Raw genomic sequence first — 61,773 nt, forward strand, 5'->3', positions numbered from 1 at the left:
GTAAAATACAAATAAATTTGAAACATTTTTGTTGTTTCCAAGAATGATGAAAGACCACATTTATCACTTGCTTTTCTTTAACATTTTATTCAGTGTTCAACAAACCCTCACAGCAATTCTCAAAGATCTAAAAAATCCTAATAATCTTGCAAAACCAGTTTTTTTGAGTGCTGCCTAGGCTTGAACTATGCAACACAAAAACAGAATTAATAAAAGAACATATCATTTCATAAATCTCTTTTTAATTTTAAAAGAATTACTCATTTATGAAACAATAATAAACAAACACAAATGAAACTGTATTCATTAATTTTATTGCTCTTCTAGGAAAATAACATTAACATCCATACAAATTTATGTCATCCAACATAAATCCAAAACAAACAAGTCCTCTGCCTCTGGCAAATAATTACCCATAATCACAACACAATACAAAAAATCTCCAGCACAGAATCCGTTTCACAATTTTCCAGCTGATTGATTTGTTCATTATGTAAACGGAGCACTTTTCACGAGCGCTTAAAACCGTTACAAGAAAAAAATCTGCTGGAACCAAAAACGAATCAGAACCAGAAAACTGCACACAAAGTTAATGATCTGCACCGGAGGAACCTACAGTATGAAGAGAAGTTCGATGGAGTTTAGGAAAAGGGGGGGGATCTTCACGTTCCTGGTCCGTTTCGATCGAAAATGTGTGTGACGATCGTGGCCAGCCAGCCGTGAAATGTAATATGGACCTAGAGCAAACAAACGCTTCGAGCCGGTCGTCGGCGGTGGCGGCAAGTGTTCCAGTTCTTGACAGCCGTGGCCACGAACCGGAGAAATGGGAAAGAATGAATGAATGGAGGAATCCCGCCACTCCACTCTGCTTTCTTGCCGGGATCTTCATCATGATGGGCTATGTTGGACGGCATAGTCTAATGGGGCAATTTGTGCTTTTCCGAAGAATTTTCCGTTTTATTATAGATAAACAATACACACAGTTTGATTTGAACTGTGTGGTGAACCAAACCGTTGCCATAACCATAAAATAGTCATATTATGTTTAGCTTTTGGGTTATGTTTCGTTTATGCTTTCCTTATTGGATTTCATAATTATATATTTTTGAATAATCTAGATTGATGCTGTTATTGTACAAGCTATCAGATTTCAGCAAACATGTTAGTAATTATGATAGATTATTTGTTGAAATCTTTGCAATATTTCTGTAGATTTTCTGGAAATCAGATTTTTTGCAGAATAACCTTGTAAATATTTTTTGGGATTGAAGTGTTTTAAAAACATTTGAAGTTGATTTCTGGCCACTCATCTAGCATTCGGATACATGTGTTAGGCGTCATCCATAAAGTACGTCACGCTCTAGGGGGAGGGGGTTGCCGCAAGTGTGACAAAGCGTGACAAGGGGGAAAGGGGGGTACGTGAGACTGTGACGTCACGCTAGACTATTTCTTGAATACTGAAAATTCAGTCTGAAATTAAAGCTATCAAAGTTCAATTTTTGATAAAAATCAGAGTTCCCAAATGAACCGGTTAGGCTAGGTTCACCTATAAACTTGGTTCGGCTTAAGCCTCCCTTTGTGGTTCAATCCTGGTTCAGTGAACCATGAACCATGGCTTAAGCCAGGCTAACCAGGCTAATAAAAACCATAGGAATAATGCACTGTGTAACAATTCTTATAGTGTAGCAATGTTATAATGTAACATTTATTACACCGTAATATTCGTTACACCGCATCATTTGTTACACCGTAACATTGTTACACCGTAACATTGTTACACCGTATTATGATTACACCGTAACATTGTTGCACCACAAAATTCTTTACACCGTAACATTGCTACACCGCAACATTTATTACACCGTACCATTGTTACACCGTAACATTGTTACACCGCAACATTGTTACACCGCAACATTGCTACACCGCAACATTCGTTACACCGTAACATTGTTACACCGTAACATTGTTACACCGCATTATTCGTTACTCTGTAACATTCGTTACACCGTAACATTGTTACACCGCAACATTGTTACACCGCAACATTGTTACACCGCAACATTGTTACACCGCAACATTGTTACACCGCAACATTGTTACACCGCAACATTGTTACACCGCAACATTGTTACACCGCAACATTGTTACACCGCAACATTCGTTACACCATAACATTCATTACACCATAACATTGTTACACCGTAACATTGTTACACCGTAACATTGTTACATCGTAATATTGTTACACCGCATCATTAGTTACTCCATAACATTCGTTACACCGTAACATTGTTGCACCACAAAATTCGTTACACCGTAACATTGTTACACCGCAACATTTATTACACCATAACATTGTTACACCGTAATATGGTTGCACTGCAACATTCGTTACACCGTAACATTGTTACACCGTAACATTGTTACACCGTAACATTGTTACACCGTAACATTGTTACACCGTAACATTGCTACACCGTAACATTCATTACACCGTAACATTGTTACACCGTAACATTGTTACACCGTAACATTGCCGTAACATGGTTACACCGCAACATTCGTTGCATCGTAGCTATCATTACACCGTGACATTCCTTACACCGTAATAATGTTACGGTGTAACAATGTTACGGTGTAACAATGTTACGGTGTAACAATGTTACGGTGTAACAATGTTACGGTGTAACAATGTTACGGTTTGAGCATACTACGGCGTAACAAAGCTTGCCGTTTAGCCTAACATGCTTTGATCAGGTTCAAGCCAGGTTCAAGCCTGGTTCAAGCCAATGGTTCATTTTGGCTAGCCTCGCCTGGTTTGAACCAAATGAACCATGGCTCACGGCACTCAGTGAGCCTGAGCCGACGATGCTTGCCGACGTGTGGTGTGAACCTGAACCAGAAAAATGAACCTAGCCTAGCCGATGGCTTAGGCTCGTGGGAACACTGATAAAAATTACTCATAAATAAACCCAATCCAAAGCTTTAAGAAACAGAGTTTTTGATGATAGATTTAATATACATAAATCATCAGATTTGCGGAAAAAACATTGATTGTGATTTCTATCACCGAAACATTGAACAAAATAAAAAAACAAACACAACCTGTGAAACTTTCTAGATTGAACTCCGAATTTGAAAATAATCCTTTCTATAAATCATGTTAAAATTGTACATAATAAAAATGATATGGTGGGGGTCTGACAAAACGTGACGTACTTTTCGAGGGGGTGGGGGGCAGAGCCAGCGTGACAAAGTGTGACATAGGGGGGAGGGGGGGTTAATTTTGACCGATTTTAGCGTGACATACTTTATGGATGACGCCTTAGCACATTTTTCGTCATTACTTTCGAACGACTTATCGAAGGTCTAATAGTAGTTTATGCAACAAGTTGCAAAAAGAGATTTTTTTCAGCACGAGTCGTACATTTATCCAACGAGGTTCACCGAGACACACTGAGTGAAATTTTATGTCAAATTTTCATGTATTTTGTCAATAAATCGTTAAAACCAAAAAAAAAATGTTGAAAAGTGTTACTTTTCGTAATAAGAGCTGAAAAGTTCAACTTTTCAGCACCCATTTAAGTGCTGAAAAGTAGAACTTTTCAGCATTTATTTTGAAAAGAGTTGCTATTCGATTCTGTTATTTTTGGTACAGAAAAGTAGGCTATTTCATCGTTCAAGAATGACAGGAAAAGTAAGTAGTTTCACGACGGAATTGCAAAAAATAAGTTTTCAACTATTTTTAACTTCAAAAAGCATTAGAAAGAAGAACTCTACGAATTGTAGAAAAATTTAGGGTAGGAAGTTTAGATTGTTTTACTTCGTTAAACTCAGGGTTCAACTTTGGATGTGTTTTTTTTTTCAATAACATTTCTAAGTAAAAATAATTGTGCAGTATTTTTTGAAGCATCGTTTTTTATGCCTCTACGCATTTAAAAAAAATTATGAAAATGGTATCAGAGTATAGCTGAAAATGTAAAAAAAAACCGACTTTACAATTTGAAATAAAAAAATAATGGCAGAACATCATGATAGCAGGTTTAAGAGTAAGCCAAATATAACTAAACTAAACAAGAAAAAATCAAATTAACATACACAAATGGAACAAGAAAAACGTAAAATAAGAGAAGTAAAAAAAATCGATGAACAGAAGTGGCTTAAAATGACCTCCTTAACCCGATTTTTTAAAGCTCATTTTTTGACGAAAACACGTCACCAAATTTGACTTCAAATGAATGATGCCAAAAGAAAAAATAATTCTCTTGTTATCGAAGGCCATCGGGGACTATTTCACACCCAATAATTAAATGAGAACGACTTCCTGTCGATTGTTAACAAATCTTTCAGCTAAACTATGTGCTTAATTCTTCACACATGAACCACAGTTCTGCAGCACGCGTCCGTAACACGAGCATAGCCCAGGGGGGAGTGGCCAAAGCACACTCCCCAAAGAATACCGCGGACACGCGATCCTTACTCGCACCAGTAATGATATCTACACCATTCTTTGGAGTCAACACCCCGAAGGAAGTTTGCGTGATTTTCCCTAGCTGGAAAACCTTCCGGCGGGAAAGCCGCTACACTGCTGGATCGCGAGCCAATTATTTCATAAAAGCGAAAAAACCAAAACTAGGTCATTGCCGACAATAAACCGCCCAACCATCGGCAGCGTGTTTGCGTTTACGATTGATTTGCACTTCGACGTACTTGGGCAAATAAAAAATAAATAAACACGTTAAACAGAAAAAAACGGTAGAGGAAGTACGGAGAAAAAAGTTGAATTATGAAATTGAGTCTCCCTTTTGTTTTGATCGGTGCGTTCGCAGCATAAATCAACAAAACGAAGCTATTACCCAGCTCAAAACGAGCTGAAATCTGCTCGGAAGGTCCAATAAAGCTAGCAAAAGTGGCGGATAGTTGAGCGTTCGGGAGCAATCAGTGTCATGCCTGTCAGCACTTTTCCCTCACGGGCAGAAAACCAGCTCACCTACATTGCATTGGAACTTGTAGACGAAGACGACGACGACGATCAGCGTCTGACGGGACGTGCTGTACGCGTTTGAGATATACTGGATTTAGTTCCCATTTAAGGCTAATTGGGAGTGGAAATTAATTTCTCTGGAATTGGAAATAAGGGTGGGTGAAGAAAGTAAAAATCATCTCTGGCTTTGCATGCGTGGTGAAGGCGAAGAACGCGAGGCCTTTCGAGTGCTGTGAAAACAATCGAGATCTCTTTCTGAATTTGGAAGGGCTAAATGAAAACAAACTGCTTAGAACGGTAAACGCAATGTAATCCAAACTATCTGTGAGAACTAATTTGAGGTGCTGAAGAAATAAACACGTCTTTGAAAGTGTGAGGGAATAATACAAAGTTAAAAAAAATCATGGTAATATTTAATCTGGGAATGGGTGCATCATTTATGTCAGAAAAAAAAAGTTTAATGATGAATACTTTGAATGTGTTTTTAGCATTACTCATCCCGAACATGGGTAAATAACAAGGGAAATGTGTAATAATACCTTTCTCTAGTATCAATACCAAATTTTGGTATTCCTGGACCTTTTAAAATTTGACTTAAGGATTATGCAAGAGCAAAATGTGGTATCATACCAATTTAAGGTATTGTTTTGATAATGCAAAATTGCTGAATTTATCAATGGTAGAACACCACATTTTGGTATTATTTTGGTATTGAAGTGTTTTATCAAATTCCTCTGAAACTATGGGTTTTTTTATAATTTTTGAATTAAATATACTTTATTTAATCTTTCTTATAATAATTACATTTGGTTTACATAATAAGTGGTCAGCTGTGGCTCTTCAGCTTTAGTTTGCTTTTCGTGATTTAAACACTGTTCATTTTCTTAACTTTAAAAGTATATGATTTATCATTTTTGTAACACTAGGTACAATGAGGAGAAAAAAAATTAAGAAAACATAACCTAACCTAAAACTAACTTAATCTTACCATCAACTAAACCAATCCTTGAATCAAGGGTATTCAGATATAGCACATTTTTCCCTGTGGGTGGGTCTCGTGGCGCAGGGGTAGCGGCTTCGGCTGCCGATCCCGATGATGCTATGAGACGCGGGTTCGATTCCCGCCTTATCCACTGAGCTTCTATCGGATGGTGAAGTAAAACGTCGGTCCCGGTTTCTCCTGTCTCGTCAGAACGCTGGAACAGAAATCCACTAAACTAAACCATGCCCAAGGGGTATTCAATATAGCACATTTTTCCCTGAATTTCAAACATTTTTCTTGAATCTTCTGATCCAACATTTTTACTTCTGCTAATTCATGAACCTCACTTGATCTTGTCCAGCCAGGAACATTCAAAACCATTTTGAGTACCTTGTTTTGGACACGCTGGAGCTTCAATTTATGAGTTCTAGCGCAACACTCCCAAACAGGTACTGCATACTCAATAACGGGGTAAATTATTTGTTTGTAAACTGCTAGCTTATTTTTCAAAGATAGCTTTGATTTTCTGTTAATTAAAGGATACAAACACCTGATGAGAATGCTGCACTTGTTCAATATTTTATCTACATGCTGCCGAAACAATAGTTTCGAGTCAAGTATGAGACCTAAATAGACAACTTCCTTTGACCAGGGTATCGAAACATCATTCATTTTAATCAAAACATCATCCTTTGGGACAAATCTGGCCGATTTGGAAAGTGGAAAAATGATGGTTTGAGTTTTGGCTGCATTTATGCGAATTTTCCAGTCGCCAAAGTATTCGGAAAGAACGTCAAGACCCTTCTGAAGACGGCCAACTAAATATCTGGTTATTTTACCCTTATAAATAACGGCAGTGTCATCAGCAAAAAGTGACAACACACCATTACCAGGAAGAGTAGGCAAATCAGATGTAAAAATATTGTACAGAAGTGGGCCAAGAATACTTCCTTGGGGAACCCCAGCATCAATGTTGAATAATCCAGAAGCAATCCCATTCAGAAAAACCCTGAACGATCTCTCCGAAAGATAGTGCTGGATAATTTTGATAAGATACATTGGAAAACCGTATAAATACAGTTTATGTATCAAACCATCATGCCAAACATTGTCAAAAGCCTTCTCAACATCCAACAAAGCCATAGCAGTTGATTTAGACTCAAGCTTGTTCTGCTTGATGATTTTAGTTACTCTCGTAAGCTGATGAGCAGTATTATGTCCCTTTCGGAAGCCAAACTGCTCATTCAAAATTATATTATTATCGTTGGTAAAATCCAAAAGCCTTGAATAGATGACCTTCTCAAAGAGTTTGGACAGACTACTCAAAAGACTAATGGGACGATAACTTGTTGGCGATGTTGGATCTTTTGAGGCTTCAAAATTGGTATGACTTTGCCCAGTTTCCAATTGGTGGGGAAGTAACCAAGTTGCAAACATTTATTGAAAATATTGGCTAGATGTTGAAAGAACTGATCACTCTGTTTTTTCAACACTAGATTAAAATGTTATCAAAGCCTGGAGCTTTCATATTTTTCATTTGTTTAACTGCAACTTTGACTTCCTCACCAGAAACATGGGAATCTGCAGGAAATTCAAAGGTAGAGTCATTGATTGTTGAAATACTATTGGCAACTGATGTTTCTTTACGGCTGGTCATGGAAGCGCCAAGATTATGTGAACTAACAAAATGAAGCCCAAGTGCATTTGCCTTTTCCTCGGATGTAATCAAAGGAGAATCCTCAACAATAAGAGGAGGAATAGGCTTTGGTTTGTTTTTAAGAACTTTTGAAAGTTTCCAAAATGGTTTTGAATAATTCCCAAGCTGGCTTACATGTTTTGAAAATTCTTGATTTCTGATATTGTCAAGTCGGTCTTGTATGATTTTGTTCAAATTGTTCACTGAAATCTTTTGTCATAGTCCCCAGTCCGTTGATATTGTCTCCTATAAACATTCCTAAGTCTAATCAAGTGTTTAGTATCTACGTCAATATCAGTTACCTTAAAATTAACAGGAACCTCCCGAACGTTGGCAGCCTCTGCTTGGTTGATAGCCTGCTGGATCACCTCCAGCGAACGATCAATATCGGCAGAAGTTTCCGGGTGTTGATCATAGTCGATGTTGCTGTCGACCACTTGCTGAAACTGCTGCCAGTCAACGTTGTGGTAATCTTTCCGGGTTGGTTGCCGCTGCGGAGTAACGGAAGCTCCAACCTCCACAACCACCGGATAGTGATCAGAACTCAACTCTTCAAACACCTCAGGATGAGCCACGTTCTCAGCCATATTGGTAATGAAGAAGTCGATGATTGAGTGATTCCCAGACCGAGCCACCCTCGTTGGACGATCCGGACTCACAACGTTGTAGTATCCGTTTTGCAGATCGTTGTGCAGAATCACTCCGTTCCGATTCCTCCTGCTGTTGCCCCAAACTTCATGCTTCGCGTTGAGGTCACCAGCGATGATGTACTTTGCGCTCCGCCGTGTCAGCTTCTGGATATCGCTCTTCAGTTTTGCTGCTGAACCATCTCTGGCATTCACCTGACGTGGGCAGTATGCAGCAATGAAGAGTACTGGGCCAACCGAAGTGGGAATTTCCACCCCAACGGCCTCGATGATGTCCAGCTTGAAGTGTGGCAGCCGGCGTGGCTTGAGATCACGATGAACAGCGACAAGCACACCTCCTCCTCCAGAGGTGGTCCTATCGAGCTGCGTCGCGATCTTGTAGTTTTGCAGATAAACTTTTTCACCGGGCTTCAGATGAGTTTCCGTGATGGCAGCTACGTCGATCTCCTTCTCGCGAAGAAAATCCACCAGCTCTAAATTCTTCCTCCTAATGGAGCAAGCGTTCCAATTCAGCAGCTTGAGGGACCTACGATCCATACTGGATGACGAACGAGGTCAGCACTTCAATCTGCTGGGTCTTGGTTTTGCATCCACGCAGTGCAGCGGACATCTGTTTGAAAATATTGAGGAGTTCGGTTGAGGTGTAAAGATCATTACCATTTTCCTCAACTGCTGGTTCTTGGGTTGGTCTTGGCTCCTGGCTGAAGCCCGGTGGTGGCGGTCTCGGCTCCTGGCTGGAACCCGGCCGTGGATGATTCATCTCAGCTCTCTTCCTGGGATCCAACGGCAACGGTGCCAAGTTCGGGACCTGGCGTCGCGGTTGAAGAGGTGGAAAATTTTGCTCCACCAGGGCTGGAGGAGTTCTACGACGCTGAGGCTGATTCTTCGTCGATGCTTGCTGCCGAATTTTCACGAACTCAGCTCTCTTGGGGCACTTTCGGTCGGTTGACGAGTGCTCACCGTTGCAGTTGAGGCACTTCACCAGCGAATCTTGGATGCACTGGGATGTGATGTGCGCATCGGTACCACATTTGGCGCAACGACGCTTCAGGTGGCAGTTCTTACCTCCGTGCCCGAAACCCAGGCAGTTGAAGCATTGTGTGACGTCACGATGCACTGGTCGGTATCGCTCCCACGACACGATAATGTTGAAAACCGCTCGAATTGCCTTCAGCTCAGGAAGCGTCGTCGATCCCTTAGCCAAATGCAGCAGGTAGAGCTGGTCACGGTACTTGATGTCTTTGTTGCGTCGGCTCATTTTGTGCACGGCCAACACATCCAGTTTCAAAACTTTTAGCTCGGCAGCTAATTCCTCCACTGGCATGTCGTACAGACCTCTGACGACGATTTTGAACGGCTTATCCATGACGACATCATGGGTAAAGTACTCCGCCTCGTTTTCGGTCAAGTAATCCTTGACCAGTTGATAGTGCTGCCTGGATTGCACCAGCACCTTAAATCCGTCCTGACACAGACGAATGTTGCCTAGGACTTTCCCAGACTTGATGAGTTCAACCAGCCCCGCACGAAAGTCGATCGTTGCTGCTGATTGCCTCACATAAAAAGGAGGCAGTTTCTCCTTTCGCTGTTTCACTTCATTCTCCTTTGCTTCCGCTACCTGGTCCTCGTCAGGCAGTCCAGCAAACTTGTTGTTCTTCAATAGCTGCTCCTCGTGCGACGAAGAGTTCTCCTCCTCCTCATCCATCGGTACAGTACCGTCGCTCTTTTTCGTCTTTTTGCTGTTCGATGTCACTTCCAAAAGCACCTTCCTTTTGGAAATTCCCGGTTTTTGGCCATCAGTTGAGGCCTCAACCTTCCTTTTGGAAATTCCCACTTTTTTGCCTGCTTGAGCCGCAGGTAGGGCAATATTGCCGGCGTTTTGCGCCGGGACGCGACGAGTCATGTTGATTCAGACAACCTTCACCAACGAATGCTCGGATAACAATGGGTTTTTTTTTATAAATTTTGACGAGATAATTAATTTTGCACTAAAATTACTCGAAAACCAAAAATGTTTCAGCTGATTTTCAAAATTGTTTGATATACCGTCATCTGGGGTGAATCGGGCAAACAGCAGTGTTAAGAGCACTTAACGGTTTTAAATTTGGAAATGGAGGTACACATTTTGTTGGTCTGAGTCTGTTCTATCTGAAACCTACCAGAAAAATCAAAAACCTACCAGAAAAATCAAAATATTGTGCTCTAACATGGTTAAAACTGCTGTCCCAATGCGCTCCATTAGGGTGTAATATGGTTGTATGGAAAAAAATAAAGTTGTCCAAATTTAGCGAGCACAGCAATTTTTCAGTTCCTTTTGGGGTCCCAAACAACTCCCCAAAGTTTCGAAACGATTGGTTTAGTCCTCACTTTGCGCAAAGCGATTCAATTTTCCATATAAATTTGTATGGGAAAAACCATTTTTTTGGATTTTGATATTTATAAAATCCACGTTTCACGCTGTACTAAAACCGGATTCATATTCGGATGCTCTAGAAGGTGCTCTACAACTTTCCCGAAGAGAGTATGGTGCTAACTTGCTCCTAAAAAAAGATACAGCGTGTTAAAAACTCGTCTAAAATGTGTTTTTTGCTCGAAAATCACGTTTTAGACGAGTTTTGAGGACGCTGTATCTTCTCTTAGGGACATGCTAGCACCATACTCTCTTCGGGAAAGTTGTAGAGCACCTTCCAGAGCATTTGAATATGAATCCGGTTTTAGTACAGCTTGAAACGTGGATTTTATAAATATCAAAATTCAAAAAAAATGGTTTTTCCCATACAAATTTATATGGAAAATTGAATCGCTTTGCGCAAAGTGAGGACTAATCCAATCGTGCCCAAACTTTGAGGAGTTGTTTGGGACCCCAAAAGGAACTGAAAAATTGCTGTGCTGGAAAATCGATTTTGATATTACACCCTAGCGCTCCATGTGTCCAAATTCACCCCAGTTGACGGTACCTAAGATTTTTTTTTAAATCGATGAGATTTCTCTAAGTAAATATTTTGAAAAACAGGTCAATCGACTGGTTATGGAATTTTGGTGAAATTCAATCCAGTTTCATTTTAATAACACTTATTTTTCAATCTTGTTATTTTCAGAAGATGTGGTGAAGAATATCACTAAGAACAACATGGAATCATCAGGTGAGTAGATTTGGCTGTTGCATATGGATCATTTCCGTTTTTTCGCTAACTGCAACTGCTGCACTAAAAATGGTATTAAAATAACAAATTTTGGTATTACTTGTGCAAATACCAGCGACCAAAATGTGCTCTTGGTTGCGCAGTAATAGATGGTAAAATACCATGAAATCACATGCTTCCTTAAAACCAAGGGTGTTTTAGCTGTCAAGTGCCATTAGGCATGCAAAAAGCTTAATTAAAACCACAAGCTCCTGAAAAAGCTTTTAACGCGGCCAAGTAGCAGTGCATAAATATGGCGCTAAACGCGTGTTCTGATTAAATGTGATTGACCGCCATTTTTGTTAAAACAAAGAGAACTGAGAAATTTGTTTTAAATTTGACGGAAACACTCATTTATGCTGAATTTCTGATATAATTAAAATAGCGATAGATGTTTATAAATAATTTGAACATTTTTTCAAAGAATTGCAATGAAATATTTTTTAACATCAAAAACTATGATTACAAATTATGATTTTTATGAAGCGAGTTGATTTTTTGGCTCTAACCGCAGCTAAATTTGAGCCACTTACTGCGAGAAATAAGTTTTCAAATTATTTTGATTACCTCCAATATCTACTAATTATCATCGCCATTTTTGCAAACCATCTCCATTTTATCATTTGGCAAGACGAAGACTTATTTTTGCCAAAATAAAACCTAATTGGCATAAGACGTTTGAAGACGTATGAAATGTCATTTTTCCTTAACTCTTGACTAGGTTTTAACAAAGGTTTTATCAAGGCTTTGAGGATGTTGTTAGGATTCAGTTGTAAAGCCTTGAACTCCTATGTAGGTTTTATAAAAAGGCCGTGACAACCTTTTGCGGAGGTCCTTTTGGGTTTTAACAGAGGTTTATCGGGGTTCTGGGGAGGCTGTTACGACTTATTAGTTTTAATGTTGGTTTTGGCTGATAGGTTTAATAGCGGTTGTGACAGCTTTGATAAAGCCTAAAATGTGACTTGGGTTAACACTCCCCTTCTTTAAAATTAGCCGGAAAAATCAGGGATCATTTTTTTTTATTTTTTATTGTTGGTTAAAATCAGATAGAAATACATTTTTCAGCGTTGATAATCATATTTAGCATGTTTGACTCATTCTTCTACAGCTTCTTCATTTTCAAATGAAATCAAGTAAGTAGAGTAGCCAATTGAAATCCATAATACATTTTGCTAAACCATTTTATTTATCAGAATCGGCGACTTATACGTCGCTACTGGTGATCTTTATCTCATCTTTCGAATTATTTTTGAAAATACAAACACTACACAATCGAACTCCTCTCCTGACCTCGGAAGGCCTTTCCACCTCATGCCACCCCGTGGCACTGACCGGCCCCGAAACTAGTTCATCTACTGACCTGAAAATTTAGAAGTTTAATTTTAACTGTAGCTAATTACCCTACCAGCGCCTCCGCCTACCACACAAACGAGTGTGGAAATAACAACACCTCCGAATCTGCATCCATTAAGAGGTGCTCTTGCTGAAATCAATCCGGGCGGTTGCCAACAGGTGTTTTCGACCCCCCCCCCCCCCTTCCCACACCATCCGCAATCACCCTCAATGTTCAATTCCGTGCCACTTCCAGCGGCGCGTTGCATGCATGATAACGGCCGGAAAGAGATTTCGGAGATATGTAGGCAAGTGGGGGATCCAGATCGATGTATGTTGGGGCGCATCATCTTGCGAACTTGTTTCGGTGCTGCTTCTTTTTTGTGGAACGAAATTCTGCTTGTGCCGGAATGATAGCCGATAATGATGGCTTTATTCAATTGAATGCAATTTGCAAATATACAGTTGTAATTTCCTCCTCATTGAATATGGTCGGCCTATACCGTAAATCCGCGGGAGTTTCGGAGCTGAGCCACATATCCCACCCCACATAACTGATAGAGCTCACTCGTGCCCAATTCAACCGTCGCAGGGCAGAATTGGGGGAGGCTAGATTGATCGACTCCTTATTTTAAGCTAAGCTAAGCTAAGCATGTGGAAAAAAATTGCGCTAAATATTTAATGTTTTTGGATATTAATAAACACTTGGAATTGAAAAATGATGTATTTTCATCAAACAATATTATTTTATAAATAGCAGATTTTTTATGCTGAAATTTAACTAAACTTTATATAAATACTACATATAAAATAAAGTCGAATTATTATTTTAGTGAACAAAACTAAATTTAAAAATATGATTCTTGAATGAGATTTCTTCGAGGGATAAAAATTTAAATTGGAAATATCAGGAGTTTTTTTGAAAAGGTCCTTTAAACAAAATTTTCAGTTTTTGCTTTTTGGGTGTTTTTGAAACCGCCTTGAGTCAGGGGAGTTCAAAAACACCCAAAAGGCAAAAAATGAAAATTTTGTTAACAGGACCTTTAAAAAACTCCAGATATTTAATAGTGTTTGAACATTTCCTGACTTAATTCTAGTACCTACTTTTCCCAACCGATTCCAATCGATTAGAAAAAAAGCCGAATGAAAAATAGATTTTTGATAATAATACAAGCATTATTTGAACAGGTTTTGACAACATTCAAAGTTAAAGCCCCCAATTTGAAAAAAAACATCAAAAACGTTTCTTAATCCACCATTAGGTGGGTGGTGCCTTCCTCACATTTACATACAAAGTAATAATGAAAATAAGTTTATGAAAAAAATATATACCTGATACAGACTTTTCCAAAAAACATGCAGACTCTCATTTGAAGCAATGTGGCAACCGGGCGTTTCGCATCTGGCGCGACTCTCGCACGTAAACAAAAAGACCCGACCTTTTGAGGTTAGGCAAAAAATTACCCTTTTTTGTATCTACAAAAATCTTTTTCTTGGCTAACTTTTTAAATACTTAACTAAATAGAATAAAATTTAATAGGGCCTTAGGGGACCCCAAAACGAACAGAATAAGGCGGATCCGGCCAAAATCGGTTCAGCCAGTTATGAGATAATCGTGTGGAAAAAAATCATGTCTACACACATCCCCATAGACATTTGTTCAGAATTTGTTTCTGAGTCGATAGGTATACGTGAAGGTATATCTAGGAGTCGTATTTAAGAAGTTCATTTTTCGAGTGATTTTATAGCCTTGCCTCAGTGAGGTGAGGAAGGCAAAAAATGTAATCGGCATTTCATTAAATTTCACAAGAAATTTTAAACGGCGGCATCAGTTTCCTTGACGGTAACGCTTAAAAAGATGAAAAAACGTTTGCTTGTTTGTTTGACGCGGAAATTTCTGGTGTTAAATTTGAGAATGTACATAACAGTTAAACTAATGTTGAGTCTTTATTTACTGAATTTTCTTTTTTGAGGAGCGACTTTCCATACTGCCAGGTATTGAAGATTCCATTTTGTCTAAAATAGAAAGCGATGGAGTCCAGGCTAAGCTGTACCATGGATTCCCCGTGCGTGTTAGGGTAGTGTGAATCAAAAAATCGTCTATGGGGAAATGAAAACATGACAATCTAAGAATGGAATTTCTAAGAAATCTTTGTTTAAAAACTAACTTAATCCACCTATGTGGTTGGATCCTTCCTCACTTATTACCAACAATGGCTGATATGAAATTTCATCTCTTTCAGATACAAAAATTTCATCTCTTTTTTAGATCCGGAGTAAAAAAGTACATCAATATCACTTATGTGTACATATCTCAAGACAGGGTTGCCAGATCTCCAATGTTTTGAACTCGTTGGAAAGGTCTTTTCATAACCTAACCAACGATGGGTTGGATGGTGGATCCGGACATAGTTTACATACATTTAAGTGAGATCCGGCTTCCAAAAAGTACATCAATATCACTTAAGTTACCATATCTCGAGACAGGGTTGCCAGATCTTCAATGTTTTAGGCTCGTTGGAAAGGTCTTCTGATAACCTAACCAACGATGGGTCGGATGATTGACCCGGACATAGTTTACATATATTTAAGTGAGATCCGGATATATGTGAAAACACATTTTATACATAACTTTTGAACTACTTATCGAATCTTCAATCTGTATAAGACTCGATCTATGGGACCCTAAACCAAGTCGAATGCAACAGGTTTGGGTCAAATCGGTTCAGCCAGTGCCGAGAAACATGAGCTAGTTTGTTGGTCACATACATACATACACACACACATACACACAGACATTTGTTCAGCTTTCGATTTTAAGTCGATATGTATACATGAAGGTGGGTCTACGACGTTTTGATTCAAAGTTCATTTTTAGAGCAGGATTATAGCCTTACCTCAGTGAGGAAGGCAAAAGAGTCATTAAAACTAAAATTGAAATACGAACGTATAATGAAAATAAAATTTTGTAGTTTATTAAAATTTCTTTATTACCTATTAAACAAATTATTCATCCCAAGTAACATTTTTTTGCCAGGAGTTCTACAAGAGCTCTTCAAGATAGCTACAGCATAGCAGTTTGGACCGCGGTAGGATAAAATTCTCTTCAAAACTTCTTCAGGAGTTTGGAAGAGTACTTGAAGAGAGTTTTATCCTACCGCGGTCCGAACTGCTATGCTGTAGCTATCTTGAAGAGCTCTTGTAGAACTCCTGGCAAAAATGTTACTTTGGATGTTTCAATATGATATATGGGTCATTCCATCTCAACTGTGCACGAAAAAGTGCAAATTTGAAAATTACCCTAACCGATCCTGCTCAAATTTGGCAGAGCTGTTGATACTATCAAAACATGTAAGAATCCCGAATTTCATCCAAATCGGACCACCCCCTCAATTTTTGTACCTCCCCAAAAAATCGACTTTTTGGCGATTTTTGACCAAACCTCCTAGTTTCAAACGGCGATAGCTCAGGAACCACAAATCTTAGAGGGTCGGTCTTAGACTCAATTTTGAAGGAAATTGGACGTAGAATCCATTTCCGTGATCAAAATTTAGATTAATTTATTTTTCTACCTGTATTGCGCAATTGAAAACTTTAAACGGCCGTATCTCAAAACACCCCAACTTATTTTTTTTATTTGACCTCACCATCGTGTTCCCCGGCCAATTTTACATAAGAATCACTTATCGACAGAAATGAATATGTTTTGTTCCAGAGATATCGAATTTTAAAGTTTTGTGTTTTTGAGATTACCTACATTAGCTTCATTCGCCGCATCTGCTAGAAGCACACAGGCGGGCTGATCAATAACTGCTACCTGGTGTTCTGAGAGATAGTTAATTTAATTTATCTTTTTATAATTTTACGCAAATATTTATTCAAATGGCTAATAGGGGAAATTCTCGTATGTTTGGCAGGTTAAGTCAAAAAGTCGTAATTGCCAATGGTAAACAAAGCCTATTTTGCATCGGTATCCGACCTACTTACGAAAAAACAAATTTCAAAAATGCTTAAGATTGTTCATCAACTCGTCTCTCAAGTGCCCAAAACTGAAAAAAAATTAAATCTTGTTACAATTGGGAGAAAAACAAATATTAGTGTCGGAGATCACGGTGGCTCTTACGGCTTTTTGAAAACTCACCCGAGATTTTCACTATTTAAACAACAAATTTTGCAAAACTTTTGATAGAAACTTGCTTGTTCACTTCTTTCTTATTGAGCTATTTATCACTCGATTTCAGTTGAAAACGCTTTTAATCAGCTGTAATTGAATGCCAAAGCGCTGATATGGCAACATTAGAAGAACGCTGGAATTAGATGCTGTTCCCCTACCTTGATCAATCTATTTTTGTGAAAAAATATTTATTGGGTTATTTTGAATGCACCGTTTATTTACGTGTTGCTAACCGTTTTAGAGAACCTCCGAGGCCATGAATAGGGCCTTTATCATGGGCGGTAGCAAAATAGTACCATTCAGCAAAAACCCCAAAACCTGCTTTATTATTATTATAGTTTATTATTGACACTTTACCATAATTTGGCAAATCTCATTTATGGGTTAAAAGATTGATCATATTAAATCAATTTTTATATTGTGAGCCAGCTCCATTTGATTAAAAGATGATTTTGGTCAAGGTACATTTTATTTAAAAAAAAATCCTTGTACGTGAGGACAGCAGCCGTATTGTGTTCCAAGAATCCAAGAATGACAGAAGAAAAAAACACTGTTGTTCGGACAATGTCGAAATCATCGCAACAAAATTTGGGGAATTAGCCGCTTTGCAGCAGATCAAACTTTGTGATTTTCTTACATTTTTCAGTTTTATACTTTACAGAAATCCTTTTCCTACTCCTTGTGATCGTCCTTCACTAGAGTACAACAAATCAACAAATTTTATTCATTTTAATTCATATTTTTAACTCAATAATGTATCGTGCACTTATTGTTCAGTGTTACTAACAAGATTAGGGTAGAGTAGTCATCAATGAGACACGGGGAACAATGATAAAATGGCTCTCATAAGTCGTAGTTTCAACCAATCATGCTCATATTTGGGGGAAAGACGTGTCTACTGGATACACGTCTGCCATATAAGTGACTTTGGTTATGGACGCTCCCTTGAAAAGTAATTCATAAATGTTTGATTCTGGGGTGTAAAAGTAAATCATGGACAAAAAACTACTTTTTCGCTCGTAGGCTGCCATTTACACCAAAACTAATATTTCTTCAAATTTCTTTCGACGTTCTATAGGGATTAAGTTGGGCTACAATGTCCTTTCATTAGATTTGGCCAAAATTTAGAATATACCCAGAATCCAGGGCTGTCTCATTGTTCCCCACTCATTTCAGCCCATGGGTAACAATGAGACACTTTGATTTTTCTTCAATAAACTTTTCAAAATCGATGGAAATCTTTCCAAACATGAATTAAAAGTGATTTTTGGCATATTTATAGAGTTTAAACTTCATTTAACCAAAAATACAAAGTTATTTGGTATTAATATATGGATTTTACAAAATTTAAATACTTTTAGTGTAACTTTTGTTAATAAAAGTTTCATGTTGGCAAAATTGCTCTAAAATGTTCAAGGCAAGTCACCTGCAATGGAACAATACAAAAACATGATGTTTTGCTAGAAAAATGTTGATTTTCGTAGAGTGTCTCATTGTTCCCAAGCTGTCTCATTGTTCCTGCCAAGTGCGTCTACAATGAGACAGTTGAATAACTCGGGCTGTAGATGTCGGATCGATCTCATATTTTGTTCAATGATAGAACACATTAATAGAATGATAATGCAACTAAAAGCTCATTAAGACATGCTGATGAAAAAATTAGAAAAATCGTTGAAAGTTGAAAACCAAAAGTGTCTCATTGATGACTACCCTACCCTAATTGCATTTTGCATCGGAATCCAATTCTGCCCTTTACTGTGTGTCGTTATTGCTCTGTCCTATGGGTTAGCACAGAAATTCACTTCATTCATTGTTTTTAACAGATAAACATTCGCGATTAAACTCCAGTTTCCTACAGTGTTATACAGTTAATTTTTGCCCAATTTGATAAAGATTATTTATGATGAAATATTATTTCAATAAATGACCAGGTAGCAGTTATTGATCAGCCCGCCTGTGTGCTTCTAGCAGATGCGGCGAATGAAGATAATGTAGGTAATCTCAAAAACACAAAACTTTAAAATTCGATATCTCTGGAACAAAACATATTCATTTCTGTCGATAAGTGATTCTTATGTAAAATTGGCCGGGGAACACGATGGTGAGGTCAAATAAAAAAAATAAGTTGGGGTGTTTTGAGATACGGCCGTTTAAAGTTTTCAATTGCGCAATACAGGTAGAAAAAATAAATTAATCTAAATTTTGATCACGGAAATGGATTCTACGTCCAATTTCCTTCAAAATTGAGTCTAAGACCGACCCTCTAAGATTTGTGGTTCCTGAGTTATCGTCGTTTCAAACTAGGAGGTTTGGTCAAAAATCGTCAAAAGTCGATTTTTTGGGGAGGTACAAAAATGGAGGGGGTGGTCCGATTTGGATGAAATTCGGGATTCTTGCATGTTTTGATAGTATCAACAGCCCTGCCAAATTTGAGCAGGATCGGAGAGGGTAATTTTCAAATGCTGTTCCGCTTCAGATGGAATGACCCATATTTCAAATATTTCAATTCGATTTTATTTACGCTCAATACAGCCTCAGAGCAAGTAAATGTTTGCCTTAATTCACATATGTACATTCTTTGGATTCCCCATTTCCCTCGATTTCGATGATTATATGCTTTTTGGAAGCATGATCTCAACGGCGAATACGTGGGGATAAAGCAAAAAAAACTCTACATGAAAAAGCATAGGAAAAATAGCTCGTGGCAATGTGAGGCGCTAACGCAATACGGTGCGTCCAACGCACGGTAATTAATGAACCAAGTAAAGTAAAGGCAATGGGTGCAGTGGGAGAGTTGGTAACCGTCAAAAATTTAATCTAATAAGTTGAAAGGTGTGAAATTCGTTCAATTAGGGCTGAATTGTAACCAAACAGCGTTATTCCCGAAAGTAGAACAGGGGACTTTAGAAATGCTTTCACATGATGTGCTTGGAGGCCATCCATAAACCACGTGGAAACTTTGTTTTAAACTCTAGAAAATTCATTGAACCCTCAAGACCACAATGCTGCTCGGCTCCTATATATATTTTTTTAATATTGAAAAGGAGGTGCGGCCTTAAATTTTCATGCTTGCACATGGCTCGTCCTGAAGCCCATGTTTTCACACGGTTTAACCTGGCCATGGTCTTCGTTTCGTACATACACTTATGGTACTCGGGTCTATATAACCCAAAAATGTTTTTGGCCTGCAAAATTCGGAATCTTAACCGATTTTGGATGTCTTGGCCGCAAATGAAGGGTTAAAATGTCTACTTTGCTATTCCGACCGGCAGAACCGGTTTTGGGCACTGTGACCACCGGGAACCTGCTACCACCGAAAAAAGTCCTTTTTGAGGCCCCGACTTTGAGGACCTGTATCTCCGGAACGATAACACATAGCGGGTTGCTTCCAGTTGCATTTGACGGGTAATAACCTCAACTTTAAGCTCCCGTAGAGATGATTTGTCAAAAGCGGACACCGGTTCCGTTAACCCGGAACATCCGAAAAACATGATTTTTTCAGTTTTTGTTATAAAATCAACACATTAGTAAATTTTTTCAACCGGATTTTTTTTGTAAATTATTACAAACGTACACTACATACTACTCCTGACTGTTTGGGATCATTCCGGCCAACTGTGGCCAATCCGGAACCGGTTCCAGGGTACCACCATAACGGTTCCAATAATGGTATCGCTAGAAACCCTTCATGTTGCATATCAAACTTCATGAAATTGAAAATTATGACCATCTAAGGTCATGCCGATATCTTCTGACTCAACCAGGTCACGCCGGAACCGGTTACCGGTGGCCAGTGGGGGACACTTCCGGAGTATGCAAGGAAGCATATCATGGGACATATCAAACTTCATGAAATTGAAAATTATGACCATCTGAGGTCATGCCAATATCCTATGACCTAACCTGGTCACGCTGGAATTTAAGTCGAGCAATATTGTTCAGAATTGGGGGAGTTTCGCATCTTTTGCAATTATTCGAAAGGCCTTTTCAAAAGGATTCATTGAAATGAGCAAATGATTTTCAAATGATTTTCAAATGATTGACATTGAAAACCGAACTAATTGTTTCCAAGATATCTTAAATCGAACAATCAGGGCTATTTAGAAAACACAGAGAAAAACTAATTTTTCACAAAATTAAAACACTAAGTAGCAGCATCTCAGCAGCCAACAGTCTGATCAACAAAGTCAAAACTAAAAGATTGTAGAAAATTTTCTCAGCTTTCGAAAATATTATTTGCAGGGGTGCTTCATAAAGTATTTTAAAATTTCAAAAAATGGAAACCTTTATCGACAAAAAACCACAGTTTGATGCTTTATAAAGGTAATTGGTTAAATTCATAATTGGTTAATTTAATCAATTAAAAATTCCACGGTGATTACAACCAAATCAATAGCTTTATAAAGGTGCATTTTACCAAAAAAATGTATAAATTTTGTTTGCATTGAGTTTGCTCTGAAAATATTTTTTGGATTTATGTTCAAAAAAATTATGCCAAAACCCATAATTTTTCAAGAATTAATTTCTTTGGTACAGTCAATCTCATATTCTGCACAGTTTACAGATCGGCCAACATAAAAAACATCAACAGTGAACTGTTCGATTATTTTGTGAAATTATCAGTTAAATTTAGTTGTTTCATAACTTTGGGAGGTACAATAACATCCCAAAATTATGGAACAGGCAATTTGGAGGCAGGATTTTGCAGCTCTTGATAAAATAGCCTTGAAATGCAGTATTTTGTTACAAAGAACTACTTTCATTAGAAAAATTACAAGATATTGGCCATCACTACTGCCCATGTTCGCATAAATGCCCTTATGCATTTTGGTCGATTTGCAGTTAAATACTGGAGTACCTTCCACTTTCACTTTACTCTATGCTGCACTTATAATACTCACCACCTTGTTCTAGAAATTTAAATATTCACAGCAAGTTTGTTTGTACCATTTAAAAAATGTTCAAATATGATTCTCTTAGAGAAAATGTTCACAAATGAGTTCTTCTTGGGAAAATTATTTATAATTCAAACTTACTTATTACTTATTTTCACTAATCCGACCAGAAACACCCGGTCCATTCACCAAAAACTCGCACAAATCGTCAAAAGGATCATTTTTTTATTTTTTAAAACTTGAAAAAATCTACCATTTCCATCTCCAGATAAGTTTACTATTAGGGTTACCCTCCCAAGTAACATTTTTAAACCAACTAGTCACCACCTAGTTTTATTGAGTTTTTATGGTAGCATCTTGTTTGCTTTATAGTTTTATTTGGGCATTTACCGCAACCAATAAGCAAGAGCTAATTAGTAGGTTCTAACAAAGTTTTATGCCTCAGACATAAAACCTTGTGACAATAAAAGCTAAATGGCTTTCAATAAGGTTTTATGAAAGTTTTAAGAAGTCTTGAAAACCCAATGGCTATGTCATGCCAATCGGTTTTATCGCATGCTATTTTAAAACCAAGGGTGTTTTAGCTGTCAAGTGCCATTAGGTATGCAAAAAGCTTACTTAAAACCATAAGCACCTGAAAAAGCATTTAACGCGGCCAATTAGCAGTGCACAAATATGGCGCTAAACGCGTGTTCTGATTGAATTTGATTGACCATCACCTTGGTTAAACAAGTAGAGAACTGAAAAATTTGATGAAAAACACACATTCATGCTAAAATTCTGGTATCATTAATGCACGGAAAGGAGTTCCATCTTAAATTTAACAATTCAAATTAGCTGGCTTCAAATTGGTGGAACAGTGATTTTTTTGGTTAAATTAGCTAAAATTACAGGTAAATTTACCAACTTGGGATTGGTGAAACAGCTAACCCTGATTGCTGATTTGCTATCCAAAACTGACAGCCCAAATCAAAATGACAGGAGAGATTTCACCAAAAATAATGGTGTTTCAGCACAATTTTGCCTACTTTTACCGAAAAACTAGCTGGAACCGGCAGCATGGATTTTTGACAGATCATCAGTTCGAGAGCAAAACAAAGCAATGTCTTGTATCGTGTTCGATCCTGTTTGAGCCGATCAGATCGAGAAGTTTTTTGGTGATTATGTGTGTTGTTTGAGTGCAAGTGCAAGTGCAAAAGGTGATAGAATGTGTTGTTTGAGTGAATAAATCAAAAGCCAGGAAGATTTTCTGCGGATCGGCACCTGAAGGTAAGTTTCAGTTAATAAGGTGAGAAGTTTTTTGTGTTGAGGGAATGTGGTTAGAAGTTGAGCCTCTCATTATTGTTTGGACGATGCGTAGGTGAAAACATGGGGGCATCACTAAACCACTTTGGCAACACTTTGGCAGGAAAAGGGGAGGCAGGCGATTGCCCACACTCTACTTTTTGTATGGACATCTGTCCTCCTGGAGCGGCAGCGGGTACAGAATGCCTAGGTATAGATTGGCCAATGTTTGACAAATCCTAACAAAAGGGCACCTAACGCCTTTTAAGCACGTCAAAAATAGTGTTAAATAATGTTAAATTAATTTAAATTAAGTTAATTTCAATAAAATTAGGTTCAATCAAGTTATATTAAAATAAAATTTAAATTTGATAAGTTAATTTTAATTAAATTAAGTTACACTTGGTAAAATTTAGAAAAAAATTAGAATTAAGTTAAATCAGTTAAATTTATTAAATTTAGTTTAATTAAGCAAAATTGAGTTAATTTCAGATAAATTTAGTTGAAATTAAATCGTTTTTTTATTTTAGTTTAATTTGACCAAATTTTGTTAAATTAAGTTGTGTTCAGTTAAATAATAAAATAAAATTAAGTAAAATTAAGTAAAATTAAGTAAAATTAAGTAAAATTAAGTAAAATTAAGTAAAATTAAGTAAAATTAAGTAAAATTAAGTAAAATTAAGTAAAATTAAGTAAAATTAAGTAAAATTAAGTAAAATTAAGTAAAATTAAGTAAAATTAAGTAAAATTAAGTAAAATTAAGTAAAATTAAGTAAAATTAAGTAAAATTAAGTAAAATTAAGTAAAATAAGGTAAAATTAAGTAAAATTAAGCAAAATTAAGTAAAATTAAGTAAAATTAAGTAAAATTAAGTAAAATTAAGTAAAATTAAGTAAAATTAAGTAAAATTAAGTAAAATTAAGTAAAATTAAGTAAAATTAAGTAAAATTAAGTAAAATTAAGTAAAATTAAGTAAAATTAAGAAAATTAAGGTAAAATTAAGTAAAATTAGGCAAAATTAAGTAAAATTAGGCAAAATTAAGCAAAATTTAATAAAATTAAGTAAAATTAAGTAAAATTAAGTAAAATTAAGTAAAATTAAGTAAAATTAAGTAAAATTAAGTAAAATTAAGTAAAATAAAGTAAAATAAAGTAAAATAAAGTAAAATTAAGTAAAATTAGGTAAAATTAGGTAAAATTAAGTAAAATTAAGTAAAATAATCAAAAATTAGCAAAATTAAAAAAAATTAAGTTAAATTTAGTAAAATTAAGTAAAATTAAGCAAAATTAAGTAAAATTAAGTAAAATTAAGTAAAATTAAGTAAAATTAAGTAAAATAATCAAAAATAAGTAAAATTAAAAAAAATAAGTAAAATTAAGTAAAATTAAGTAATATTAAGTAAAATTAAGTAAAATTAAGTAAAATTAAGTAAAATTAAGTAAAATTAAGTAAAATTAAGTAAAATTAAGTAAAATTAAGTAAAATTAAGTAAAATTAAGTAAAATTAAGTAAAATTAAGTAAAATTAAGTAAAATTAAGTAAAATTAAGTAAAATTAAGTAAAATTAAGTAAAATTAAGTAAAATTAAGTAAAATTAAGTAAAATTAAGTAAAATTAAGTAAAATTAATTAAAATTATGTAAAATTAAGTAAAATAATCAAAAATTAGTAAAATAAAAAAAAAATTATGTAAAATTAAGTAAAATTAAGTAAAATTAAGTAAAATTAAGTAAAATTAAGTAAAATAAAGAACAATTAAGTAAAATGAAGTAAAATTAAGTAAAATTATAAAAATTAAGTAAAATTAAGTAAAATTAAGTAAAATTAAGTAAAATTAAGTAAAATTAAGTAAAATTAAGTAAAATTAAGTAAAATGAAGTAAAATTAATAAAAATTAAGTAAAATTCAGTAAAATTAAGTAAAATTAAGTAAAATTAAGTAAAATTAAGTAATATTAAGTAAAATTAAGTAAAATTAAGAAAAATTAAGCAAAATTAAGAAAAATAAATTAAAATTAGGTAAAGATAAGCAGTATTATTTAAATTACGTAAAATTAAGTGAAATTAGGTAAAAATACGTAGCATTGAGTAAACTTAAGTAAAATTAAGCATTAAGTCAAATTGAGTAAAATTTAGTAAATATAGTAAAATTAAGTAAAATAAAGTAAAATAAAGTAAAATAAAGTAAAATAAAGTAAAATAAAGTAAAATAAAGTAAAATAAAGTAAAATAAAGTAAAATAAAGTAAAATAAAGTAAAATAAAGTAAAATTAAGAATTTTCGTATTTGAATATTTTTTTATTTTTGTTTTATTGTATTTTTGTATTTTTGTTTTTTTTGTATTTTTGTATTTTTGTATTTTTGTATTTTTGTATTTTTGTATTTTTGTATTTTTGTATTTTTGTATTTTTGTATTTTTGTATTTTTGTATTTTTGTATTTTTGTATTTTTGTATTTTTGTATTTTTGTATTTTTGTATTTTTGTATTTTGTATTTTTGTATTTTTGTATTTTTGTATTTTTGTATTTTTGTATTTTTGTATTTTTGTATTTTTGTATTTTTGTATTTTTGTATTTTTGTATTTTTGTATTTTTGTATTTTTGTATTTTTGTATTTTTGTATTTTTGTATTTTTGTATTTTTGTATTTTTGTATTTTTGTATTTTGTATTTTTGTATTTTTGTATTTTTGTATTTTTGTATTTTTGTATTTTTGTATTTTTGTATATTTGTATTTTTGTATTTTTGTATTTTTGTATTTTTGTATTTTTGTATTTTTGTATTTTTGTATTTTTGTATTTTTGTATTTTTGTATTTTTGTATTTTTGTATTTTTGATCGACTATAACATAGTTTAAAAAGCCTGGAAACTATAGAAACATCCAAAAAACTTGCTGGACTACCAAAAAACGTACCAAGAATAGCGGAAAGTCATGCTACACCAGCAAAAAATCTTTTTGAAAATAAAAAAAAACAACTTTACAGACAGCAAGGGATTTTAAAAAGGATTTCGAAATTACCAGTTAAAACAGTCGAAAAATTAGCTGGACTTACCGAAAAACGAAGCAAGAACAAAAAAGAAACGAGCTAAATCAGCAAAAAGGCTGGGTGAACAATGCGTGCTTTGCAGGCAGCAACGGAGGCTTTTGAAAGAAAACTTGTAGAAATAGTGGAAAAATTAGCTATTCCAACCAAAACACCTACCAAGAATAGTGGCAAAGTTAGCTAAACTAGCTAAAAAGATGTGTGAAAATACCTGGCTTCGCAGCCATCAATGGAAAATTTTGAGAATGATTCCAAAAAAACTAGTTGAAACAGCATAAAAACTTGCTGGGCTGACTATAAAACTTCCTAGAATACCATAAAATCTAGCTAAAATAGCTAACAGACCTTCTCAAAACATACAGCTTTTGAGACTGACAGCATTTTTCCAGCTTGCAAATTAGTAAAATTTACTAAAAATTTAGCTGGATTTATCATTTTAGGACCTGGATCCAGCTGTCAAATCCAGGATTTATTTTTAGGATTTCCAGCTAAAAAAATTGGTGGTTGAAAAAACAACCAATTTTTTTAGGATTTTTAACCGAAATTTAGTAAGATTCACGATAAACCTTCTTTCCGTGTGTAGCGATGAAAGTTTAAAAATATTTCAAACGATTTAAAAAAAACCCGCAAAAAATATTTTTTAATTAAAAATTGTAATTACAAAATAATGATTTTTGATGAAACGGGTTGATTTTTTTGGCTCTATCTTTCCTACATTTATCAATAAAATTTCAACCGCAGCTGAATTTGAGCCTCCAATTGCGAGCAATAGACTTTCAAATTATTTTGATTACCTCTAATAACATTTTTTTTATGTATCATCGCCATTTTTGACAACCATCTCCATTATTTCATTTGCAAGACGAAGATTTTTTTTGCCAAAACAAAACCTATTTGGCATAAGACGTTTGAAGACGTATGAAATGTCATTTTTCGTTAACTCCTGACAAGGTTTTTACAAAGGTTTTATCAAGGCTTTAAGGATATTGTTAGGATTCAGTTGTAAAGCCTTGAACTCCTATGTAGATTTTAACAATAGGCCGTTACAACCTTTTGCGGAGGTCCTTTTGGATTTTATGTGGGGTTTATCAAGGTTCTGGGGAGTTTGTTGCGACTAAAATGTTACTTGGACTGGAAGCATGCTTTGATCGGGATGGTATACGAAAATTTTGATGAGCTGTTCACATACAACATATACTGCGTACTTTTTCAAATCGAAAGAGAAAAATCAAGATTAATTTTAATATAAACATAACAAAAGTTTAAATAAAAACATGTATGAGATTTCCATTCAACTGATATTAAATAAAATGACGACAACATTGAAATTCATAAGACACAGTTTTTGATGCCTACAAGGTGCTTTCAAGCCCGTTTTCTCAACTTGCTGAAAATGCAAATGGGATATTTATGCGATCATGGGCAGAGTAGGTCCTTAAAATATCGGAATCGAAATACAAGTTTCTATTGATAATAATTTGCAGCACCAAAAATATTTTTTTTTGTCAAATTTCTACTATTTCACTCAGTTCAAAACAGTTTAAATGCCAAGAAATCGTAAAAATTTAACTCAATTTGTAATGACTTTCAAGTTTTCTAGGTAAGGGTATTATCGCCTATGGAAGAGGGCCACAGGTGAATCAGGTCCATTCATGCCAAGATCCCAAACCCGTTGCCCGCGATGCTCGGCCAATTAAAAGGTGCTCCTCTGCAGAATCTGCAGGTGCTTTTGGGGAGGGCGGCCCCAAAATTTTCGAAAAGAAAAACGAGGCCCAAACAAATTAACGCCAAAGAGCGCACACACACACGCACACGGTACACAAACACGTGGTGGTAATCAACATTTCTCATTAGCAAATCACCTCACCCAAATCGATATGCGCGCCAAAGCCGGGGCCCGGCACACGTTCAGCGCAATAGATTTTCGCGGTTCGGTTCGTCTGGAGGAAAATCTCACGCCAGGTTGATGGCCACAGACAAGTGGGCATTCTCTGCAGAAATGAAAGTTTGGAAAGGACCAAACAGCAAAAAAAAAATCATAATCATACTACTTGGAATACATTTAGGCAGTCATATTTGAGCTCAAGGCCCATATAAGACAAAGAAAAACATTTTTTTTCTTGATAATGTCATTATCCAAAGTGATTTCGAGTCTGGGCTGTCAGTGACACAGCCACAGCCTGTCACATCTACCATCAAATTTTAACCTGCCAAAATTAATAATACTGTGTAGTTAAGCAAAATCCCTGGTTCGTTGTCTGTTCCATTTTGGGTTTTGCATACATTTTTTTTTCGCAGCTCTATATGCCTTTCCACCGAAGTTCTTCCTTCCGAGCACGACTCTGGAACAATTCTCTGCATCGAAATGCTTCCGAGCCACCAAGCTAGCAAGTGCAGGCAAAATTTCAATTAAATTTGTTAATACGAAAAAACGGTTATTGCCGCAAACTGTTTAGGTTTACATTATTAAATGAATGCAGTTAGCTTTTCATGCTGGACTGAGTTTGGCCTGAAGATGAGGATGGGGAGGGTTGGGTGAAGTTGGTCAGATTTTACGTTTTACTCTCGTTTCATCCCGATTCCCAATGTTTAAAGCAGCTTACAGCTCAGCAGGGGGAGCAGCATTCCCACACGATATATGTTCAGCAGCAATTGATACCGCGCATCGCGAAGCATTTTGTGGCCCGGATTTGAACGTTAATTTTGCTTTCTATGGTTGGATTTTTATGCTTCACTGATATCAACGGTTGGGCATGCAAATTTCACGGAAAAGCTGAACGCGAATGTTGTCGATTTTCTTTCCGTAGCTGACCGACCTCGTAGACCGTTATGATATTAGCGTATGAGTTTATCAATGAATGGAACACCAACCAAAAAAAAATGTGCTTAGAACTTCAATGGGATGCATGAACTTTTTGGACCTCAATAACACGCTATGTCTAAATCTGGAGTTTTTTTGAAAATGTCCAATAAACCAAATTTGATGTTTTTGCTTGTTGGGTGTTTTTGGAACCGCCTTGAGTCAGGGTTATTAACACTTGTAGCCCCAACGGGGTCAAAAAAGTTGGAAATGCATTTTCACCGGCTCATACAACCGTCTGAAAAAAAGTTGGAAATGCCTTTTTTATTATAACTTAAGGTAGACGCATCTGTTTTGGATCTACCTTGTTGGAGGTGATTCTTGACATTCTTCCGGATCGAATGCAATAAGAATAATCCAAATCGGTTGAGTTTTCGACGAGATACAGCCGAATAAAGTTGCATTTCCAAGTTTTTTGACCCCCTTGGTGCTTCGCGTAAGTTTTGACCCCGTTGGTGCTACAAGTGTTAAAAAACACCCAAAAAGCAAAAACTGAAAATTTGGTTTATTGGACCTTTTCAAAAAAAAAAGTTCAAGATGGTATGTCAGAGACATAACCGAAAGACATAGGACAAAACAATTTGAATGTGTTTTTGGATTGCTAGTGAAATCTGGAATAAGATTATTTTATTTTGTTTCATAGATTTGTCAAAAACCATGAATTTTGATACCCATATTGCCACAACTCGTATGGTTCTTTAAAAGTTCCCCCGGGCCCCGGGGGAACCTGCTATAAGATCACCGGCCACTCCAGGTTGTGGCCACTACTGTCGAAATGGCCATTATTATGTTCAGTATCAAAAACCATGAATTTCGATAACCATATTGCCACAACTCTTATGGTTCTGCAAATGTCCCCCCAGGCCCCGGGGGAACCTGCTTCGAGGGCACCAGCCACTCCAGGTTTTTTCCACCACTGTCGAATTGGCCATTTTTCATGAGAACCGCCGCATCATAGTGACTTCAACGCGGTCCGCTTCGCTCGAATTGCCTCCTTCTGCTGCCGGTGGTTCTTCCTTCTGGTTGCTGGTCCTCTTCTTCTATTGGCCGCTGCTGCTGCTGCTGCTCCGCGCCGGCCCGACGTGCACAGTTCGAGTGCTCGTTCCAAAGTGACTTGCTTTTGCGAAATTTTCTGCTTAAATAGCGGCACAGCCGGAGAACGGCACAAAAGGGGCGCGGTCTCGAATGCATACGCTCGCTCTGATTGGTCTTCTGTCCGATTTGTACTGAAAAATTACTCATTTTGATTGCATGTTTTAAGTGCTTTAACTATGTTTAGTAAAACTATCTATGTAGTTAAACGATAGCTGAAGTCTTCCTCTTTCGATTGGTGGTCCAACCGTCTGGATTGATTCACAGGGAAAAGAGAGTCTGTTACGAAATGTTACGGAAATTGGGGGAGGGGGGGTGTGATGAAAAATTACTTTTATGGCAAGAATACACAACATTTGGCACTACAGGGATAATTTCAGACAAATGTGCTTGGTTTTTTACATTTATTAAAAAAAAATTAGTATGTTAGGAAAACACTTTTTTTTGTATTTATTATAACGCTTCTTCACTAGCTTCTGCTTCATACGGTACGCCACCGGTCACTTCCGAATACCCCAGGCTGGACGGTTCCGGATGGAGACTTCGACGCGCGAGAGCAGTGTAACAAAATTTGCGTTACGTAATAAAAGAACGCTCCCCAGCCTAATATTATGATATTTTTGGGTGATTTTGGTTTGATCACATTCAGAGCAACAAAATGTGTGCATTCATTTCCAAATTTCAAGCTTTCAAGTGTTCTGAAACGTGCTGTCCTCCCGATCGACGTTAGAAAATGGTGGGTTGTTTGGGTGAGACTTAAAAAACATCAAAATTTCCTGTTTTGCCTTCCTCACCTTACTGAGGAAAGGCTATAAAATCACTCGAAAAATGAACTTTTTAATTAGACCTCTTAGACCTACCGTCATTTATACATATCGACTCAGAATCACCAGCTGAGCAAATGTCTGTGTGTTTGGCTGTATGTAGACATGTGTACCGAATCAATGTCACTGGAATAACTCGTCACTGACTGAGCCGATTTTGACCGTATTGGACTCATTCGATTCGTCTTGGGGTCCCATAAGCCCCTATTGAAATTTATAAGATTTCGTAAAGTACATCAAAAGTTATGCTTAAAAAACTGCTGCATATAAATTTCACAATTTGCAAAAAAGGGTGGGTTTTGCATGAAAACCTGCCATATTATATATTTTTAGAAAGGTTCTGATATGACCTTTCTTGTGGATTAAGAATTTTCAAGATCTGACTTACCAATCGAAACTTACAAGCAGTTTAAAAAATGGTCTGAATTTACAGAACCTCAAATGGTCGGGTTTGATCGCCACGAAAAAGCCGTGTAGAGGGATGCCATTTTCCTCAAAGGCGGTGTCTGCATAATCTTGACAAAAAGTCTGTCTGAGCTTATTAGAGAACGGACATCTCAAACCAAAAGTACCAATCGAAGCACGAGAACTGTCAAACGGAGGTACCAATCGAGCAAAATCCTTTGTCTTTTGCTCGATTGGTACCTCCGTTCGACAGTTCTCGTGCTTCGCTTGGTACTTTTGGTTTGAGATGTCCGTTCTCTAATAAGCTCCAGGCTCTCTACTTTTAGGTGCTGCGATTACGTTAGGGGAGATCCGAGGGGCGGGACAGTAGTAAGAAATTAAATAATTTAATTAATTAACGGTAGGAATTAAATACATTAACGATTGTTTACGTTCAAAACAACGCCACCTCTTCTTACACTACATTGGTTTGACAGTTTGACACCGCGCGTGTTTGTTGTTGTGTTTGGCGCAAAATTTGTGTCGTCGGAAAGCAGGTTGAGCAGGAAAGTGCCAGCGGTGCCAGCGCGGCACAGGCAAACCGGAAAAGTTGCGCAGCGCCATCCAAGGCGGTAGCAACGACGTTTTGGACGATATCGAAGCTGGTCCAGCCGGAAGATTTGTTGGAGAAGGCCACCGAGCGGCGCATTGAGACACACCTCGATGCTGCGTTTGTTGAAACCAGGGGGGCGACATCTATATCTCACTACAGGCATCTCGCCCGCAGCCAACACAAGCTGTCAACTTCGGCACCAGAACAATAGGAAGCTGTCAATTTCGGCGCCAGCACAAAAGAACAGCTGTTCGTTACGGAACCAAAACAAAGCAACTGCGCACTGTAAAAAAAAGTACAAAAACTGCTGGCATAAAATGGAAATAAAGTAATTATTGTTTTTATGAAAAATTTTACCGCAATGTAAGTTTAAAAGTTAGTGTATGTTTTTGAGGTGTTTTTTATCAATTTATTTGCAAAATAAACTACTAAAGTTTGGATTATTAAGCACACATCGGGCCGATGACTTCATTTAAAGTTGTACTTTTATCACATGAAACATTTAACTTAACTACTGTGTAATTTGACTTTTATTACAGTAATTCTTATAATAAAAATTGAATTATTGATAAACAAAAATATTTTTGTTTTCACTGTGCGCAGTTTTCGCGCGTTATTAATCTCAATCACTCAAGATGGCGGCCTTTAGCATCCCCCTGGTTGAAACGGATCCTCGATTCCAATTCTCCACCCACATATTTTCGCAAACATGGTCCAGTTGGTTTGGTCTGGCTTTTTCGTCAGCCCTCCCGCCAAACAGCTGGGCATGTTGAATGCGGCCCACCAGCTGCGCCCCAGCCCCAGCTTCTGCGCTTGGGTCCTTGGCGATCGGCAAAGTGGCGCCGTTATTCCAGACACTCAAGAACTGGCCAACTTAACATGGCGGGATTATTATTGAAATAAATGAAACAACAAAGATGAGATATTTTATTTTCTTCTTTTCAATGCAATCTACCAAAAAGTACCACCTAACGTAGATAAAAGCCACTCCAAGTAGGTTACTCTGATGAAATTATAATGGACTACTCCTGAATGCTTTTCCGTGTCACCAATTCCCGAACCTGCCTCAGTCCAGCACCCTAGCTCTAGTGCACCGCAGAGCGGCGTTGTCATCACAGCGCTCGTAGTGCAGTTTACGGTTGCACAGAAGTTGCAATTTATTTCCCCCGATGCCGATTTGTTGAAGGCATCGCTGTCGCAAGCCACCACCAGCTGCAACGAAATCTTGCTCTTGTCTGACGTCTGATTTCTATTCTTGAATTTGACCATAACACTCCGGCAAAGCGCGTTCCAGGATCTTGTCATAGGTGAAACCGCACTTAACCATCTACTGGTTAAAGTAATCCACTCCGCCGGCTGCAACTTTTCCGTCAATGCACGTTTGGATCGTCCTCCTCCAAAATCTCTTCAGCTCCACCACAGACAACAGACGTAGCGGCTAGAACAAAATAATTTGAAAATCTTGTGTAAAAACATGGCTGCCGCATCCTGCTTATCTACTAGCGCCATCTGTTAGCCTATTGCCACTCTCTAAAGCAGCCATGATGGTTTTCTGAGAAGGTGTGTTTGAAAATGCATCACCCAGAAATATAAATAAAAACAATATTATTTAAATTTATCGAAAAAATGTAAATAGGTAAAGATTACGTATTTATGCTTTAGTAAATATACTTTTATTATTAATTAACGCGATTTACGAGCACATGGAGGTTTTTTTTCAATTAATTATCGACATTAAAAAAAATAGTCTAGCCTGATGCTTTTTTAAACACAGAAACCAAGGCGGCGCTTAAGGCTGTCAAATTCTTGCTGGTTGTGTTTACAAACAAAACCAACAGAGGAGAGCGAAAAGGAGGAAACTCGGTGGAAATCGGGAGGATGGGCAAGCGTTTCTTGGAGGAGAAAAGATCCGGAGCCAGAAACGAAACAATCCGGAACTGTCGAAGATTATCTCCGTAACCGACAAACCAGCTACCACGATCATTTCAACCCTCACCTCCAAGACAACAAGCTCTTCAGTGCCCTCGAAACCCACACCACCTTCAAGCGCCGCCACTTCCGGCGAACCCTCGTGGTGGCTCGAATGTTCTCCCCGGCGCGTCAGTTTCCCCCACCGGATATCCATTGCAAGCGATCCTCCAACCCCTCCATAACGACGCAATCCGTCGGTTCAGGAACTAGGTTGGCCACTTTGGTTGCCTCACAATTGTCAAGCAGCTGCAAGCGCGAGAGATTTTGATGAAATCCGCTGAAATCAACTTTTCATCCAGAACAAACGATTACAAACGTTGAAAACCAACAAATCCTATGGCGGAACGAAAATGACAGTAGGCGGAAAGCGATATTTTGACAGCGGGCAATATGTCAGGGCAAAGCAACTGCAGCGCCACAAACGGATTGCCACAACTAAAAAAACCCGTTGCAATGATTTACACAAGGGAAGAATCGAGCCCAAACGTCTGTTGTCTGTGGCTCCACGTCGTCATTCATTTTTACACGAAACCAAAACAAGCTTGACAGCCGAGCGTGCGAAAGAGACACGAAGCAAACCAAAGTTTTCAAAGCAGGTGTGGCGCTGTCAAATCTCAAATGACATGAGGAATTTAATTCCTTAATGTATTAAATACCAAAAATTAATATATTAAGGCCTTTGTCACGCCCATAAGCAATGTGGACACTTTTGGGGGGTTGGATTTACTTATTTATAATTTTATTTACTTATTTATAAATGTGAGGAAGGCACCAACCACCTAAAGGTGGATTAAGCAACGTTTTTAATCTTTGCATGGCAATATCTCAGCAACTAAGGGTCGTATAAACAAAGTTCAAAAAAGGAAAATATAGAGAATTTTCAGCTATTCAAAAATATTTTTTTCAAAGGTGAGCAAACATGTGCACTTATATAAAAAAAATTAAAAACTGCGACTATTTCCAAATATTCTATTTTGCATCGAAAAATGAAGTTGAAAAATTTTTGCGACCAATTTTTCTATTTTTTGAAAAATCATCATTGATTTAAAAATTCATAACTCTGTTAAAGATTTTTGCCAGTTCTGAAAATTTCTTCTAAACATATCAGAAAATAAAAAAAAATAAAAATAGTGTGACAAAAAATGAAAATACCAAATTATTTAAAAATTTTCCAGTGTAGTCTTTATTCATACCTACAACTTTGCCGTAGACACCAAATCGATCAAAAAATTCCTTCAAAGGATATAAGACTACTAACTAATGATAAATTTACTATTATTTCAAATTCCTTTAAACAAATTCGCCCAATTAAAAAAAGGATGGATTAACTGAGCAGAATATTTCTTGAAATCCAATCAGTTGAGATGAGTTTCTAGCTGATCAAAAACATCTGAAATCTGAAACCATAAATTTTCACGGGAATACATACAAAGCGAGTAAAAAAGTTGAAGCAACAGAAAGTTTTGATTGAGCAAATCGTACTCTTACGAATGCTTTAAAAGCATTCTACTCAAATGGCATAATTTGATTTAATCTCAGTTTTATTATTTAGTCTTCAAAAAAAAAAGTTAGCTCAGCAAGAGTTGGTAGCCTTAGGATGTACAGAATAGGATACGGAACAAGATAAAACGCTTTTTTATTGATAAGGATTCTCCACTCCATACAAACATATTTTATTAAACCCGTCTCAACCATTGTCATCGCATTAAATCAGACAAGCCGCCGTATTACTATCTCAATTGAATCATTTATTTACACCATAAGTTTTTATTAGTCAATCAAATTACAAAACACATTCATCGATTTGTGGGTGTTTTCGCTATTACTACCTGCGACACGTCTATCAAAATCGCACGACTTCTGGAGTAACCTGTTAGCTTGGTCTCTCTGTCTGCATGCACTTTTTCCAGCCAGCAATCGCACGATTGAGCAGCTCAATCGAAACCGGGGTGGTGTGCCTGTTTTCCATTTTTTTTCAATTTATTTTCGGGTTGTGAGGAACGGTTCATTTCGTCGATTTGCTGCGTCATGTTTGGACGGAACCCGCTACCCGGTCCCGGTTGTTTTGTCGGGGGTTGACTGCGCTCTCACTCTCCAATGGCTTGGTTTGTTTGCGTTTTCTTTTTTTTTTTCTAGGTGATAAGGACACTTTACTATCTACCCTCGATATGGCCTTGTATCGCTTTCGTTTTTCGGGACTCGAAAGTAGTTCAGTGGCAAGCAAAGTGCGAAATAAGATTTTTTTTTGTTTTGAGGGTGCACAATGACAATCTACAGTTTTGTTTGTTTTTGGGGTGCGAGTTTGGTGTAAAATGGTGTGAGTTTGGGTGAATGATTTTGGTAGAAAAGGAAAGTCTTGTCTTCTCGACGGCACGTGTTCTGCGCGCTGAACTCTCTAGCAGGCTTGCTGGGCGATCGCTTTGGACTGGGGCTTTTGAATTGGCAGGAACAGCTTGAACTCGGCTGGCAGCTCGTCCTCGGAGTACAGCCGGTCGGAGAAGTAAACCCGCCGTATCCGGCAGTTGGCATGGATCTGCACACGGAGCGTTTCGACGTAGTTGGTCCCGTACGCACGGCGGGTAAAATCGGACAAGTTGAACTGGATCTGGTTCCAGCCCTCGTCTAGCCGCATCGGCATCGTGCAGATGAACGGTTTGACCCGTGTCGTCGACTGGTAGTTGCTGGCTCGGAACCGCCGACGCACGTTCTTATCGTCCAGGACCTGCAAAAAAAGGGGACGAGACAAAAGCCGATCAATAAAAGGAGGATTGTCGGGGGCGAAAGTAAACCCCAGGCAGATTACCCGGGCAATTACAAGCCGTTTTGGCGGGGGCATTGAACTGAATGTGGCCCAAGGAGACATGCCAATAAACGCCGACAGACAGAACAGGGGCAATGTTTCGCGGAGTAAGTTTGGCGTGACTTCCCTGTGAACCCTAGCTGCGGCGTCCCGGCACTGGGTGTGTTATCCCGGCAACGGCGAGCCTAATAATTCAATAAAGGTAAATTGATTGTGGCGCGTTGCAGGTGGAAAACCAGAAAAAATATAAAGTAGAAATGACAGTGAATTGTTTAAGGGGTTACACACATGTAAATCGGTTAAATTACTAATTGATTTGGTATGAGCTCACATTAAAAGCTTATTCTTAAATTTGTTTTAAGGGTAATAAATTATACATTTTCAATTGCAAAATTTTTAAACTTGCTGGCATTTGGTTAAAAACTGACTTACAGATAAAAAGATGCAAATTGCAAATCGGCAAAAATAAAAGGTGAATAACATAACGAAAGCCTGTTTTCAAAAAGTAATTCTAAGATCGTTCAAATACCTTTCAAAAAATGTGCAGTAATTGTTCGGTAACTGGGCGTTGTCCAGTTAAAAAGCAGATAAACGTCAAAAACCCTAAACAAACCGAAATGACCGAGGGGTTGGTAGATGCAAAATCACATTGAAAACTTTGTTCAAGCATTTAACAAATTTCAAGTTACAATTAGAGAAACATAAGAAGTAAACATGGTAAACAAATTTGAGTAACTTTTGTTTTTTTTGTTCCATCAGGAAAAAAATATGCAAAATAAGTCCCCTCGTAATTTTTCGTTCGCCCAATTAGCGAGCATCTGAGAACGTTGCCCAGTTATCGAACAAATACTGTATAACATTATTTTTCGAGCAATTCCAGCTCAAATCAGGAATTTTTCTGGTACCCGACCCTCTCCGATTTCAATGAAACTTTTTAGACATGTTATCCCAGGCCTATGTAAGTCATTTTTGTGTATATGGAGCCAGTTGCACTCGATAATGACATTTGAGAAGGTCGTTTTAATTATTTTTGTATTTTGTAATTTTTGTGTCGTATCAAAAAGTGGTCAAAGACTAACTTGTAGGAAATAAGACGGGCTTTTTTAAAACAAATACACTGAAAGAAAAATACACGCCAATTCTATGAGATTTTTCAATTTTTAAGTTTAAAAGTTAAATTTGAAAGTGATGTCACGATTCTTTTCGCTCAAAAGTTTTGTGAAAATAGCCTAAAATGTAACAAAAAGACTCACGAAAAATGCAGGATGGTATGTCTCTCCTAAAAAAAAACAAAAATCATTTACTAAAAATGTTTTTTTTGAAAAGTGGTTTAAACGTCAAAATTTTCAAAAACCGGTAGTGGGAATCGATTTCCCAGACAATTTGGCAATTTTGATATGACAGACTTGATTTTTCAGTCTCGTAAATAGCTCATCCAATTTCCCATAAGTTTGCCTTTGACAGTATTTGAATTGGGTGTATGGGCTTACAGATATAAGTTTAATTACACTGCTCATAACTGAAAATTGAAAAAAAAAAATTCAGTATGGTAGAAACATGGATAGTAAATAAGCTTACATAAATATTAAAACGAGTAAAATTGAAAAGTTGTTAAAGGCAAACATATTTTTTCCACGGGCATTTCACTTCCCAGTCGGGAAACGTCGACCATCCTTCCTGAATCTACGGCCAACTCCTCCAAGACTGTCCTGATTAAGACCGGCAACGTGACCATCCTGTTCTCTACACTGCTGTAGCGCATCAAAACGTGTATCCAGAATCGTCCAGACTGGGGTCTTTGGAAGTGACCGGTGGCGTACCGTAAGAATCGGTACAGCTTGGACTCTGATGTTGGCCAACCTTGAGCAGAAGCGTTTAATACAATAAGGAATGTTTTTTTAAATGCTATTTTAAACTTTTGAAAATAAATCAAGCTCATTTTTCGGAAATAATCACTGTAGTATTAAATGTAGTTTATTCTTGCCATAAAAGATTTCTTTTCCAATTAAAAGTAAAACACTTTTACCGATACAACAATTTGGTTCCATAAATGCATGGTACACTCAACCCCCGGTGGTTGGTCACTTTTTCGTTTGACACTTTTTTAGTTTGTACCCCGTTGGTTGGTCAAAGTCAAACTAAAAAGTGACGAACTGTCACTTTTTACACGGCGCTCACGCACACTAACAAAATAAACGTTTAGTAGTGTGTGTGAACTCTGTGTAAAAAGGGTGTCAAACTAAAAAGTGACCCCGTTCGTTTGACAACAGTTGGTGTCAAACCATCGGGGTTTGAGTGTAGTATCAAAAATTTTCCAACTTATAATTAAAAAGTTTGAACTTTCTACGAATATTCAAAAATGCGAACTTTTAATCCAACGAACGACCTTTTTTTAATTTAGAGTATTTTTTCTGTGTGTGTACGTATCGGTTTTGTTTACCAATTACAAGGATTACAAATAAGAATGATAAAATGCTAACTTGCATGATTAGGGACTTATGGGGTGAATAGGGACCCACGGGACAATTATGCGTAGAAACACAAAAAACGGACGAAAAATTTCAATCGTGTTATTCTGGGAATGAGCGAATTCGTAAACACATTTTCTCAGGAAGGCAAAAATAGCGAAGATTAGTTAAAAAAATACAATTATATGAAAACACTAGATTTTTTGAAGAAGGTGTTCATTTTAATAAGTGCTATTTACAGTGTTCGTAGTGAATATTTTATACAATCTTCTGTGTTCATATTTTACACAACCCCGTTATGCTCTCCGACCGACAATCAGCCGGCTTTTCCGCTTTGTCTTTTCCAAGGTACAACAGGTCGACTTGGGAGGACTGAAAATCCTTGCCTTTGGTAAATAATGCGCCACAATCCGAAAGCGGTGACCCACGAACATCTTAGCAGCGGTTTGAATTTCGTCGACACACTCCACAAACAACCGGCCCGAAATGTGGTGCACCGGCAGCAGTCCCGTACTGCACCGCATCGTCGGCAGCGACGAGATGTAGTCGATTTGAATTTGATCGTTTGACTGTGCTGAGAATGCTGTGGAGCCAAACGGGCCAAATTGAAGATTAGTTTTGAACATTGAAAGAAAGAACGCGGTCAGCTCAAACACTTACTCGTTTTGATGTAATCCAGCAGTTCCTGGAGCGCCCGATACCGGGCAACACATTCCGTGAATGCCAAATGTTCAGCGTTTATCTCGCGAAACAGTTTGTGAAACGTTACTTCCATGGTCAACTTTTTGTAGCTTCTGATTGTTTCGAGCTTTTCGCTGTGCACGTGAAACAGAGAGATGTCGTTCTTGCAAACGGTTCGTGGCGCTAGCTTCATCATCCTTTTGAGGGATTAGTGTTTATGGCTTGACCAAGGGTGACTGATACGACAACGGATGAGAAAGGTCCCTTTTAAAGGACATTCATTTGACTACCTAATGTTTAGTAGAGCTACCTCACAAAATCGTTCGAAACAGGCAACAGTTTATACATGCGTATCGCTAGTGAAGAGATAAAAGTACCAGTCATTTCTTAGAGATTTACATTCTACCTGTCGTAAAACTAACCTATCTAACCTATCTAATTTAAACATGATAAACTTTAAAACTTTTGTCATCTGTTTCCCCGAATACATATCACTGTTGATATGTGATTTTTTTTTTACTTTAACCTATCTACTATGGTTAACGACCCACCGATTTGATTCTAAAACTTTACAAATATAAAAAAAATAAAGATAGTCGGCCTCAAAAATATATGATTCCGGGAAAAGGCGCCAAACACGACGAAGGTTGTATTGCATTCAAAGAGTATTAATGAAAAATAAGAACAGTACGGTGAACTCGAATGTGATGTAAGGAATAAGATATTTAAAAAAAAATAAGACTCGATTATCCGAATATTTTTGTTTACAACCTACTTAAAGCGGAACTCGGATTATCAAAACTTTTGATTGATGTTTTAGAACATCTTCCACAGAATTGCTGTTATGGTTGAGAAATCACAGTTTTCCCTTAGGGGTGCATATTACCTCATCTCCCCCTAATTCCCTTTTTATAAAGGGCCCAACTCAGCCCCCTGTCACGACGGCCATGTTTATGAAACCTAAATGTTTGACGCGAACATGAAGAAATCAAAGAAGATGAAGAACGCATTTGCTGTCAAAATTTGTAAATAAACAAACCGCGTGGTAAAAAAGGCATAATGTCAAATGATGTTGAAATGATTTCCATGAAAAAATAACGACACGGGACAGATGTCCAAACACAAGTTCCCGAAGGACCCTATCCGCCAGAGACTTGGATAAATGCCCCGGGAAGTGGCGATGAAGACGGGTTTGCAAGTTCAAAGTTCAGATTTGTTCGGACCACTTCACGATGAACTTTTTGTGAGTCCACAAAAGTTCGGATTCTACACAAGCACGCGATTCCTTAGATTCCCTGTGCGAGTCGATAGCGGGAGTGGGCCAGTCCTCGGAGAAGGTTATCGAAGGATGCTCGGAAAGACCAGCTCCGTCACAATCACCGGAATCACGGATGTTTCTGCACTTAGTCGGTTATTCCCTGCCGGAGATTGCAGCGAGTTGTTCGGAACTGACAGAAAGCATCCTACTTCCCAATTCGTTCCAAAAAGACCTTTATACCAGAGTGGCCAAAGTGGGATTTTTTTAGCATATAAACCTTCCTTGGGCTTATACGAACCCAACGCAACAAAAAGCACCTCGATCCAGCGCTCCGTATTGAACTGATTCGCGTTCGAACAAAACCGTCGAAATTTTTTATATATTAGATAATACTGTCTTCAAACGTTCGAACAACACTTAAAAACTACTCATTGTTTGAGTACTGCAGGTGTTACTCATTTCCAAAAAGCAATTCCATATGGTTTTATATTGGTCAACTTCTCAAGAACGTATACATTTCACTTAAAGTCGAGCAAGCTATCGCGAGAGTGTAATATGATGAAACGTCAAACAAATTGAAAACAAACCGGCGTCAGTTCCTAAATAAACCGTTCAGGAAGGTGAATGTTTTCAAAAAATTGATTTAATTTGCAACATTTACCCTTAAAAGTGTCACGAATTTCAATAACCGGAGCAAAACCATGGACAAATCCGAGATCAAGTCGTGCGTGGTGGAGAACTGCGGCGCCAACTCGGAACAGTGTCCGTACCTGTTCTTTCTGAAGGTGCCCCAGAACATGGAACGGCGCGTGCTCTGGTGCGACGCGATGGGCATTCCGGTGCGCAAGGGACGCTTCTACTGCTGCACGCGCCACTTTGACATTCCGGGCGACTTTGACGGGGACTCGGCCGCGGACAAATCCAGCGGCGTTCGGCTGAAGCTCAAGTGCGACGTCCTGCCGCACAAGAGCATCCCGTACCAAGGTGAGTGGGAGGGTTTTTTTGGGTTTGATGTTGGTTTCAATTTGTGATTCTCTTTTTTTAGATGAAGTTCGCAACATTTACTCGATTTACAATCAAATGTTGAGAACTGGTAAGATTGAGAGGAATTACAAAAGCCTGTTGCCTGCTATCGAGCACGACCTGAACGTTAAGGTTCCTCTAAACATCAAAGCTGAAGTGTTGAACAAAACCTATCAGTTCGTAATTGATGAAGTAACGAACTACTTCAAAAACCATGAGAAAACAAAGTCTCGATATCAGCTGGTGCAGCATTTGAAAAGTTGTCGCGATCGTCTAGCTGTAATAGCTAACGAGAATTTGCAATGCGGAACGCTCCAGGCCACACTGCCATACCGGAACATTCAACCCTTTCTCCAGTATGAGGCCACCGCATCGCTGGATTTGCCCATCGATCACAAGCAGCTCGAGCTGCTTTACTTTGAGTGCGAACCGAACCACATCAAGGTTATGGTTCGCCCACCGAAAAAGGAAGCAACCCCAAACCGAGGTGAAAACCACGTCGATCAAGACCTCTTTTTCACGCCGGGAGTTCGCGTGAACTTGGTTCTACCATTTCTGGAAGTGTCGCGATCGATTTTGTCCAACTCCGAGAAGTACCTGGTGGACGGCAGGAGCACCCTGAAGCCATCGGAGTTGAAACCCAACGGGCTGGAGAAGTTCCAGAAAGTTGACAAACCTTACCGCCTCAAATCCGCCAAAGTCGGCCAGAACGCCACGCTGGAATACCTCGACATTTTGGTGCAGCTTTTCGAAACGTATGAATTTATGCTCAACCAACGGTCGCGCTCGACGCTCATCTTCCTGCTGAAGCAAATCCGGCAGGAGTTTGAAGAGTACGAAATGACCGAACTCAACGTTACGTACGCGTTCTACCTGTCCGCGTTCAAATACTTCCGCGTCATCAATGACGACATCAAACCGAACCGCATGGACCAGGACGATTACATGTACATCAAAGAGGTCCTAAACCCGGAAGTCAACTTCCACCTGAACACCGCCATCGGGAACGAAAGCAACAGCCTCAACAAGATCGAGGACTACTTCCGCCCAATCCTGGACTATGTCAACTCGGAAAACGGCTCCAAAGACGGCGAATCGTACCTCAAGTTTTCCGACACGCTGAAGAAGGCCATCACGTACACCTGTCTGGATTGTAACAACACGTTTGATTCGGTGCTCGCCCACTTGGCCATTCGGGAGCATCTGTACTGTGGCGGGAAAAAGTGGCGCTGCGTCAACTGCCGCACAAAGTTCAAGCAGCTCGATATCGCCACAAACAAGTGGCGTCACGAGTGCGTGGTGCGGATGAAGTAGCGCGTAGGTAGCAGTTCGCGGATCAGTTCTCCGGAGATTCGAAGCTCCAGCAAATTTCCAAGTTAAAAATAATTTAGATTGAACGTTTGCCAATAATGTTCTCAACAAAAACACAATAATAAAGGTCGTAAATATGAAAAGTCTCGGTTTTTTTGGAAAGAGTCGTCCCTTTAAATTGCACGCACATTATGTATGCACGGTCCTAATTAAATACCCTCAGACCGGCTGACACGGCAAATCTCACTCCCGAGTTTGTATAAGGCTTCAACGATCCTTGAATGGGGAGGGCACCCAAACCATTTCCTACTCCAAGGAACCCTTCACCTTGACGACCTTTGGATTGCGAGTCCAACCGTCGCGAGCGATTCCACCTGAGCAGGCTGTGTTTTTGAACAAATGATCAATAAACAACACTTTTAAATAAAGTAAATTAAAATTATTGGCGATTACATTTAAAAATAGAAACTCAGCAGAAAAAAAACTAAGTTGTAAATTTTATTTTTAAATGAGCATGACCATGAGCATGACCATGGTTGACTGCCAATGAGCTGCTACTCCGTTATTGACAGATCAGCTGAAGTTAAACAATGAATCAAAAATGATCAGTGGGAGCCAACCATCCGTTCACTGTTTAACCCCTGAAGACCCCGACTTTATTAGTCAATACCGGCGCCCTCCCAAGAAGCCTGCAGTTCAACAAAAGGGAGGAACGTTAGTCCGATAGTTGAAGTTGCAGACTCATCAAGCACATAGTTTTTCGCTATATACTTGTTGATACCGCTTGAGACCATTGAATCCACAGCATCTCCTTCAAGCATCACGTGATTAATTTTTTTTTTGGGTTAGTAGGATAAGGTATTGGCTTTTCGATGCCTCCCGAGCTACGATGCTATGGGGAGGACTTTCATAACAAACCCGTCGGCGAGCCTTCCGAGCAACGATGCTATGGGAAGGTCTTTCTAATTAGCACACCATAACACTCGCGCACAGGTATTTAAATACTTAATAAATGTAATTTTTCATCACGATTACCCAGACGACTTAAACCTTCAGCTTGCCTTTCAGTAACACTTAAACCTATTTTAATGCAACAATTCACACGACGTCGTGCCTCCCGATCAACGATGATGTAGGAAGGACTTGAGCAAGCCAACCAGGATGAAACACGAAATAAAATTCTTTCCTTTTCACACACAATGCCACACAATTGACCGCGTGTCACTACCCAACAAATTGAACTCTGTAAATTTTATTTTTAAATTTATCGAGAAATTAAAAGTGAGAGTGTGTGCGTGCAACATGGAATTAAACTTTTCAAAGTGCTATGTTGCACACACTCTCACTTGGAATTTCTCGATAAAGTTTATCAAAATATAAGAACAATCATGTTTGTTTTTTATTGCATGGTTCTTGGCAGAAAATGTGAGTTTCACTGGTGTAATCAAAATGTCTGCGCAGACCTAACTCTAGGGGAAGCATGAACTTAGGGGTTCCCAGAATCACGTGCACTTTGAATTTTTCAAAAATAGTTTGTGTGAGGAAAACGCGATTGAATTTTTTACCGATTTCTGTGTTTTTGGATGTTGAGATTTTACCTCCAGAGACAGAGCTATAGAGCAATTCCAGCTCAAATCAGGATTTTTTTTTGGTACTTTTGTACCCGACCCTCTCCGATTTCAATGAAACTATGTAGACATGTTATCCTAGACCTATATAAGCCATTTTTTGTATATGGAGTCATTAGTACTCGAAAACAACATTTGAGAAGGGCGTAAGTTATTTAAATATTTTTGTATTTTGCAATTTAAAAATTACTGTATCTCGAAGCCGTTGCGTCGTATCACAAAGTGGTCAAAGACAAACTTGTAGGAAATTGGACGAGCTTTGTGAAAAAAATACGATGAAACATAAATACACGCCACTTATTTGAGTTTTTTTGTTTTTTAAGTCTAAAAATTAAATTTAAAGGTGATGTCACGATTTTTTTTCGTTCAAAATATTTGAGGAAATAGCCTAAGATGTTACCAAAAGACTGTCGAAAAATGCAGGATGGTATGTCTCTCCTGAAAAAATACAAAAATCTTTAACTAAAACTGTTTTTTTAACGTTTAGACCACCGTCGATATTTTCAAAAACCGGTAGTGGGAATCGATTCCCCAGACAATTTTACATAAAAGTCTCCATATTGACCATTGTCCTATGTCCAGGGTTGCGAATGAGCGAGCGAGCCAGAATCCGTGCTCGCTCATTCATGAGCATGAGGACTTCACAGGTAGCTCGTGCTCGCTCATGCTCAATGCATGCGCTCGCGCTCAATGAGCGCTCATCAGCAAATCAGGTAGATTTTTAGTATTGTTTATGAATCTGGCACAGGCCAATGTGATTGCCACTTTTGAAGATAATTTTATCGCGAAAAAGGGACATGAACTCATCAAAGTTGCATTGGTAATTTAATTTTGGTTAACCGCGGTAAATTCATCAAATTATTCGTTGGCGTCGAACTGTCAAAAATTGATCGCGGTGGATTGCGGGGGATGTGGTAATGGTAAATTTATTAAACTTTAATGTTGTCAGCCTATATATTTTTTTTTCAGAGTTTGATAATTTAGAAAACTAGTTTTGATTAATTTCCCGATAAATGAAAAATGGCTGACACGCAAGTAAAGTGTCTCAATTTGCTAAGAATCCCAGACACTCTTTTTAGCTTTTTTCACTTTCAAATTTAGTGTAAACTGTCAAGGAACGGAATTTTTAGGTCTTAAATAAGCTGTAAATAGGATAGTAATCGATTTGTTTATATTAAAACATGTTTTTACTTGTGAGCACGCTCATTTCTCATTTATTTATTTGGATCGACTCCAGCATATAAATAAGATAATTGATGTGAAAATTATCTAAGACACAGATTTGACATTTATCATGCAAAATTATTTACAAATAATTGATTGAACAAGATGAGGTGCCCAGGAATTAAAACATGACTTAACGTATTACCAAGAAAACATATTTGTGTTCCTTAAAAGATACTTTTCAGCTTTATTGAATAGTTCACTATATTAATCGAATTATTTCTACACAGTAAAAAAGTGTACATTTGGAAGTTGTAATTTTGTAAGGTTGAATATTACCTCTTGAATGTTATAATTTTACCTCGATTTAGACTGAAAAAGTTGCATTACACCAGAAAAGTGGCAAAATTACACATTCTCAGAAGTAAAATTACGCTTTTTTCTAACATAAAAGACATACTTCCCAGATGTAATATTTCTATGGTTTTTTTTTTACTGTGTACAGATCTTAATGTAACACCTTAACCTTTTAACTTTGACTCCAAAACAAGTTTCAAAACAAAAAAATATGACAAATAACTTCATCCAATTTTATTAAGATTAGCCTATTCAAGCCTCCATTAAAAAAACACAACCTCGAAGCTCTGCTGAAAAAAGTTATTATCGTTTACATACCCGTTAAAGGATAAAAAATACCGCTCATTTTGCTCAATGAGCAAAAATGAGCGCGAGCGCGAGCAATGAGCATTTTCGCTCATAAAATAAATGAGCAAACACGAGCATGAGCGCTCAAAATGCATTTGTCTGCATCAATCTGACCTCCTTTTTTCACTAAATACATTTATTTTACAGTATACAATTTAATTGTAATGTTACAGAAAAAAAAAGATTATCAAAACTATGTTTTTTTCTGTTAACCCTATCAAACAAGAAATTTGAGAAAAAGTTTGTCGATTACAAACTGGAAACCAAAATTATTGAGTTGCAAGCAATGGACTGCCGTTCTACGCATAATCGTCCCATGTTCAAAAAAGTGCAACTGAGAAAAACGCGATTGAAATTTTTCGATCGATTTCTGTGTTTCTACGCATAATTGTCCCGTGGTTTCCTATTCGCCCTATGTGTCCCTAATCACCCCAGTTAGCAGTTTATCATCCTTATTTGTGATTCTCTTGCTATACACCAGGTAAACAAGACATAATGCTTAATAAAACTTATGATTCCGTGTAAGAAAATACTTGGTGGGACAATTATGCGTATAACTTTAACGATGGGACAAACAGACTTGGTGTAGTTTTTAATGAGTTTGCGAACAAAGTACCAGATTTTATGTGTTTTTCTTAAAGTACACATCAAACTAAACTCAAAAATGTCATAGAGTCAAAATCGTCCAAAACTGACATGGGACAATTATGCGTAGAACGGCAGTGGAATGCATTTAAAATATAAATGCTTTTAGAGTATGAATTGTGCTCAAAAAATTAAACCAAATAAACGGATAAAAATATTACATAAACAAGTCAGCAATGATTCCATGTGTACAAAAAAGTAATTTTGTACCATTATTCCTCGGATGTGCGACAAAAGGTCAAATGGACCGAAGGTCGAATGCCAAAAGGTCGAAAGACATAAGGTCGAAAGACATAAGGTCGAATGGACAAAAGGTCGAAAATGGACAAAAGGTCGACTGGACAAAACGTCGTAAGGATAAAAGGTCGAATGTGAAAAAATGAAAAAAATAATAATTATGTAAACTTCTTAAATATTCTAGAAAAACATATTTTCTTACTAACAAATCGACGCCAACATTTCAGAAAGCATCATGTACAAACCATGAGTTTTGAGAAAAACGCATTTAAATGTTGAGCATCCATTTTCAATTCCCATTTTAATATAAAAGCAAAATAAAATGCTCTAATGATAACAAACGATGAAAAACGTTGCTTTTATTGATACTTGATCATCCAAATTCAATAAAACATTATTTTCGTAATTTTATTTGAGAAAAACAAACATAACTTCTTTTGAAATCACCAACGTCTATATCACCCTGCTGTCATTGAGGGGGACGCTTTGTTATGATAGGTTTTTCTTCGCCGAATGTACATGGCGCTTTTTTCATGTTGCTTTTTTTTCGTCACGAGGTTTATGTAGTCTTTTGTTTGACAGATTGACAGGGCTATATAAACAGGGACTGCTGATGGCAGAGATTTTGTTTATGTTATTTTATTTAAAATCATGATTAAACAGACTTTACTGAAGTAACTTTTGCTCATTTTTGGTGGAAAGGTAGCTTATTAGGAGTACTTTCAGAATATGCAATAACCCAGAAAGTGTCAAAATGTACATGATGCTTTTTGGAATGTTACCGTCGAAATCCATTTTTTTCTGTGAGTGAGATATTGTGAGTATGAGAATGGGATAATTCTTTCAAACATGTGCAGTTCTTTGAAATAAAGGCGACTTCTCAATGTTTTTTTTATTCTAAAAACAACCTATTCTTGATTGTCATAATATTTTTGTGAATTTTTCTATTCTTTCAAACATGAGCGATACCTTGAAAAAAAAAGTTCGCTTCTGAAATATGATGGAAATTTATTTTTATTTCTAACAACAACCTTTTCTTGATTGTCATGATATTTTTGTGAGTTTTTCCATTCTTTCAAACATGAGCAGTTCTTACAAAAAAGGTTGACTTCTAAAATAGTTTTATATTTTTATTAAACAGCTTATTCTAGACTGTCGTAATGTTTTTGTGATTTTTTCCATTCTTTAAGGTTCTTTAAAAAAGGTTCGACTTCTAAAAATATCATTAAGTTTTTATTTTATTAAAAAAACCTGTTCTTGATTGTTGTAATATTTGTGTGAGTTTTTCCATTCCTTCAAAAAATGAGCAGTTCTTCCAGAAAAAAAGTTTGACCTCTAAAATATTTTTTATTTTATTTTTAAAACCTATTCTTGACTGTTGTAATGTTTTTGTCAATTTTGCCATTCTTTCTAATATGAGCAGTTCTTTTTAAAAACACTAAGTTTAAAATATTTTGTAAGTTTTTGATTTATTTATAAAAAAAATAGTTGGAATATTTTAGTGACTAATCCAAACTTCCAAATATAAACAGTTAAGAAAAATGAGAAAGTTTTGTTTCTTTAATATTGTTGCAAGTTTTTTATCCTTTCTCAATCTATCTTTCATGGTCACATAAGATCCTTAGAAAAATCTGACTTCAAAAATATACCCGCATGTATAAAAAAATCGATCGCATTAATTTATTATTAAATATGAATTTTTCAAAAAGTTAAATTTGGCAAATGATTTATGCTTTTTTTAAATTGAAAACAAAACTAGCTGAAAGATCAGGAAATTCTTTATAATTTTACAATTTTGATCATACTTTTGGTTGCTGAGATATTTATGTTGAAAAAAATGAAAGATGAGTTTTTTGTAATATTAATAAATATTTCTTATTTATATTGATATTTAATGGCGTTACATTAAAATTCACGAATACTGCCCATGTTCGCAAAAATGTCCCATATGCAAAAAACAGCATGCTGAGAAAAACGCGTTTGAAGTTTGTCCCACACAAAAGGCTACGTGTTAAATTTCCGCGAAAAAAAAAATTGATTTCCTTTTGATTTCTAATACAAAGTACTGGATGTTGTAGGCTTTTTAGAGCGTTCAATTTCCCGGGGATTCAAATTTCCCGGGAAATCCCGAAAATTCTTGAGAAATTTGAAATTTATCAAAAATTTATCCGATCCTGGTTCTGATTTATATTATGCAACAACATTGTACAGAATAGCAACTTAATTGGTTAGAATATGTGTGAGGATCGATGAGTGCCTTGACTGCTTGTAAAAAAAACATCCAGTTTCAGGAAAATATTTAAATTTTCTAAATTTAAAAGCTGTTCTAAAATTCGTTCGAATGAATTGTTATAACACCCCAAATTATGGACTATCTCTTAAATCAAAATGCCAAGCTCATATTCACTTTAATCCTTTTCTCGGGGAGAAGAAAATGACTTTCGCTCATACGAATGAATATCAATCAGAAAACAATTTTTCGGTGAATTTCAAAGTAGATAAGTATCGTTTGAAAAGAAAAATCGTGATGGGTTATTTTCTAATGTTAGGCAATTCACCTGCAAATGTAGTAGTGAAACCGAAATGTTGAGCGATAATCCTGAAATTGATTTTTTTTATTCACAAGACAATACAAGGTATCTTGAGATTGAAGTGTATGCATGTCATAAAATTTAATTAGCACAGTTTTTGATGTTTTTATAGAAAATATTTTTGATAGGCCACGTGGTCAGCCGTCGACCCCCCTCCCCCAAGGCTTTTCGTGGTTTTTTCGGTCAGATTTTCAACCCCCCATCCCCCTCCCCCCCTAAGGAGGCCACGTGGTTTATGCACGACCCCTTAGCAATGTAATTAAGCTTATAGCTGTAAGCCCTGACATCCAATTGAAATGCTGAGCAGTTCTCTCAGATTTCGGTCATTCGATTTTTCGGTATGTCCAAAGAAGCCATTTTGCTTCATTAGTTTGTCCATATAATTTTCCATACAAATTTGGCAGCTGGCCATACAAAAATGATGTATGAAAATTCAAAAATCTGTATCTTTTGAAGGAATTTTTTGATCGATTTTGTGTCTTCGGCAAAGTTGTAGGTATGGATATGGACTACATGGAAAAAATTATCATGCTGTCAAAGACAAACTTATGGGAAATTGGACGAGCTTTCCGGTAAAAATATTAACGAGACTGAAAAACCAAGTCTGTCATATAGAAATTGCCAAAAACCACAAAAAAATCCATTTTTTCAACATTTTTATTTTTTAAACCGCTGTATCTTCCCAAGGATTGGACATAGGACAATGGTCAATACGGAGACTTTTATGTAAAATTGTCTGGGGAATCGATTCCCACTACCGGTTTTTGAAAATATCGACGGTGGTCTAAACGTTAAAAAAACAGTTTTAGTTAAAGATTTTTGTATTTTTTTAGGAGAGACATACCATCCTGCATTTTTCGACAGTCTTTTGGTAACATCTTAGGCTATTTCCTCAAATATTTTGAACGAAAAAAAATCGTGACATCACCTTTAAATTTAATTTTGAGACTTAAAAATAAAAAAAAACTCAAATAAGTGGCGTGTACTTTTGTTTCAGTGTATTTTTTTCGCAAAGCTCGTCCAATTTCCTACAAGTTTGTCTTTGACCACTTTGTGATACGACGCAACGGCTTCGAGATACAGTAATTTTTAAATTGCAAAATACAAAAATATTTAAGTACCTTACGCCCTTCTCAAATGTTATTTTCGAGTACTATTGGCTCCATATACAAAAATGGCTTATATAGGTCTAGGATAACATGTCTACATAGTTTCATTGAAATTGGAGAGGGTCGGGTACAAAAGTACCCAAAAAAAAATCCTGATTTGAGCTGGAATTGCTCTATAGCCTTCGACCGATTTCTGTGTTAGTAGTTTTTCATTCTTAATTGTGGTCCTCTTGCTATACAGGTAAACAAGATACAATGCTTAGTAAAACTGACGATTCTATGAAAGAAAATACACGGTGGGACAATAATGCGTAGAAGTGTAACGGTGGGACAAAACAAACTTGATGTTGTTTTTAATCCATAAACCACCAGTTTCTGATCAAAGTACCAGATTTTATGGGGTTTCGAAAAGCTTACGTCAAACTAAACTTAAAAATTGAAAACGTCAGAATCGTTAAACAATGACATGGGATAATTATGCGTATAACGGAAGTTTAGCACAATACTTTCTTCGGGAGAGACGTTCGGGATATTCAGGGCTATACTTCTACATTGTTAGTTTCATAAAAAAAATCAAACATATTTTTTTAAAGTCAAAAATGTGAAAATTAAGTAATTTCAATGTACATTTAATTCTCTTTACGCCAATCGCTCCCAAATTTAGGAGGTCTATTTAGAACCCTAAAAAGATCCGAAAACGATGTGGCTGGTTCGATTTTTATCATTTTTAATTTTTCCATAGAACTTGATTCCACCCTTAAAACTTTTTTGAATTTAATGTGTTCTTTTTACAGCTTAATTTATTTTATTTTCTAAAATAATTTTTCATTTTAGGCTGGTACAAATTTTGTTTTAAGTTTTGTCCCCCTTCAAAGTTGGCCCGAAAAATCAGAGGGCAAAAAATATTTTTTTTCAAAAAACTTCAATATTTTTATGAAAATTTAAGTACCATTGGTTAAAATCAATTTAAAATGAATTCCCCTGCGTTTAGAATCATTTTAGCATGTTTGGGTTGATTTATAAATCTTTTGAATTTTTGAAAATTTTCGATGCCTACTATCGCTTAAGTTTTTTTTTCACTATTTTTTTTGTTTTCGTCAAATTTTACATTTTTTGAAAACTTTTATTGCAAAACAACTGAACTAGTGTAAAATACATTTTAATACACTTTATCTATGCAAATGTTGAAAATATGGCATGTTATTTCAATATTTACATTTTCATGTACATTCACAACTCATGAAGTCCAGAGCAACATTTGAAAGGGGCGGTACGACATTGCTCTTACGGCCTTTCATTACACGCGTTTAAATGGGACGAAAGGCCGTAAGAGCAATGTCGTACCGCCGCTTTCAAATGTTGCTCTAGAAGTATTCTAAATATGTCCGTAGATAGCGATAATCACGCTCGCAACTCCACACACGGAAGTCAAATTGAAGACCCCTCTTTCATTGAAGATGGATCAGAAACCAACACAGTTTGTTTTAGCAACGGCCAACGGGGTGACAATTTCTCCACTCACACTCCATGCGCCGGGGATCCCATGTATTCACACGAGTACATTGCCCTTGCCTGGCGATGGGGCTGCCCGGCAAAGGGGAATCGATTTTCTGTCCCTCTAAACAAACTCCGTATGAATCACACCCGGAATCAACTAATTTGGCACTCCCGCGTAATCGATTGCGTTTCAATCAAGGTTATGGACGACCCCTCGCGCGACACTTACCTGCACTTCGAAGGTGAAGTATTTCTTCAGATTTTTGATGATCATCACCAGGAACGGCAGCTTGATGCCGAGCGTCTTCTTCGGATCGGCCGGACAGGTGATGTACGTAGTGCTCACGTTGGTTCCGATGATCTCCAACACCAGTGACTGGATGTCCTGGTCCGTAATCCGTTTGATGTGCCCATTGCGCACTTTTTTGTCCCAAATCTGGAGCGGCTTGGAACCGATCGAGTAAAGCACCGACAGGAACCCCGACTGGAAGGTGTTTTTGAACATGGTCGCGGACGGCTAGATCTGCGAACTTTTCACGAAGGATTTCGACGGGAAACTGAACGGATTTAGCAAGGAATCCTTTATTTTTTCTGCAGCGCGCGCGGCGGCCTAACAATTTTCGCGAAACGTCAACCGGATTTGTTTACGTTCGTTTCCAACGGTGTGGCAGCCGGTCGAGGTACGCTCACTGCGCACTCTTTGAGTGCTACCCAAAGTTGAGTAGTACTGTAGTAGATTGTGCTATTTCGATGAACGTGTTAAAAATGTTGCACTCTTCAAAGTTATTGCTCACAAATTTTGAAAAGTATGTACTTTTTTGTTTGATTTTTTTTTAAATTTGAGATTTTACCTGGAATATGCTTACAATTTACTGACATAACCGTGGACATAACTCTAAAGTAAACCTTCATATTTATTCCTGAATTTAATTAAAAGTTAACTGCACTACACGTTCAATCCGGCACGGTCAGAACTTCACAGCCATCCTTGGTGATTAGGACCGTGTGCTCGAACTGGGCACTGCGAGCTTGATCTACCGACACAGCCGTCCAGGCGTCTTCCAAGATTTCCGCGTCCATTCCGCCAAGAGTTAGAATCGGCTCGATGGTGAACGTCATACCTGTCTTCATCGCGCCCGGGTAGTCGTTGTCTGAAATTGAAAAAAAAAAAGTTTATATTTATATTAATTTGACGTACTTCAAGTAAGCTTACCAAAATGAAACACATCCGGTGGACCGTGAAAGAAGCTCCCGATGCCGTGACCCAGGAACGCTGGCATCACGGTAAGTTTCTTGTGTCGAGCGAACCTGGAGATCGCCTTCCCAATAACACACAGCGGTTGGTCCGGACCACAGCACAGGATAGCATCGTTAAGGGACTCTTCGGTAGATTGAACCAGATAGCGTCCCCGTTCATCAACGTTACCCACCAGAACCGTTTTGGAGCAGTCCCCGTGAAATCCGTTGAAAAATACCGTCACGTCGATGTTGATAATGTCCCCATCCATCAGCTTTCGGTCGTCCGGAATTCCGTGACAGGCCACATTGTTGACAGATGTGCAGACGGACTTTGGAAAGCCTAGGTACCGTAGCGGAGATGGGTATGCGGACGCTTTGATGGCTTCCTCGTGCACGAACCGGTCGATTTCATCGGTCGTGATGCCCTCTTGGGCCAAGGTGCAAGCCTTCTTTAGAATGTTGGCGGCCAGTTTGCAACTATCGCGCATTCCTTGGATTTGCCGGTCCGTTTTGATTTCCGGCCGTCCCTCGCCGGAACTGGGCGAATTACGTACAAAGTAGTAATCCGGCTTGACGATGTGCTCCGGGACCGGTCGCTCCGGGGAAACTTGGCCAAGCTCAACCAGGTTGCATTTTCCAAAGTCGTATCTTAAAGTAGTCAAAAACAAATTTAGATAATGTTATTATTGAAAAACTTTTTTTGACGGATTCGAAAGTCTTAAAATTAAAAATACCTTTTTCTGCCGAAAAATCCGCGCTGTCCACCAAGCCGCCAAACGTGGTTACAAGTCTTTAGTAATGTCATGCTAATAATTTAAAACTCTTGAGAATTAAATTAGAATAAACTTCACATTTAAAGTTATTTTTTTTTTTTTTTTTTGTTTCTGTCATACGACTGCTGAGACCATAGTTGGTCCATCTCGCAATGTCGGCTTTCACATGTTGCTGTTTTGTTTCCATTTTTATATTTGTATTTTTGCTTCTTCCAGGAACTGTGCTATCTGCGACATACTCATGTCGCATTCTTGCTCGAAAATTTCCTTGAGTGGTTTGCAGTATTCTAACGCGTCGAATTTGCTTCTTAAATTGTTGAATCGGGGACATACATATAAAATGTGCTCGATGTTCTCCGTTTCTTCGCACACCTCACAGAGTCCGCTTTCCTCCCACCTCCAACTAGCTCTGCGGTCCTTGGTTAGCATGTGTCCAGATCTTATCCTGTTTAGTGTTCTTATCTCCTTTACCGTCAGAATCAGGTTTTTGAACCAGATCTTTTTTCTTGGCTTTTGTTGTATGTGTTTGTACCACTTTCCTTTTTCCTCACTAGTTTTTCGAACTCTCTCTCCCATTCATCCCATGACTCATTTTCTGCTACTTTGATTGCGTCGTCCATCGTCAAGGTATTAAATATGTTCTGCGGTCCACTCGCACATTCTTTAGCTTTCTCGTCTGCCTTCTCGTTTCCTTTTATCCCTTGGTGGCTTGGTATCCATTGGATCCTTGTGTGTTTGTGTTCTTCTTTGGTTAGCACTTTGTAAATCTCACTTGCCACACTGTTGTTCACTATCTTCTTGGTGTTTCTTAGTATCGCGCATCCACTCGCCGAGTCCGTCAGGATTAGTGTTTTGTCATATTTCTGCTTGCTGGACCAGTCTACAGCCTCCTTGATCGCCATGAGTTCTGCGTTCGTGATGGTCGTGTTGTTGTTGACTTTTCCTCCTTGGCTTAAATCCTTCCTTTCGTCGTAAAAGCTAAAGCTGTCCCTTCTGCGATCTTGCTGCCATCCGTGTAGATCTTCGTGTACTCCTGTACTTGTTATTCGTTAATTCCGCTACCACCGCTCGCCATTGCTCCGCCGCCATGTCCTCTTTCCGTTGGTCCATTCCTTCGAGCTTAGTTTTGATTACCTGATGTAGATCGATTCCTCCAAATCTTCTTCTCCTTAGTAGCTCCGCCATGCTCTTGTCTTTTGGATACGTTTGCGCTACTATGTCAGCATTTTCCCAGGCTGTTGTCGAAAGAAATGAACCGTTGCTTTCGTCCGTGTCCAGAGTTTTTTGGATGAATCTTGCCAAAGGATCTTGGTGAAACACGCTTTTGATCATCTCTCGCTTCGTCAGCGCTTTCCTTCGCACGGCCATCGAGACCTGGCCCGTCTCGGAGATCATCACGTGCACCGGTGTTGTTTTCAGGTACCCCATTGCTGCTCTAATCGCTGCGTTTTGGACAACTTGGATTTTCCGTAGGTTTGTTTCTGCTGCACTGCCGTACACTGTTGCCCCGTAGTCCAGTCTGCTCCTCACAATGGCGTTTCCGATTTTCATTACCGTAAGTGGATTTGCTTCGCTTCGTTTCCCCGCAAGCATCTTGAGAAGAGGGATCTTCTTAGCTGCTTGCCTCACCACTTCCTCGATGTGTTTCCTGTGAGTCAGTTCTCTGTCCAGCGTGAATCCGAGGTATTTGTGCGTGTTGACCAGCTCCAGCTTGTGACCTTTCAGCTTAATTCTTAGGTGGTCAGTCCTCTTTCTGGTGAACGGTATCACCGCGCATTTCGCTGGGTTCACCTTCAGCTCGAGTTCTTCCAGCAGCAAGACCAACTTGTCCAAGAAGGCGTTGAGGTTGGCTTCGGCTTCTTCCAGTGATCTTCCGGTAGCTATAACTGCAAGATCATCCGCGAACTGAACCATTTCGCAATTTTCATTGTTCAGAGTGTGCAGTCCCGCCGTGTAGCAGTTGAAGAAGGTGGGGATGTTGAACAGCCTTGCGCGAGCCCTTCGCTGACTTCCATCTCAATCTGCCCATCCTGTGTGTCCAGCACCAGTACTCTCCTCTTAAGAAAGGTATGGCACCAGCTCACGAGTTTTTGTGGGAAACCCATTTTGGCTAAAATCTCCAACAGTTTGGTCGTGTTAACGCAGTCAAAAGCTTTGGAAATGTCCAGAAAGGTTACCAAACACTCCAGTTTTGCAGCCTTAGCTTCTTTAACTGAGTTAACTACGTAGTTTACGCAAGTCGAAGCTGATCTGTTCTTCCTGAAACCGAAGGAGCCTTCAGGAAGCAATCCTTGATTTCCACAATTTCCTCCATCCTCTCCTTAACTACTGCGTTGATGATCTTGAGATTAACGTTCATCAGGCTGATCGGACGTTTTGCGCTCACCAACTCTGGATCCGCGTTCTGCTTGGGGATAGGTTTTATCCTCTTTTCCGCCACCTTTCCGGGATCTCCTCAGTCAGGAACACTTCGTTGAGCATTTCTGCAACTTTGGCCTTCATGTCCAGATTTAGTCCCTTCAATATTCTGTAAGACATTCCGTCTTCCCCGGGAGCCGAGTGCAGCTTTTTCTTCTTTAGAACCTTGAACACCTCCGCCTCCTGAATCGCCTCTCCGTACGCCTCGAACTCCTCCGCCATGCTGGTTTCCGGACATTTGACCTCTTTTTTCTTGTCTCCAAAGTAGAAGTCCATGAACTCTTGGCCTTTCTCCGTTGACAACGAAATGTTTCTTCGGCTTTCTCCAGATAGCGCAGTGTCTATCCCCTTGACAATGTTCCACATGTGTTTTGCAGGGGTGTTTTCATCGATGTTCCTGCTGAGCTCCGTAGTGTATCTCCTCTTCTCTTTCCTAGCCTCTCTCTTGTAGATCGCTCTTTTCTTTTTCCACTCCAGCTGCGCCGATCTTGACTTGTGCGCGTTGAAATTTCTCAGTGCTTCCCTTTTTTTCATCGTACAGCTCTCCGATCTTGGGTGTCCACCATTTCTTCAGATAGTTCGCCTTCTTGTTCTTCACCACGTAGCTTGCCTCCTCTAACGCTCCCTCGAAGATCTCCTGCATCTCTTGCGGATTGTACAGAAACTGTGGCCTGATACCGTTGAGCGCTTCGATCACTTTTTCACTATTTATCATCTTCTTTTTACTTAACACCACTGGGATCTTCGTATCAACATCGATTTCCACTGTTAGATGTGCACTTCCAAATTCTTCTTGTACCACTTTCCACTTTGTTTTCCTTGCTATTCCGCTCGTAGCCAGTGTTAGGTCGATGGCTGATCTTCTCTCGTCTACCCTTGCCACCATCGTGGGACTCCCGTCGTTCAGCAGTATCAGCTTCGAATCCATAATCAGCTCAAGAAGTCGCCGCCCCCTCGCGCAGTCCTTGAATTCTGGACTCCAGCTAGTGTTGTGTGCGTTGAAGTCGCCTCCCACAACAATTTCGCCGTTGACCTGATCCATCCACCCGAAGAGGGTTTCCAGCTCCGCGATTGCCGTTCTGTTGTTCTTGTCGGGGATGTACACCGAGAAAATCGACACTGGAACGAACCGTCCACAATCCTCACTCCTACCGCTTCGATCCATTCCAAATCCGGCATCTTTATCTGCTTTCCTTTGAGGTCTGCTCTCACCAACACTCCTACTCCACCGTGACCTTCTGCTCTTCTCTTTGAAAACATCGAAAAGTTTTTCAATTTGAACGTTTCCTTCTCCTTCAGCCAAATTTCTTGCAAAATCGCTACTTGTATGTTCTGGGTCGCCATGTAATATTGTAATCCTTCCCTGGTATCGCTTGGTCTGATACTCTGAATGTTGTGCTGCATCATTTTCAGATGTTTACTGGCCATTTGAGGTCCTTCTTCTATTCTGGGGTGTTGTGTTCTTTTTTTGCGGTGTTTTGTATGATGTTCTTGATTTCGTCGTAAACCTGTAGAATCAGCTGATCGGAGTCAATCTCGAGCCTGACCCACTCAGCTTGCGTTCAATCTCCTCCTTCAGATCGGTCAGCGGCTTGAGCCACGTTTTTTCCCTCAGCTGCCTCAGCAGATCCTGCCGGAACTGAGACACAATCTCTTCTACCACCTTCACGCTCAGCATACACTCCGACCGTCCTCCTTCCTGTGTCATGCCCTCCGATTCCTCATTCCTCCGCTTGCTCCCATCCGCTAGCACTTCCGAGTAGCTCGTCCTTCTCCTGTTACTGCTTCCGCTTGCCTCCTTGTCATCGTCACGTAAGCCTCCGTTCATCTCCGGAAAATCCTCCTGCGACAGCAGCTCGAATCTGTTCCCGGATGATCTAGGAAATTGCTCCGCCGCCTCCTTGAAGGACTGTCCCTTTTCCATCATTGTTTGTCTTATCTTCATTCTCCTCTTCCGCTCCGGACAATCCATGCTTCCTGCCACATGATCCTTCTTGCAGTTCGGACACTTTGGTTGACCCTCACTCCTCTTCCTTGTGTCCTCCTCCGCAGCGTCTGCATATGGGCTTACCTCGGCAGCTCTTGGTACCATGCCCGTATTTCCAACACTTTGTGCAGAGCTTCACCGGAAACACATACAACTCGGCTTTGAACGGACATCCATAGATTTTCAAGGACTGCGGCACCAGGGTTCCTTTGACCGTAACTTTGATGTTGTTCGTATCGATCAACTCGTCCTCACCTGGGCCTCGCCGCTTGATCCTCTCCACCTTCAGTACTTCCGTTCCAGCCTGGATGTTTAGCTTGATTTCCTTCTCGTTGTACTCCTTGGGGACACCTTTCACGAAGCAGATAGTCTCCGTGCTACTTTTCGGCATGAAGACCTTGAGGTTGTGCTGCTCGAAGTTGATCTTCGCGAATTCAGCGTAGTTCTCCTTCTTCTCCAACTCAATCTTGTACCGCATCCTTCCGACCATCGTGATCTCCTTAGCCTTTGCGAACTTGGCATCCTTCAGGATTTTCCCAACCGCCACGGGCTGTTTCGGGAATTCCTTTTCGAAGTCGATCGGTTCCAAAAAAGCCGTCAGGAAACACTCTTTCTGCTTCCTGTTCTGTTCGCTGCTTCTTCCTGTTCCGCTGCCTCCAGCAGTCACTCCCCCAGCTGCAGCACTTCCGGTCGTCGAACCTCCTCTTCCTCTTAATCGCATGTTACTCATCTCTTCTTACTCTACAGAAATCACTTATCACTTAAAATTTTTCTCTTTCCTTAAAACTATATTTACAACTTAAAAATATTTTTTCTCTATGGTTTTCTTATACAATGTTTAATCTTCTTCTTTTCCAAATCGTGGATCACGATTCCCAACTTCCTCTTGCACTCAGTTTCTCGTAGAAATCAACACTTCCCAACGCCAAATGCTGCAACTTCCGGCCCGCTGTCGGTTTCGGCACCGTTCTCTGCCACTCGCGCCGGATTTTCACTCCGAAAACGGTTTTTCTTGCGACAATTTTTGCTCCCCTACCTTATTTATTAAGCAGAGTCTTCACCTTAAAGTTATTTAGAAATGCCGGGAAATTAGCTTTCCTTCAAACTTGTTACGAGATCAAAAACAGCTGGTTCTGTTTGTTTACGTCCTTTTGTGCAACACGTTTGAGGAAAGTTAGTCAAAGTTTAAAAACGAAAGTTGAGTAGCTTTCGAAGAGTGTGTTGCGAGTCAACAGAGTGAATATATTGTGATTTCGGAAATAAATCGTAATAACAGCGCGAGTGTGTTTCATCTCGCGAAGCAATTTTGGGTTGTTTCTTTTCTGAGTGTATCTCAAATGTCACATTCAAAACCAAAACAAAATTTCGCCGCGGCACCAAACTGAAATTTCGCAAGTGGAGTTGCGAAGAGACTAGCGCCGCAACAAAAGTTCTACCAGGAGTCGCTTTATGGGCGTGAATTTGATGTATAATTCCATGAAGTACAGCCTAAAAAGGCTGATTACGGCGAGTACGTTCGTTAATGTTTCAAAAGGTCAATCAAAATTTTATATTTTCATGAGCCCACCAAATCAGCAACCGGATCAACTCGTGGCGGTACTAACGGACCAGATTGACGGTCACTCGGTAATTTTGTTGAGGCCAGATAGCAACCCAGCCCAAGATTGTGACCAAAACTTTTGATATTCTGTGTCTCCTCCTAAAGCTGGGAACAAACTCAAAATCATCACATGACCCAACGAAAACAATTCGGATGCTAGTTTGAACCCTAATGTTCCGGAACATAAGATTTTAATCACTAATTAAACATAATTGTCCCAATTTTTCATAAATCCAAGTAGAACTCCACGATTTTTTTCAACGACTCAAGCAAAACCAAGCATTCAAAACAAAAAAAGCTAACACACTGATTCAAAACAGTTTGACAGATATTTCGCGACAGAAAATCGTCGCGAGAGTTAAACTCGCTTAATTCGGTTTAGTGCCGCGGCGACAATAAAAATTTGTGAATTTCATCAGTTCAATCGAAAATCGTCCAACAAGAGATGCACGTTGCCTACTGCTCGGGCGGATTCTGTTATTGTCGCCGCGGCACTAAACCGAATTAAGCGAGTTTAACTCTCGCGACGATTTTCTGTCGCGAAATATCTGTCAAACTGTTTTGAATCAGTGTGTTAGCTTTTTTTGTTTTGAATGCTTGGTTTTGCTTGAGTCGTTGAAAAAAATCGTGGAGTTCTACTTGGATTTATGAAAAATTGGGACAATTATGTTTAAT

The 61,773-nt window shown here is 38.2% G+C and overlaps 3 protein-coding genes and 1 long non-coding RNA gene across 5 annotated transcripts; 1 reads left to right on the forward strand and 3 right to left on the reverse strand.

Moving 5' to 3' along the window:
* Positions 1 to 32,897: 32,897 nt before the first annotated feature.
* On the reverse strand, positions 32,898 to 33,410 carry LOC119768108. Its single transcript, XR_005277923.1, has 2 exons — positions 33,260 to 33,410; positions 32,898 to 33,205 (listed from the first exon to the last, which is right to left on the reverse strand). It is a non-coding gene; the product is annotated as an uncharacterized LOC119768108 (long non-coding RNA).
* A 2,281-nt stretch (positions 33,411 to 35,691) lies between these two features.
* On the reverse strand, positions 35,692 to 53,740 carry LOC6052828 (cilia- and flagella-associated protein 20). Its single transcript, XM_001868989.2, has 2 exons — positions 53,311 to 53,740; positions 35,692 to 36,686 (listed from the first exon to the last, which is right to left on the reverse strand). The coding sequence occupies exons 1-2, from the start codon at positions 53,584 to 53,586 to the stop codon at positions 36,360 to 36,362; spliced, it is 603 nt and encodes a 200-aa protein (XP_001869024.1). The 5' UTR covers positions 53,587 to 53,740; the 3' UTR covers positions 35,692 to 36,359.
* Positions 41,700 to 43,648, forward strand: LOC6052827. Its single transcript, XM_001868988.2, has 2 exons — positions 41,700 to 42,155; positions 42,217 to 43,648. The coding sequence occupies exons 1-2, from the start codon at positions 41,873 to 41,875 to the stop codon at positions 43,506 to 43,508; spliced, it is 1,575 nt and encodes a 524-aa protein (XP_001869023.2). The 5' UTR covers positions 41,700 to 41,872; the 3' UTR covers positions 43,509 to 43,648.
* Positions 53,741 to 53,967: 227 nt separating the features above from the next.
* On the reverse strand, positions 53,968 to 60,656 carry LOC6052823 (methionine aminopeptidase 1D, mitochondrial). 2 transcript variants are annotated; one of them, XM_038253228.1, is made up of 5 exons: positions 60,576 to 60,640; positions 55,352 to 55,359; positions 55,055 to 55,186; positions 54,295 to 54,968; positions 53,968 to 54,232 (listed from the first exon to the last, which is right to left on the reverse strand). In XM_038253228.1, the coding sequence occupies exons 3-5, from the start codon at positions 55,123 to 55,125 to the stop codon at positions 54,036 to 54,038; spliced, it is 942 nt and encodes a 313-aa protein (XP_038109156.1). In that variant the 5' UTR covers positions 55,126 to 55,186; positions 55,352 to 55,359; positions 60,576 to 60,640; the 3' UTR covers positions 53,968 to 54,035. The 2 variants fall into 2 exon arrangements, with proteins under 2 accessions (XP_038109156.1, XP_038109155.1); XM_038253227.1 differs by lacking the exon at positions 55,352 to 55,359 and having other exon boundaries at positions 55,055 to 55,183; positions 60,571 to 60,656.
* Between the last annotated feature and the right edge of the window lie 1,117 nt (positions 60,657 to 61,773).

Source organism: Culex quinquefasciatus, chromosome 2, assembly GCF_015732765.1.
Source record: "Culex quinquefasciatus strain JHB chromosome 2, VPISU_Cqui_1.0_pri_paternal, whole genome shotgun sequence".
Lineage (NCBI taxonomy): Eukaryota > Metazoa > Arthropoda > Insecta > Diptera > Culicidae > Culex > Culex quinquefasciatus.

Bases quoted from the DNA above. Each gene is read 5' to 3' on its own strand.
- LOC6052827 (XM_001868988.2), top strand. From the start codon at position 41,873: ATGGACAAATCCGAGATCAAGTCGTGCGTGGTGGAGAACTGCGGCGCC. The intron at 42,156-42,216 runs GTGAGTGGGAGG...CTCTTTTTTTAG, and splicing joins CAAGAGCATCCCGTACCAAG to ATGAAGTTCGCAACATTTAC.
- LOC6052828 (XM_001868989.2), bottom strand. From the start codon at position 53,586: ATGTTCAAAAACACCTTCCAGTCGGGGTTCCTGTCGGTGCTTTACTCG. The intron at 36,687-53,310 runs GTAAGTGTCGCG...CTTTTTTTGCAG, and splicing joins ACTTCACCTTCGAAGTGCAG to GTCCTGGACGATAAGAACGT.
- LOC6052823 (XM_038253227.1), bottom strand. From the start codon at position 55,125: ATGACATTACTAAAGACTTGTAACCACGTTTGGCGGCTTGGTGGACAG. The intron at 54,969-55,054 runs GTATTTTTAATT...GACTACTTTAAG, and splicing joins GGATTTTTCGGCAGAAAAAG to ATACGACTTTGGAAAATGCA. The intron at 54,233-54,294 runs GTAAGCTTACTT...TTTCAATTTCAG, and splicing joins ACCGGATGTGTTTCATTTTG to ACAACGACTACCCGGGCGCG.